The 71126-nt window shown below is 41.6% G+C and overlaps 7 protein-coding genes across 7 annotated transcripts; 6 read left to right on the forward strand and 1 right to left on the reverse strand.

Annotated features, from left to right (window-relative positions):
- Positions 1–553: 553 nt before the first annotated feature.
- Positions 554–4589, forward strand: LOC127782391 (glucose-6-phosphate/phosphate translocator 2, chloroplastic-like). Its single transcript, XM_052309568.1, has 6 exons — positions 554–841; positions 1631–2124; positions 2216–2441; positions 2974–3196; positions 3594–3807; positions 4255–4589. The coding sequence occupies exons 2-6, from the start codon at positions 1636–1638 to the stop codon at positions 4264–4266; spliced, it is 1164 nt and encodes a 387-aa protein (XP_052165528.1). The 5' UTR covers positions 554–841; positions 1631–1635; the 3' UTR covers positions 4267–4589.
- Positions 4590–6262: 1673 nt separating this feature from the next.
- LOC127781185 (fatty acid desaturase 4, chloroplastic-like) lies at positions 6263–8074 on the forward strand. Its single transcript, XM_052308103.1, has one exon. It carries the CDS (start codon positions 6589–6591, stop codon positions 7462–7464), a length of 876 nt encoding a protein of 291 aa, XP_052164063.1. The 5' UTR covers positions 6263–6588; the 3' UTR covers positions 7465–8074.
- A 288-nt stretch (positions 8075–8362) lies between these two features.
- Positions 8363–11277, reverse strand: LOC127781184 (CRS2-associated factor 2, mitochondrial). Its single transcript, XM_052308102.1, has 5 exons — positions 10770–11277; positions 10143–10270; positions 9825–10050; positions 9568–9695; positions 8363–8989 (listed from the first exon to the last, which is right to left on the reverse strand). Exons 1-5 carry the CDS (start codon positions 11275–11277, stop codon positions 8876–8878), a joined length of 1104 nt encoding a protein of 367 aa, XP_052164062.1. The 3' UTR covers positions 8363–8875.
- Positions 11278–28135: 16858 nt separating this feature from the next.
- LOC127781630 (uncharacterized) lies at positions 28136–30461 on the forward strand. The gene is made up of 8 exons (XM_052308617.1): positions 28136–28292; positions 28499–28567; positions 28681–28740; positions 29063–29134; positions 29373–29438; positions 29556–29597; positions 29689–29757; positions 30388–30461. Exons 1-8 carry the CDS (start codon positions 28136–28138, stop codon positions 30459–30461), a joined length of 609 nt encoding a protein of 202 aa, XP_052164577.1.
- A 17433-nt stretch (positions 30462–47894) lies between these two features.
- On the forward strand, positions 47895–48743 carry LOC127782543 (putative germin-like protein 8-1). Its single transcript, XM_052309802.1, has 2 exons — positions 47895–48040; positions 48205–48743. The coding sequence occupies exons 1-2, from the start codon at positions 47920–47922 to the stop codon at positions 48741–48743; spliced, it is 660 nt and encodes a 219-aa protein (XP_052165762.1). The 5' UTR covers positions 47895–47919.
- Positions 48744–56869: 8126 nt separating this feature from the next.
- On the forward strand, positions 56870–57960 carry LOC127781517 (germin-like protein 8-2). Its single transcript, XM_052308479.1, has 2 exons — positions 56870–57050; positions 57214–57960. Exons 1-2 carry the CDS (start codon positions 56927–56929, stop codon positions 57753–57755), a joined length of 666 nt encoding a protein of 221 aa, XP_052164439.1. The 5' UTR covers positions 56870–56926; the 3' UTR covers positions 57756–57960.
- Positions 57961–67308: 9348 nt separating this feature from the next.
- On the forward strand, positions 67309–68401 carry LOC127781356 (germin-like protein 8-3). Its single transcript, XM_052308305.1, has 2 exons — positions 67309–67491; positions 67650–68401. The coding sequence occupies exons 1-2, from the start codon at positions 67371–67373 to the stop codon at positions 68204–68206; spliced, it is 678 nt and encodes a 225-aa protein (XP_052164265.1). The 5' UTR covers positions 67309–67370; the 3' UTR covers positions 68207–68401.
- Positions 68402–71126: the final 2725 nt, after the last annotated feature.

The following is a 71126-nucleotide window of genomic DNA, read 5'->3' on the forward strand; positions in this document are numbered from 1 at the left end:
ATAAAAAATATCGCTCTTTTTGAAAAATATGATGTTATAACTATAACTAATCACCTTTTTTAAAAGCAACACTTATATAGAATTTTTTTAAAAAAGCACGACAAGATGCACATGAAAGAAAAAAAAAGAGCAAATAGAAAGTAGGAAAATGCAGTATAGAACGCAACGTAAGTTATGCTCGCCTCCAAATCGCTTTTATAACCTTTTTCTTGTTTACCTTGCCGGTGCTAATTTCTTTTGCTTTACATTTTCAACAAACTTTGCCTTCTACATTATCTCATCATCTAGACAACAGGGAAACAAAAATCAAACTTTATTTTTTTTTTGGTTTTTGCTACACACAACAATTTCCTCCCAAACCAAAAACCCGGAAAAATCAGAAATCCATGTGCTCGATGACACAAATACTAGGGATGGTCTCCTTAAAAAGAACAACATTTGCAATAAAACCCTCACACTTGTCCAACCTTACCAACAAGCCACCAAGAAAAGATACGCAAAAAACAAAAAAAACGCATTTTTTTTCACCTACCAGCCCAGCCGCCACCTTCTCCTCTCCCCCTTTATACTCGCCGGAGCGGAGACACCCCTCTCCTCCTTCCCTTGTGATCTCCGAATTCCCATATCAGATTCCGAGGGCTTGGGGCTCTCCTACGATCCCCCGCCTCCTCCTCCTCCTCCATACGGTATATCTCTCGGCGGCATCTCGAAATCCTCATCCGTTTCTGTTGTTGTTTCCGCGGCGAGTTTGAGGGGTGTGTGTTCTTGGAGAGGAAGAACCGTTCGCCGGTTTGATTCAGGGTACAGGAACTTGCTACAGAGTGATTGGTGGGTGGATAAGGTGAGATCTTTTCTTCCCTTGATCCTACAAAGTTGAGGTTGTTTTTTTTTTTTAAGTTTATTTTTAAATTTCTCTTTTCAATCTGCGGCGATGCCGCCGCCGCCGCCACGTTTGTTCCTCCCCTCGCCGCGAGGGCGCGAGGCTTGAGACTGGCGTGTTCATTCATGCATCCATTTTGTTTTTGTGTTGTTGTTGTTGGGTATTTTGATCCAAGAAAGAAGTCTTCATTCAATCTGGGTGGGGGTGGTGGTAAAGAAGGGTGATTTGCATGCGAAATCTGCCGGGCTAGATCACGGGAGTTGGAGAAGCTTGGTATCTTTACGTGTAGATCACTCGGCGAAAACGATGTGATAATTTGTCCCCATCTATGATTTTGTAGGCTTGTAGTTTCTGTGATTTGGGGATTTATTTGGTGACGGTTCTGCCGTGCAGGTATTGTGTACTACTAGTACTTTCCGCTGAGTAATTTGGGAGGAAAACTAAAAAAGATGGTTGTTGGGTCATACATACATGGTCGATTCATTCATTCGTTTGATCAGTTCAAGAGAAATATTTTTGGGAGCCATCTCAAAAGAATGATGTGTGTAAAATTTACTTAACCAGCTCATTGAGGAAAGTTGTTCCATGTCACTTTCTTTTCTGGTGCTGATAGATCAATTGCTCTACTGAGGTCCTCAAAGAAAGTTTTTGTTGAAAGGAAATGGCCTGTTTTGTTTTATTTGATGACAGATGATGCTTTAAATTGTTTCCTACCTGTTGTCATGTACAATTTTGTTCTTTGATTTGCAGAAGCCATGCTACCTGCTGTGAAGCTCTCTCCTGGCCCTGTGGCCTTCGCTGGCACCAATCTACGGTCCAGATCAGCTTCGGTTTCATCTGTCTCAAGTCTCAAACCATCCAAATTTGTGGTCTCTTCACTCAGACCACTCTACCTTGCACCACTAGATGGCCCAAGAGCTGCTGGGCAAAAGGCTCAGAGGCAGCCACTTGAGTTCAGGTGTGCTGCTTCCGCAGCCGATGACAAGGAGTCTAAGACCGAGGTGGTGCCCGTCCGCTCGGAAGCTGCCCAGAAGCTGAAGATCTCCATCTATTTCGCGACATGGTGGGCGCTTAATGTGATCTTTAACATCTACAACAAGAAGGTTCTCAATGCTTTCCCATACCCCTGGCTCACTTCTACGCTCTCCCTTGCCTGCGGCTCTGCGATGATGCTTGTCTCATGGGCCACTCGCCTTGTTGAGGCCCCCAAGACTGACCTAGATTTCTGGAAAGTTCTTTTCCCGGTGAGTGGAATCTTTTTCTTGGCAATTATTTGTATATTTGCTGTGCCTGCTTGGGCAAGCATGATTGATTTTGGCTATTTTCCTTTTGAAGGTTGCTGTGGCTCATACAATTGGGCATGTTGCTGCGACAGTGAGTATGTCAAAAGTAGCAGTGTCATTCACACACATTATCAAAAGTGCAGAGCCTGCATTCAGTGTTTTGGTATCAAGGTTCCTTCTTGGGGAGACGTTTCCGGTTCCTGTATATCTTTCTCTTCTTCCAATCATTGGTGGATGTGCTCTTGCTGCTGTCACAGAGCTGAACTTTAACATGGTTGGTAAGTATATATTTCGAAATCGATGCATATTCTGCTATGAGCTTATGAACCATTATAGCCGCAATGCTACTTTGTATAAACGATGAGTAGCTGTGAGCCAACTGAAGTGGTTGCTTTAGTAATCAATACTTTAATACTATGTTTTAACACAAAATGGCTTATTAGATGATTATTTTGCCCCATCTGGATGTCTGTTTTTCAGGAATTGCAATGTTCTTGAGATTAGAATTTACAGGAAATAATAAACAGTAACAGATCATAGATACAACCTATTAACCTTATCTAATTTAATTGTTATGAAAACAGGTGCAATTATATTCTCCTTTATACCAGAAGATACATGCTTAAGTCTTTTTTTCTCATTTCTTCCTGAAGTTCCATGCGTAGATTTATGTTTAAGAACAAAACGAAATAGGAGTCATAGGCTCTGTAATTGTTTCCAGTGGTCTGGTCTTGCTCAGGTTAGCTCAGGCAGGTCTTCTCCTGTTCTCTTTCTCTTGATGTTAACAGTTGTTGTTTCTCCTCATACCAGGATTCATGGGTGCCATGATATCAAACCTTGCATTTGTTTTCCGCAACATCTTCTCAAAGAGGGGCATGAAGGGGAAGTCTGTCAGTGGCATGAATTACTATGCCTGCCTGTCGATAATGTCCCTTGTCATACTCACACCATTTGCTATCGCTATGGAGGGCCCTCAAATGTGGGCTGCTGGTTGGCAAAAGGCTCTTGTGGAAGTTGGTCCCAATGTTGTCTGGTAAGCAATAAAATAAACCAAGCATCCTTTAATTTTTCTTCAGCAATTGCTATTTTGTAGCCTGTAGTTTTGTACTTGTGTTACATAGGACAACTCAGAATGAACATTATTTTCACCTTAGGAGATATCATTCATATGCTTACATATTTAACACACTTTTAAGAGACCATTGGTTTCACTCTTGTGCTGGACTTAGTTTGGGATTTTGGCCAGTCTTTGCTGGCATGTATTGATATATTGTGTTTTATGTACTGGACATATTTTGGAATTTACCCAGTCTTTGCTGGCATGGATTGATATATTGTATTTGATGATTTACAACATACTACAGCGTATGCAGCAACACTTGAGTATTTTATTGATATTACTTAAATTTTGGGGATGTTGAATATTGTAGGTGGGTTGCTGCACAGAGCGTTTTCTACCACTTATACAACCAGGTGTCTTACATGTCTCTGGATGAGATTTCTCCATTGACATTTAGCATTGGCAATACGATGAAGCGTATATCTGTGATTGTTTCGTCAATCATTATCTTCCACACACCTGTCCGCCCTGTCAATGCACTAGGAGCTGCCATTGCCATCCTTGGCACATTCCTGTATTCTCAGGTAAATTCTTGCTTTGATATTTTACTTTAGCCGTGCTTGCCCTGTGTATACTTCAAACAAACTTTCTTTTCCCTGCACGAGAAGGATGACATTTTGTATACAGTATTGTCCACGTGTGGTTTGACATTGATGTGGAAAAACAGGCAGCTACTTTGTGAATATGCTTGATTTTAAATCCTTTCCGCTCAATTATAAGCAGGATGGATTGGTAAATGATATGTTACTATCAACTGTAATTAGACTGCAGAGTATTTTAGTTCATTCTTTTGCTATAGGAGGTAATATCACTTGAAAGAGGAAATCTGAAAACATGAGGGAGTAAATACGACTGCATAAGCTTCTGCTGCACCTGACTTATTCCTCCAATGCCATATTTATCCTAAACATTTTTTTTGGTTGTAGCTGACGTTTTCTTTTCTTTACTTACTTTTTTAATTTCTGTTTCAGGCAAAGCAGTGAGTTCAAAAAGATGGTAATGTTCAGGGCCATGGATGAAGAAGGGATCCAGATGAAGAATGTCTCTGCCAAACCAGTAGCAAGCACTGAGGCCAATTTTGCTTGTGCAACTTATCTTGTAGATATAGGGGGGTTAGGTTTTGATATGAGGTCATAATAATAATGGTCTATGTTGCTCGTTTCTTGTTCCTTGTTAGTGCAAACTGAACTCCAGAGGCTATGAACTGTGGTCGAGTGTAATCTTGAAATAAAAACTTGAATGGGAATTTGTCGATGTTTCATTCTGGGTGTGGGAAGGTAACTACCATCCAAGTCCCAGGTTTCAATGGTTGTTACTACCTTTCTTACTGGCAAATGAACGGAGGTCACAAATATGTTGCAATTTTTCTTGAGCAACAAAGATATTGCAAGTTTTCTTGATCCCTTGATATTATACAGATCAAAATTTCTGAATGCTTTCAACCACATAATTCTATTGGGATATAACACTTAGCGGCCCCATCGTTAATAATTTGTGAAAAAAAACTTTTACATTTGTATTCTTAACAATTTAAAAGTAAAGGCTGGAAAATAAACTTCGATGATAAAACCCTAAAACCAACTCCACATCGCCAAAATCAGTTAAAAATTCAAATTTATGGTTTATAAGTATAAACATAAACGGAAAGAGACGAGGTTGTCGATTTCTTCATGGCTTAATTTGCTAAGTATTGAATGATTCTGCTAAAGAAGTTCAGTTGAAGGACATGATGACATGTCTTACATTATAGCCAAAAAAAAAAAAGCCTTGAAGGATATGTTTGAGGACAATATAAGAACATATATGCTTGTTTTTATCTGGAATATATTATTAGTATTTAGGTAGCACTGTTAAATAATTTTCTTTAGAATTCATAAGCTCTAAAATGAGGTGCACGCATGAGTCCAAAGCCCGTGGGCCTCTGTGGCTGGGAATGAACATGCAGCTGGAGGATCTAGTTGATGCCTCCGTTCCATTACGTGGCTACAGTAAAACCAACAAATCGTGTGCGTTCCGGAGACCACATGGTTGCTGTGTGGACTTGTTTTTTTGGCACCACGTGGCACAGTCCAATGCCAACATTTTGCTTCTTCTTCTGCACTTCATCGGTGTTTGGCTAATAGGAAAGAGAAATGATTTTTCATCCACGAAAAAATATCTTTAAATTCTAACCATTAATTCTCCCTCTTCTATTTAATCTTAACCTTTCATTTATTTATCAAGCCCAATCCCACCTCCATTTTCCATTATTCAAACACACCCTAAAGGCTCATTTGAAACAAAGAAAAATTAGAGAAATTTTGGATGGTTGAAATCCATTGGGAAGCTCTCTTACATGGTGGGTGGAAAAAAAGATTGGTCGGCTTTTTATCAAGCTTTCTTCAAAATTGCTTTTCTATAATTTCTTATATTTTTCCCTACTGATTCTCTGACTTGGCCGGCTCATTTGAAACAACTTTTATACATGTATTCTTAGCGATTTAAAAGCAAAGGCTGAAAAATAAACTTCGATGAAAAACCCCAAAATCAGTTTCAAATTTAAGGTTAAAAATTTAAATTTTAGCTGATAAAGTATAAACATAAGTATAAGCAAAAATACGAGGTTGTCAGCTAGCTAAACGAGTTTTTTTTCCTGGACATTCACTTAGGACAAGGTTCTAAAAACCATTTAAGACTGAAATATTTTTTTTTGACGCAAAAGACTGAAATATTTCAATGGGTACCTAACATGGTTGCCTTAGGTACACAGCTGGTATTTGAAAACGTGGTTTAAGGGTGTGTTCGGATCAACGGGTGGGGAGCTTCTATTTCCCCTGCGAAAAACGAGGTAGCTCATTAACGCATGATTAATAAAACAGTAGCTAAAAGATCAATATATAAGTTTCTAAAGCAACCTTTCTTGTTATTACAAGTTCAGTAATTATGTGCATATAAAATGAGAGTAGCAGGTGAGAAAAGTGCAGTTTTGAACACAGACCTGCTCCCAAATTGATGGAGAAGGAGAAGGTTTAACACACGCATCTTGATTCAACACAAATCACACATCCTGGTCTATCAGTATGCCCCACAACCATATGCTCCATCCATGTCCATCATGCTTATAAGATCATCTTCTCATGCCTTCCCTCTCCCCCCCCACGTACTCCCTCATCACACCACAAACAACACATTTGCACTCTTTCTAGAGAGAGAGAGAGAGAGAGAAACCCATTCTATTCTATTCTACAGAGAGAGAGTGTGTGTGTGTGTTGGTGTAGACATTGCCAAGAACTCGGGAAGCAAAGCGTAGAGCGATCGAGCTCGCCATGTACGCCATGACGCCGCGCTGCCATCTCCCGCCGCCGTGCCGCGCGGCCTCCACGACGCCGGCGACGTCGACGGCGCTGAGCACGCCGCCGCCGTCACGCGCCGGCCCGGACGAGCTGCGCTCCACGTGGGCGCACCGCGCGTGGACGCTTGCCGGCTCGGCCGCCGTGCTCTCCTCCCTCTCCACCTCCGCCACCCTCGCCACCGCCGACGCCGACGCCAACGGCGCGGCGGCCGCCTTCGCCGCGCCGCTCGCCGCCGCGCTGGCCGCCTACTCCCTCGCCGACCTCGCCACGGGCGTCTACCACTGGCTCGTCGACAACTACGGCGACGCCGACACCCCGGTGCTCGGCCCCCAGATCGCCGCGTTCCAGGGCCACCACCGCCACCCCTCCACCATCACGCGGCGGGAGCCGTGCAACAACCTGCACGCCCTGGCGCGCGCCGTCGCGCTCGCCCTCCCGCCCGCCGGCGCCGCCCTCGCCGCCGCGGGCGCGCCCGCGTCCGCGCACGCCTTCGCCGCCGTGTTCGCGGCGTGCGTGGTGCTCAGCCAGCAGTTCCACGCGTGGGCGCACGGCAACCCGCGACGGCTGCCCCCCGGCGTCGGGGCGATGCAGCGCGCCGGCGTGCTCGTGTCGCGCGCCCAGCACGGCGCGCACCACCGCGCGCCGTACGACAACAACTACTGCATCGTTAGCGGCATGTGGAACGCGACGCTGGACAGGCACCGCGTGTTCGAGGCGATGGAGATGGTCGTCTTCCTCCGCACCGGCGTCCGCCCGCGCTCGTGGGACGAGCCGGACGCCGCCTGGACGGAGGACTACGACGAAACCGCCGCCGTCGCCGGCGGTGACACTTCGTTGGATACACAGTGAGCATTGATTCTGACTGATGGTATGTACATACAGAAACTATACTAAGATGATACAGATTACAGAAGAATAGTAATGTTCTACTCCTACTAAGCGACACTATCAAGAACTGATCTTAGTAGAGGGACAGAGGCATTGTTCAAACTTGAAAATTTCAGTCAGAGGAGGAAAAAGGTCTAAATTTTTATTTTTTTTAGGTTATTTCAAATGAGCATTATTCTTGAGGAATCTGTTACCATCTACAAACCTTATGGTGTAAAGACAAAAACAAAGAGAAATATTTTGTGATAATGGAAATTCGATTTTTGATTTTTTTCCTTTTGTCTTAATTTCACTGCTTATAATTTTCTTGTGGTGTATATGTTATTCTGGTGGCATGTTTGAGGAAGGATATTCCTTTTCTCTTGTCATCTTGGCAGAAAGTTCAGAGCCAGCCACACTCAGATCAGATAAGTGGTCTGAAACAAACCACACCTTTTGTCATTCTCTCCTGAAACACTACCAATAGATTACAGTCGTTTTGAGGTTGCGATTGATAAGCCAACAAGCAAACAATGAGAACAGAACCGAATCTCCCTGCAAAGTACTCCCTCCGGTCAAAAATATTTAACGCTTACAACAAGATTTGATCAAGCTTTTGAAATTCAATCATCAATTTTTTTTCTCAAATGATTAGCTTTAAAACAAAATAGATGATACAAGTAGATTTGCCTTGAGAGTTGAGAAATACTATCGTAACATAAAAAACTTATTAGGTTTTATAAACTTATAGTAATATAAAATTGATGGCAAGAATTTTAGAATTTGATCACATCTTATTCTCAACGTTAAATTTTTTTGACCGGAGGGAGCACCTTTTGACTTTGGTGCACATCAAGGAATCAACAGGATAGCAGCCACAAAGCCCACAACCTCATTTGAGGCTCTGAATGATCGCCTTCTAATTCAAAAGGCCTGTCTGTACCACTAGTGTTACAACATGATGTACCTCTCAACTTTTGATACTATCCTAATCTAGATGGTTGATATCTGCCCGGATAGCAGAAGCAGCAGGAACATGTGCCATTTGAACAAAGAAACAGATGATGGAAGATATCAATCCCTTGGCTGGAAGCACAGTACTCATTCCAAGGTGAAAAAATGATTCAATGTGCGTCTGTACTGTTCAATGCTCAGCACTCAAATAGAGCAGGGTCTTCATCTCATGCAACACTGGCAACTCTTTCAGACAACTCCAGATTCCAGATAGCTGCAGGAAATGTAATAATCAACCGGCGCGGTTTCTAATGTTTCTGGTAACCCCGTAATAGGTTTTCAACAATTTGTTCTGATCACATGACATCCCATGGAACTGATGGAAGTAATCCAAGCAGCAGGGTTCTTCTAGCAACTCATGTATTTAAGCCACTTGATATCATGATGGTTCAGGACTGAATTGAAGTGAAACAGAGTTCTCCTGTTTCACCTTTCCTCTCCAGAGAATAATCTGTTCGTCTTTAAATAATAGGGGAACACATGGAACCAAATCCTGTGAAATGGATAGAGAAGGCCAAAACCGTCATTCATGCTGGGGCGATTTGCAAGAGAGAAGATAATACGTGCTTTCTATCATCCAAATACTAAATTCTCCAGTGTATTTATCAATGCATTAGAAAAGGAGTAAGATCTTTCCACTCTGTGTTATATGGTTCTCAACTACATGGGTGAGAATGAACAAACAAATTGTAGAAACGGTAATGCAATTGGCATCTATGTTGAAATGAACACTACAGTTACTTAGCTATAAAATTTATCTAAGGTTATAAAAAGATATGGTGCCGCTCTTTTTCTTCACCAACCTCACCTGAATAGCATACATATGCAAACAGCTAATACAGTCAATTCATCTAAGCAACATTTCAAGAAAAAAAAAATCATCTGAGCATCTCTTTCTTAACTCTTTGCACAATTGTACTTGTAAATTCGAGAATATAACAGAAATTTTATTAGGTGCAATAAGAGTTTAAAAAATGGGGGAAAATATGCATATAGTATAATAAGGAGCAGAAAGTAAAAAATTACTATACACATATGCAGCAGCAAAAGCCTGGGATCATATCAACATACCCTTAGCTTCACACCGATTTTCTTGCAATCACTGCTACCAACATGAGAGCAATCTAACCTCACAACTTCCACAGTCTTGAAGGCCTCTCTCACTCTATCAACAACATTGACATAAACACCATTCCTGGCTGTACAACATAGAAGCTCACATCATCAGTTACAAAAAAGGAACTCGATAACACAACAGTGGGATGGATGGGTAAATCGTGGTTATACAATTGTATGGCGAATGTTTTGCTGGAAAGGTTCCAACTTACTTAATTTCATAAGAGGTGAAGAATTTAATCCCGTATTCCTCAATTCTTTAGTTTTCTCGAAAGTCAAACCATCAGCAACATTTTGCACAAGCCTAGGGTAAATAGGAGCAAGTGGCTTCCACAACATTAGTGGTATTTGAGGCCGCTGTTTCGGATCATAATTCCGACCACGGTATAGGATAAGGATGTTTATGTTACGGTAGATTACTTTCCCACCTGTTTTATCCTGCACAATAGTGCACTGACATGAGACCAAACAAAATAGGAAGTAAAAATGTAGTTTCCAGTATTTCCCCAAGTAAGTAGTACTGCTGTGACCTCAAGATGGAAGCATATATTGTCCATGTCAAGAGTTGGCACTCCGAGGCATTTGATCCTAACAGCTTCTGCACGTTTCCAGTGATTGTGGATGTCATCAATCATATTGTGTGTCACTCCGCCTTTGCCTGAGAACATGAAACACCATTGCATAACTGGGAAATGTTTCCAAAGCACAACTTAATGCTCTTGAGCAACAGGATAAATGAAATATTGAAATGTCACAATGGAACCTGTACGCTCTGCATGATGCCATAGACCCATAGTGTCACTCCATCGATGCTAAGTGTTGATTTAGATTCTACAATTTGGAGTTCACTCTAATACTTTCATGCTGACATGATATCCCAATTAATGGTGGAATTCAGTAGCGGCACTCAGGAGGTTCATAAAGCATCAAACTTTAGTGAATTAAAAAACAAAATTTGGGCACTTTATACTGCATAACCAACTCGCTAGAACCAACACACTCTTCTCGTGTGAACTTCTCAATTCGTCATGAACATACTACTTGCTTGTGCTCAATCAATCAATCAATCAAGCAATCAAGAAAATCCGAATAAATTTTGTAAACAATACTTTTACGAGCTAAAAGCATCAGAAAGGAATGCAATTTCTGGAACTCACCCAAATTGATCTGCCGGGAGCAGTCGCTGTGCCGGTACCTCTCCACGAGCTGCGCCACCTCCTCCTCCGCCAGCGGCTCGCCAAGAACCTCCTCCCTGCTCGTCGCCGCCGCACCCGCACCATCCCCGCGCGCCGCCGCCGCGGCGACGCCGTCCCATGGCCGGTCGAGCCGGCCGGGCCCGAACGGCGAGAACCGGGTGGGCTCCCGGAACCCGATGGGCCTCCACGCCGGGTCCGTCTCCGAGTAGGAGTACTGGAAGTCGAACGGCAGGTCGGAGCTCGCCGGCTCCGGCGGCCTGATCCTGCCGCCCTGGTCCTCCTCCTCCTTCTTCTTCTTCTTCGAGGGAGCTCGAGGCGGGCGCTCCGCGAGCCGCGTGAACGGCGGGTCGTCGTCGGGATCGGAGAAGGGCGGGGCTCGGTGGTGGTTGAGGCGGCGGGCGATGGCCTCACCGGCGGCGGTGGCGCGCCGCCATGGGAGGAGGAGGAGGAGGTCGCGAGGGAGAAGCATGGAGAGCGAGAGGGAAGAGGAGTGGTTTGGTGGGCTTTTGACGAGGAAAGCCATGCACCGATGTACGTGGGCCTAATGGGCCTATGGTTGAAACAGAAAGGAATAAGTTCATCCTAGGTCCCTTAACTTGTCAACGAATCCGATTTTCGTCCTTCAACCGAAAAACCAGATACAACGGGTCCCTCAACTATCAAAACCGGTGCAGATTAGGTCCCTCGGCGGTTTTGAGGGTGTTTTTAGCTGACGTGGCGCCTAAGTGGCTGATTTAACTCGGTCTTCATCTGACGTAGCATTGACGTGTCGCCTACATGGACCCACGTGTTAGTTTCACACACAAATTAATTAAAAATGGTGGGGTCCACGTGGGCCCCACATGTCATCCTCACCCCTCCTCTTCTTCCTCCTCTCTCCCCCATATCCCCTCTCTTCATCCCACTCTCCTCTCCTCCCTCTCCAGGTGACGGAGAGGCAGCGGCACGCGCGGCGGCTCCCATTCGTCGCTGTTCGAATTGCGCAGCGGCGCTGGAGCAGGAGGAGGTGGCGGCCGTGATGCCAACTGCGACGCGCTCGTGCCGCCATCCTTCGTGCGCACCGACGGCTGCGGCCGTGGCGACCGCTCCCTGCCGGTCCACACGTTTGGCTTCGGCAAGGACCACGACGCGGTGGCGATGCACACCATCGCCGAGGTCACTGGCGGGACGTTCTCCTTCATCGAGAACGAGGCGGCCATCCAGGACGGGTTCGTGCAGTGCATCGGTGGCCTCCTCTCCGTCGCCGTGCAAGAGCTCCACTTCGACGCCGAGACATGGAGAGGACTGGACGGACCACGAGCGTGGCCGGCGACGAGGAGGCGGAGTCCGGTGTCGCCGAGCGCTCCGTGGAGGTGGACCGGGTGGAAGCCATCGATGACATCGCGCTGGAGCAGGGATTAGTTATCGTTTTTTCTGTTTCGGTAGTAGAAGAGATCGAGCAGGGATCAGATCGTGGGATGGCACGGTTAGTCGTTTATCCGGCAAGATCACGCATGTAACTGTTGAATTTATAAGCACATAATGATTTAATTTATTCCATAAATAAATCATGACATTGCAGACGTAAACTAGATTGAACGCATCATTAGATCTACACATGTAATCTAAACAGTAAAACATGAACAGATCAAATATGCGCAACATATCAAACACGTACCGAGGTGGCGGAAAGACCGGTTGCTCGGCAGGAACTACTCGCGGTTGCGGGCGTCGATGAAGGCGCGCAGCACGCGAGCGGAGAGGAAGGTGAGCCGTGCGGACGAACAGGGAGCAGTCGCGCGAAGCGCTTCTCAAAAACCTTATTGCCGCCTCCTCCTGGTGTATGACGTCGAAGGCAGAGGTTCCGGAGACCTGCTCTCCTGATCACAGGTGCACGCCGGTGAGCGGGATGGAGTAGTCTACGAGCGACGACGGAGCACAGAGGAGGAGGCAAACCCTAGATTGATTTTGTGTGTGTTGTGTGAAGGCGGCGGCTCGGTTTATATAGAGATAGGTCGCTTGATCAGGGCGCCCGCACGATCTCCACTCCGCGTAAACGAACCGGATAAGTCGCGCGTAACTTATCCGGACTCCACGCCGTTTTCACGCACCGGATTTTTCGGAATGTTTCCAAAAACAAAACAAATCCGAATTTTCCTGCAGCAAAACAAAACTGCAAAAGGAGGCTGCATCTGTGCAAGGGTAAGGAGCCAATTTTGCGGACCATTCGACGCGTACGTCGTGCACGCGCGCCTGCCCTGCCCTGCCAGGCCAGACGAGCGAGCGCGCGCATGTGTTCCCCCTCTTCTCTCCACCACACATGCTTTAAGTGGCTAGGAGGGCATCCTCCCTTTTAAGGAGGTCCCCCTCTCCTAGAATAAGCAAGGTGGTACTAAACTCCACATGCATGCCTTCCCATGAGGTGGGCTTTTGTGATTTTCCAAAGAATTAATCTTCGAATGGGCCTTAGCCCATCTATTAATTCCAACAATCCCCCACCAAATCTCAAAATCCCACTGAGATTTGCCTTTTCCAATGTACTGTTTATATACCAGCGGTTCGATGGAGACCGATTAAGGTTGAACATCCACCTAGAACTCCAAGCTACACTTACTCACAACTTGAACAATGGACAACGCCTTGAATTGCAAGTCTTGTGCAAGCAAGTTTCACTCAGAGTCTTATCTGGTACTAGACCGTCTGTAGACTACTCCTCGGGTGGAGCGTATAAGTCATACTCCTAGGTCTTTAGTAAGCTTCCTAGAAGATTCACTCAAAATCTCCATAGACTGCGACCAATAGTCAAGCTCATAAAGGTGAGTTCTTTCGAGAATGCTCTGCAGGACAGTATCTTCGCTAATTAAAGCCAACAGAACTCATTAAGGCATAGCCAACCTACCTTGCGGCTCACGAGAGTACATGCATCTTCACTTAGAGAGGGTATATATTGGTACTCTCCTCTAGTTTACTAATAGTTTATTCTTCCCAGGTTCTAATTCACGGGATCTCCAATCACATAGACTAGGTTACCACCATAGTATAACTCACATGGGTCTCAAACCCATCTCCTTCGATGCATTGTCTATCACATTTCGTGATAGTCCCTTCGTGAAGGGATCTGCCAGGTTTCTAGCTGTTTGGATGTAATCCAATGTTATAACTCCGGAGTTTCTCAATTTCCTAATAGACTTCAATCGTCTTTTCACATGTCTAGACGATTTCATATTGTCCTTAGAACTATTCACTTTGACAATTTCCGTTTGATTGTCATAGTTCATAAAGATAGCCGGCACCGGTTTTTCAACAATAGGGAGATCCATTAATAGATCACGCAGCCATTCTGCCTCAACAGTAGCAGTATCCAGTGCCGTCAACTCTGTTTTCATGGTTGACCTCGTCAAAATGGTATGTTTGCAAGACCTCCACGAAACAGCACCACCACCTAGTGTGAAGATATATCCACTAGTGGCTTTGATCTCATCCACATCAGAGATCCAGTTAGAATCACTATATCCTTCCAGTACCGCAGGATACCCAGAATAGTGAAGCCCCAATTCCATAGTACCTTTCAGATAGTGCATTACTCGCTCAAGCGCACGCCAGTGATCATCTCTCGGATTAGAGGTAAACCGGCTCAACTTGCTCACAGCAAAGGAGATATCATGCCTAGTTGCACTAGCCAGGTACATCAGCGAGCCAATGATTTTGGAGTATTCCAGTTGATTCCTAGCAATTCTCTTGTTCTTGCGAAGCAACAAGCTAGTATCATAAGGTGTTGGAGAAGGCTTACTATCAAAGTAGCCAAAGCGATTCAAGATCTTCTCCACATAATGGGATTGCAAGAGTGTAATCCCATTCTCACCTCTAATTAGCTTAATGTTTAGGATAACATCAGCTACTCCCAAATCCTTCATATCAAATTTTTGAGACAAGAATGATTTAACCTCATTTATCACCTCAAGGTTTGTCCCAAATATCAGTATGTCATCAACATACAAGCACAGAATAACTCCCTCACCCCCACCATGGCGATAGTATACACATTTATCTGCCTCATTGACTACGAAGCCTGCAGATGTCAATGTTCTATCAAATTTCTCGTGCCATTGCTTAGGAGCTTGTTTCAGACCATACAAAGACTTCAACAATTTGCACATCTTGCCTTCTTGACCTTCAACTATAAACCCATCAGGCTGATCCATATAGATCTCCTCATCCAGCTCTCCATTAAGAAAAGCTGTCTTAACGTCCATTTGATGAACGAGAAGACCATGTGAGGCTGCTAGGGAAAGTAACACACGAATTGTGGTCAATCTGGCAACAGGTGAGTAAGTGTCAAAGAAATCTTCGCCTTCTTTCTGAGTATAGCCCTTAGCAACAAGCCGAGCCTTGTATTTTTCAATGGTACCATCAGGCCTCAGCTTCTTTTTGAACACCCACTTGCACCCCACAGGTTTACACCCATAGGGTCGCTCTGTCATCTCCCAAGTTTCGTTAGTGATAATAGAATCCATTTCACTATGGACAGCCTTCTTCCAGTAGTCTACATCAGGAGATGCATATGCTTCTGAAATTGATTTAGGAGTGTCGTCCACGAGGTACACAGTGAAATCATCACCAAAAGACTTAGTCGTCCTTTGTCTTTTACTCCTTCGAGGAGCTTCACTGTCATCCTCCTCAGTGACATGTTCATGTGTATGTTCAGTTTGTTCTGGTGGTGTGATTGAATTGGGAATTATTTTAGAGGTTTGGCTAGAACTACTATGTGTATCCTTCATTGGGAAAAAGCTCTCAAAGAAGGTAGCATCATGAGACTCCATGATTGTACCAACATGCATGTCAGGTACCTCAGATTTAAATATTAAAAATCTATAGGCAATGCTGTGATGAGCATATCCCAGAAAGACACAGTCCACAGTCTTAGGTCCAAGTTTGCGCTTCTTCGTTATTGATACATTGACTTTCGTCAAGCACCCCCATGTGCGCAAGTAAGAAAGTGATGGTTTTTTTCCAATCCAAATCTCATATGGTGTTTTGTCCTTATTTCTGTTAGGAACTCTGTTTAACACATGATTCGAGGTCAACAATGCCTCCCCCCACCATGCCTTAGGTAGTCCCGCGGTGTCTAACATGACATTCACCAAGTCAGTCAGTGTGCGGTTCTTCCTTTCAGCAATCCCATTAGACTCGGGAGAATAGGGAGACGTCCTCTCATGTATGATGCCATGTTCCTCACAGAATAAGTCAAACTCGTTTGAGAAAAACTCTCCACCACGATCAGACCTAAGCCTTTTTATCTTTCTGTCAAGTTGATTTTCAACTTCTGCCTTATATATTTTAAAATAGTCTAGAGCCTCGTCTTTCGTTTTTAACAGGTACACATAGCAAAATCTAGTAGCATCATCAATCAACGTCATGAAATATCGTTTTCTACCCTTCGTCAACACCCCATTCATTTCACAAAGATCTGAATGTAGGAGTTCTAGTGGTGCCAAGTTTCTCTCCTCGGCAGCCTTGTGAGGCTTGCGAGGTTGCTTCGATTGCACACAGCTATGGCACTTAGAACCTGTGACAATGGAAAACTTAGGAATTAAACACATGCTGGAAAGCCGAGACATCAAGCCAAAATTAATATGACATAAACGTGAGTGCCAAACATTAGCCTCATCATCCACACTGCCACAAATATGGTTCACAGACTTATTGCAGAAATCAGAAAGGGAAAAGCGGAACAGGCCTCCGCACTCATAATCTTTACCAATAAAATATCCATGTTTAGACACGACTACTTTATTAGACTCAAAAACCAACTTAAATCCGTCTCTAGTTAGACGGGAGCCACTAACAAGATTCCTGTCGATGGAAGGGGCATGCTGCATGTTCTTCAGCTGCACGATCTTTCCTGAAGTAAATTTCAGATCTACCGTGCCAACACCATGAACAGAAGCATGTGACCCATTCCCCACTAGGACGGTGGAACCCCGTGCGACCTGATAAGAAGAAAACAATGAGATATCAGCACAAACATGTACATTGGCCCCAGTATAAACCCACCAATTAGTAGATTGATTAACTGAAAAAACAATAGGTAAATTACCATACCCTCTTCCATCTCCAGTGTTGCCAATGGTCACATTAGCAGACTTAGAGGTCTGCCCTGCAGGTGCCTTCATCCCCTTGCGTTGTGGGCACTTCTTCGCTAGATGGCCAGGTTGACTACACACAAAGCAAGTCCTCTCATCCTGATTAGGATTGTTGTTGTTGTTGTTCTTCTTGAAGTTGGTGGTCTGTGAGCTTTGTATTTCCCCTTGCTCTTGTTCTGGGCCTTGTGCACAACATTGGTAGTGGACTGGCCACCATCGCCCTTAGACGCGACATCTTTTTCCTGAGCTTTCTCCTCAACATCAAGAGACGCTATTAACCCCTCAATGGAGTATTCCTGTCTCTTGTGTTTGAGTGCAGTACCGAAACCTCTCCAAGATGGAGGTAGTTTCGCAATAATGCACCCGACCACAAATTTGTTGGGTAAGACACACTTAAGGAGTTCGAGTTCCTTAGCCATGGTTTGTATCTCATGAGCCTGTTTGACTACAGAACGGTTGTCAGCCATCTTGTAGTCATGAAATTGCTCCATGATATACAGTTCATTGCTAGCATCAGTAGCACCGAATTTAGTATTCAGTGCATCCCACAACTCTTTAGCGTCGGTCATATGCATATACACCTCGACCAGACGATCGCCAAGCACGCTAAGAATGCATCCCACAAAGAGAGTAGTGGCCTCATCGAATTCTTTCTGCTGATCAGCATTAAGAACACCCATAGGCTTGCCAGTACTCACCTAGAAGCATTTCATAGCTGTCAGCCACAGAGTGACCCTGATCTGCCATCTCTTGAAGTGCACACTGGTGAATTTATCCGGCCTCAGTGCATCGGCAAAACCAGCCATAGTAAAATCACAGTGCCTATAATAAGGTTTTTGGATTGTTGAAATTATAAGCACATAATGATTTAATTTATTCCATAAATAAATCATGACATTGCAGTTGTAAACTAGATTGAACACATCATTAGATCTACACATGTAAACTAAGCAGTAAAACATGAACATATCAAATATGCGCAACATGTCGAACACGTACCGAGGTGGCGGAAAGACCGGTTGCTCGGCAGGAACTACTCACGGTTGCGGGCGTCGACGAAGGCGCGCAGCATGCGAGCGGAGAGGAAGGCGAGCCGTCGCGGACGAATAGGGAGCAGTCGCGCGAAGCGCTTCCCAAAAACCTTATTGCCACCTCCTCCCGGTACATGACGTCGAAGGCAGAGGTTCCGGAGACCTGCTCTCCCGATCACAGGTGCACGCCGGCGAGCGGGATGGAGTAGTCTACGAGCGACGGCGCAGCACAGAGGAGGAGGCAAACCCTAGATTGATTTCATGTGTGTTGCGTGAAGGCGGCGGCTCGGTTTATATAGAGATAGGTCGCTTGATCAGTCGCGCGTAACTTATCCGGACTCCACGCCGTTTTCACGCACCGGATTTTTCGGAATGTTTCCAAAAACAAAACAAATCCGAATTTTCCTGCAGCAAAACAAAACTGCAAAAGGAGGCTGCATTTGCGCTAGGGTGACATTCGACGCGTACGTCTGTAAGTTCAAGTGCCTTAATTTGGTTTCGGTGATTAATAACAAATCTAATTATATGAGACTAACGTTTTTATGAGCCTTTCTTTGACTAGTCTCATTTGGATATGAAAGTAAAAATAATGAGAGGTATGTATTAAACTTCACATATTCTAACTTGGTCTCTCTTGTGGATCCAAAATATAGTGTGAGCTTCCTATTTGATCTTTATTGATTATGTGCATATGCGTTCCTTCATATCCATATGTATGCACATCTTGAGGGGGAGCTTATTCTATATTTTGTTTATTATAAGATTTCTATCTTGATTTGAAATCATTTTTCATCTCATCTCTCTATATTGTTTATATCGGGTTATTATCCATCACCAAAGAGAGAAAAGATTGAAAGATCTTGGATTAAACAATTTATGTAATTGTTACTTTGGTGATAGATGATAAACCGATGTTTATGGGATTAACCTCTCTTTTGCATAAGTTGTCTACTAGGTTATTTCCCGATAATGAGATGTGGAAGACATGCATTCTTTTGTGATGGACCTTAATCATGACAAGGATGAAATGCATGGAGATAAAATGATATGTACCACTTCTTATCTCCTACTTTTTGATAGGTTCATATATATGATTTCCATGTTATTGATATATAAGTGTGAGACTAATGTTTACTCGAATGTTATCTTATTTAGTCTCATTTACATTGAGAACATGGAGATCATGAAGGTATATGTTTTATGTTGGTCTACATCATTACTACATATGCCTTCTCTATATGTATAGGATAAACCCCCATTGGTCATTCTCTAATTATGCATACACTTGCATCTCTTGTATATTTATTTGTATGCATATATTTAGGGGGAGCAAATCCTATACATTTATTGTGCATGTTCTAGATCCATGTTGTTCACCTATTATTTATATCGGATCTTTGCACTTGAGCTTGCACACGAGTATATGACACTTGTGATGTTAATGAATACTCAACAAACATATCCATATCTTTCATATGCAACCGGTTGGTCATCAAGTGAAGGATGACAACCGATTTGTTGAGACTAATGTTCTCCTTTGAGGTGTGAAAAGGAATAGGTCCCACTACGATGAGGCTAATGAATGACACCATGGGTTAGTGGTCACCAAGCCAAGGACATCGTCATGTTGGCAAGAATGAAGTCAAGCTTGTGATGAGAATAAAGTCTTGACAAAGGATGGACAAGACCTCGGCATAAACATGGTTCAACCGGATGGTCACAAGTGTTGATCTCGGCTCAAGCTTGACCCCAAGATGGATGGCGCAAGGCAAAGGTATAATGTAGCTAAGAATGTTTTCTTAGTCTTTTCCTGGTCTTGGTGTTTGGTGTGGACCGGATTTGCTAGATAGGCGCCATACTATCAACAGGGGTCTATGAAGCGAGCTTGTGGATGATCTTGTGCCATATTAGTTCATATGCATGTAGGTGCATTTTGTGGGCTTATCTAACCAAGTGTGATGAGTTTTCTCAAGTCCTAAACCAAGAGAGAAGTGGGCATGTCCAATAGGAGTGAGTGACATCTTGTGGGTATGTCCGGTGGATATCCTTTGGAGTGTGAGCCCTTTATCCTTGACTTAAGTTGTGTTTCTTGGATGGATTTTTCATGGGTTGGATGGCCCTTTGAATAAGCTTTCCATAGAGTCCAAGAACGCCAAATTCCGAGACCCGAGTCAAGAGATATCACCGTTTTACTAACGGTCGGTTGAGCTGAAAAGTGACCTGCGGTCTGACCGTGGGCCTTAGGCCGGTCTGACCGGGTCTGTTAGCCGGTCTGACCGGCGTGGTAAGGCCGGTCTGACCGGCCCCACTAGTCTGTTGCACTGGTCTGGTTTTTGGTGGCGATACAGAGCCGCCAGAGCCGCAACCGGTCAGACCGAGCCGACGGCGGTCTGACCGAGCCGACGGCGGTCTGACCGAGCCGTGGATGGTCTGACCGGCCACTACACTGCGGTCAGACCGGCCAGGTCGAGTGGGCTCAATGATTGCCCTGTAACGGCTAGTTTTCTAGCCGTTACAAAGTAGTCCGGTCTGACCGGCCTCACAACGGCGGTCTGACCGGTAGAGCACAAAGTTAGGGATTTCGGTTCCAACGGCTAGTTTTGGTGGTTGGGGGTATATATACCCACTCCCCAGCAGCAAGGGTAAGGTTTTGGCACTCCATTGCATTATCTTGAACCCTTGCAAGAGCTCTCACATCCTTGTGCACTTAGTTTATCTAGTGAGGTGTTAGAGAGTGAGTTAAGCCAATCCAAGTGCATTGCTTCATTGTTATAGCTAGTGTGGCACTTGATCATCCTCAGCAAGCATCCTAGACTTGTTACTCTTGGAGGTTGCCGCCTCCTAGACGGCTTGTGGAGGTGTTGCCCGGTGACCTCTCCGAGGAGATTGTGGAGGAGGCCCGGCACCGTTTGTGAGTGGTTTGGAATTCACCACCTTCGGAGTGAAGGAAGAACTACCCCTAGTGATCGAGGCTTGGGTAGTCCTCTCCGTGGGCCGGCTCCCACCTTGCCCACCCCTTGACGAAGGGGGCGTGCGGTGGCTTCGTGGTTGAGCGGTGGAGTTGGGCTCGCCTCAACGGGGATTAGGAAACCGGCGAGTTTCTGAACCTCGATGAAAAATTCCTTGTCTCTTGTCTCATTTATTTGTTGCATTTACATTTGTGCTATTTACATTCATAGAGACATATTTGAGCCCATATCACTTAGGTTTGCAAAACTTAACTTAGTTGCTTAGTTAACCTTTGAAAAATTCCTTGTCTCTTGTCTCATTTATTTGTTGCATTTACATTTGTGCTATTTACATTCATAGAGACATATGTGCTATTTACATTCATAGAGACATATTTGAGCCCATATTTGTTGCATTTACATTTGTGCTATTTACATTCATAGAGACATATGTGCTATTTACATTCATAGAGACATATTTGAGCCCATATCACTTAGGTTTGCAAAACTTAACTTAGTTGCTTAGTTAAGCTTGCACCTCACCTTGCCTAGCAACTTAGGTTAGTTTTGTTTAAGTGCCATTAAGTTTTAAAACCGCCTATTCAAGTCGGCCTCCTTGATCCTACAACGTCGTGCACGCGTGAGCGAGTGCGCGCGTGTGTTCCCCCTCTTCTCTCCACCACACATGCTTCAAGTGGCTAGGAGGGCATCCTCCCTTTTAAGGAGGTCCCCCTCTCCTAGAATAAGCAAGGTGGTACTAAAGTCCACATGCATGTCTTCCCATGAGGTGGGCTTTTGTGATTTTCCAAAGAATTAATCTTCGAATGGGCCTTACCCCATCTATTAATTCCAACAGTAACAACCTCCTGTGTGGAGAAGAATAAAAGGAAGAAGAGAACTCATAAAAGCTGCGCAGTTTTGCAGCAACAAAACGTTATTCTTCTCTGGTTTTCTGCATTGTCGTTTTTCGTTAGACACTGTTCATCATTCTAAAACCGTCAGACAAGCTAGGATAGCCACTGAAATCGCGTGTGTTTGCTGATAGCTCCGTCGTGGTCTCCTTCATGCAGCGGCCGGCGGGGAGCTACCACCATGTCGCCTGCCACGACGGCTTCAAGGTGCTCCACCTGCCGTAGAAGGCGGCAACGAGCGGCGACACCCACAACGAACTCTAGCTCCGCCACCGTGGGCAGGAGTTCGACGATGATCTCGGGTTCACGCTGTGCAACGATTACTACTCGCCACCGCCGAAGTTGGTGGACTTCGTCACCGACCATCCGTTCGCCTCCTTTTAGCTACTCCACGCCACGACCCCGTCCCGTGCGACCGCTCCTCGGCGTTGCTACGACCGGTAGCCTCGCCGCGCGACGCCCTGCGAAGACGATGGATTGTGACCTCTCCTCGACGATGAAGCCCTGCGAGGGCGAGGAGCTCGCCCGCCGCCGCTCCTCCTCTGCTCCGCCAGCCCGCTTCGCCCGCTCGTCCACGCCTCGCCGCCGAGGTGCTGTCCTGCTCGTTGGCCTCCACGCGCGCTCGTCGGCCTCCCTCCGTTGCCTGGAGAGAAAGGAGAGGAGAGAGAGATGAAGAGAGGGGAGATGGGGAGAGATGAGGAAGAAGAGGAGGGGTGAGGATGAAATGTGGAGCCCATGTGGGCCCCACCATTTTTTATTAATTTGTGTGTGAAACTGACATGTGGGTCCCATGGGTTTTATTAGTTTTTTTGGATCGAATTGCCATGTAGGCGCCACGTCAATGCCACGTCAGATGAAGACCGAGTCAAATTGGCCACGTAGGCGCCACGTCAGCTAAAACCACCCTCAAAACAGCCGAGGGACCTAATCTGCACCGGTTTTGATAGTTAAGGGACCCATTGTATCTGGTTTTTGGGTTGAGGGACGAAAATCGGATTCGTTGACAAGTTAACGGACCTCAGATGAACTTATTCCAAACAGAAAATTAGCTGAAAGTCTATTTTTGCCTCGCTCAACTATAGCCATGCAAAGTCTGATTTTCGTACCATCAATTCTTTTTTTTTTAAAAAAAACTCACAGATATCATGCGTAACGACGGATTATTCGTTATAAAATTTCAATGGATGGACATGAGATATATTATGGACATGTAAAAACACCTCAGATATAAAAATGAAATACATTTTAATGGTTTTTTTTATAGCGTACTACATTAAGTGGTCAATGAATGTTGAGTTACCTCATAATCAATGAAAAATGATAATTGTCGATGTATAATGTCTATTCGATGGTTGTGATGAAGCATGGAAATGATCCAATGCCTCTTATTTTGTGGGTGATGTGGCTCAATGCCTGTCTGACATCACATGAAAAAAAATAAATATCTTCAAGGGACCCACATGACACTTTAGTCACCACCGACATCTTCTTCCCCCCAACTCTCCATCTCTTCCAGTCTTCCCTCTCTCTCATGTATCATGCCAGTAGTGGCAATTGAGGGGCAGCGGCGTCTCCATAAATCTGCATGTTCTCCACAGATCTGCGGAACATACGGTATTGTTAGGTCGTGGTGTGAAGCGGGGGATCTCGAGAGGGAGGCAAGAGTAATGGATTGGAGCTCAATGTAGTGAAGCATGGTGATACACATGTATGGCGATGCACAAAGATCGAGCTCGGTGAGGTAGAGGTGCTAAAACCAGTCTAGGCAGTGCAAGCAGGACACATTGTCACCATCTCGCTTGCGGGCATTGTCATTGGCGGCTCGCTCATGCCCGTGCGGCCAAATCCAACCTGCTTAGGTGGAAATGAAGTGCGGGGAGATGGGGAGGGGTTGATGGTGCATAGCAACGAAGAGGGAGGCATGTGAAGAGGTTAGAGGGTTAGAGAGTGGAAGGGGTGGATAGGAGAAGCACATAAGGGTGGACGCTGCTAATCTAGATTTTAGTGGTTGTGGAGTCTCCTCTTGCCTGCACTCGTGCGGTCAAATCCAACCTGCTCAGGTGGCAGCAAAGTGAGGGGAGATGGGGAGGGGCCGACATTGCGTAGGGACGAAGAGGGAGGCACGTGAAAGAGACCGGGCAAGGGAGAGGAAGATGGCAGATGGGAGAAGCACATGATGGTGGGTGCTGCTGATCTAGATTTTGCCTCTTCTCGCCTTTGCTAACTACCACTGCCTTCTCAACATCGTCGTTGCTGACAATATTCTCATGGGGCTCACGTCTGCTGACCAGATCTACAATGCCAACGCACCCTCACCTCGTTGGACCCTAACGTGGCGCTGATTTTGGCCATATGCTCATCTCCATCAACTTTAAGGGAGAAATAGGGGTAGACTAGTAGGATATGAAGAAACGACTAATCATATTGTCGTGACCTTGGGTCACTGACAAATTGGGGATAGGCGGGAAAGTACAATTTTCCCTGCCTATCCTAAAAAATGAGATGAGCTCGAAGAGTAAAATCCCATGTATCGTATGGTATTATGATATCTCTCATCTCGTATTTGATTACAAGATTGGGACCGGCTTATAGCCTTTGGAGGTACATGTGAGATTATAATCATACCCCTAAGAGTACATAAGAAGTTACTACAATACCCCTATAAAGTTAGAAATTCTAAGGGTATGGTTGTACATTTGTATGGTCCTGAAACATCTGGCGCCAGCTTGCAAGAGTGTTGGAGTGGTCCCCGCAGTATCTTCTTGGGGAATATTCCTTGCTCAACGACATAACCTTCAGGTTTTATCTGCCCTGGTCGAATGGTATTTCCCTCTTGTGGTAGGCTAGAATACTCTTTTCCAGACTGGATTTCTTGCCGCATTCACTGGTATTTTAGTATTTACCTGCTACATTAGGTCGATCGAGAAGTATTTGCCGCAAGTAAAAACCACTTTGGCTCTTTGCTAGGTGAGTGAGCATGTTTCGGTCCAATAAGGGGATGGTGTTTGCCTCCTGCTACAACACATATCATGAGTTTATGTGGGTCCCATTAGATATTTTTATTTTTTCCGTGATTGCTATGTTGGCGCCACATAGGCTGAAACAAATGTCCTTTCAATTCTAATTGTAATGCCTCGTAGACATCACACAGGATGAAACCATTGTCCAAACCGCTTAGAGAGATAAAACAAACCGGTTTTAATAATTGAGGGAGTCTCGGCTGAGGATGCAAAATCAGACTGGGCTATAGTGGAGGAAGGCAAAATAATTTTTTTTCCTACAAAAAAGTGGGCCAAACACATACTTTAGACCCAATCAACTAGAGGCCTAAGCCCAATCTGGTTCTCATGGGCTGGATCAAATGCACTGCATCAGGACGCGTTCCCACTGCAGGGTGCAAACACATGCTCCATGCTTGCATGCAGAGAGGACGAGCGTTACTACCAGCTGGAGCTAGGAAACGTACGAATTGAAGCTGGCAAATTCCACGTGAAATTTAATTAGCTCGAATGCTACCGTTGCTGATCAGTGATCTTTTCGCGAATTATTGATTCTAATTATGTGTTTTTGGCATTTCTTTTTTTTCAAGTTGAAGATTTACGGCGTGGTTTACAGGAAACTAATTAATTATGCTTAGCTAAGTTGCGAGGTGTCCAAAGGAGGCAGGTAATTAGTAACGCGCCTGTGCCCTTAAACAGGTAAGCTAGCAGAATAAATACCCCCCATTTCTGGGTTAATTAGCTTGCATCCTCAAATTTGAAAACCAAAGATGCTTCAAGCTGATCTTGCTCTCAACAAGTCTCGATTCATCCGAGGAGAGATCACGAACTCGATCGACGGTGGTATGTAACTTTCTGAAATTCTTTTGTCTAGGTTAGATTAGCCAGAGCTAGCTTTCAGATCATATAGTTTTTACTAGATCTCTATAACTGCAAAGATTAAGTCTGTTCCAAGATCTGTTTGTTCCATGGAGTCTTGAGTTGATTTCAGGATTTGTCTCAACCTTTTGGTAGGTTAATTATATTAGCGGTAGAGCTAACCTTCATATCATATGGTTTTTACTAGATCTATAGCTGCAAAGATTATCTGTTCCATGGAGTCTTGAGTTGATTTCATGGATTAATTTGTCTCAACTTTTGGTAGGTTATATTAGCGCTAGAGCTAACCTTCATTTATTTGTTCCAAGGTCTATTTTCATAGAGTCTTGAGTCACTGCTGGAGAAAGGGGCTTTACTTCCAGTTAAAGTTATGCAACCGGGGACTACGAATCCGGGACTAAAAGTAGGCATCTTTAGTCCCGGTTAAAATAACCGGGACAAAAGATAGATCTTAGTCCCGGTTGGTGTCATCAACCAGAACTAATGTTTCTTTTTTCTTTTTTCTACTGCTTAGCACCAGGAATCGTTCATAAAATCATTAACAAATCATTCGAGCACCACAAATCATTCACAAAATCCCTATAAATACAACAAGCTGCATTTTCTCTGTTTACCAAATACATCACAAATCTCACAAAATCACAAAAACATTTCCAAAATCTACAACAAAATTACACAAATCATCCACACATCGCACATCGCACAAATCAGAAAATCATCCACATCGCACAGATCGGGGCGCACAGAAAATCATCCACATCCACACAGTGCGCCGGTCGTCCGCCGCCTCGCCGCCCGCCCGCCCGCGTTGCCGCCTCGGGCTCCGCCGCCGCCCGGGGAGCGCCACCGCCCGCCGCCTCGCCGGCTGCCCGGATCTGGGAGGGGGCTCGACCGCCCGCCCGGTCGCCCGCTGCTCCTGTCTGGGAGCGGGCTCGGCTGCCCGTGGCCGCCGCCGCCGGTGGGAGGGGCGAGGGGAGGGGAGGAAGGGGATGGGGAGGAGAGGGGAGCGCCCAGGGGAGGAGGGCAGGAGGAGGAGGAGGAGGAGGAGGAGGAGGAGGAGAGGGCTGGGAGTGAGAGGAGGAAAGGAAGAGAAGATAAGAAGAGAAAGAAGATAAGGTAGAGGGAGAAGAGATAAGAGATAGATGTTTTTCTTAGTACCGGGCGTCTTTCCTCACGCGATTGATTTTTCTAAGTCCCTCTCGCGCGCGTTTTTTTTTCGATCTTTTCTCCCTGTTGATATAAACAACCGGGATTAAATATCTAATCTTTAGTTCCGGTTGTTGACATCAACCGGGACTAAAGATAATAGGGTCCCTGCCACGTCTTGATATTGAATGAACCGGGACTAAAGATGATTACCAATCGGGACTAAAAATCATCGAAGTTTTAAACCGGGACGAAAAATGATCTTTAGTCCTGGTTTGTTCCTATTCAAACCGGGACTATTGTGGTTTGTGCTAACCCAGTAAAGATGGTTTCTCCAGTAGTGAGTTGATTTCAGGATTTGTCTCAAACCTTTTGTTCGGTGTAAATCAGTCGATCTTTCATTGCTTGAAAACGTGTACAGATCTCATATATATAGTCCTGACCTGTTTTTTTTTGTTTCTATCCATTTCTTTGTTGATTTGAATGGTAGATTCGTCTTCTTGTTTAGCTCGTTGTCTAGATCTGTTAGAAGCAGTACGGGCTATTTTGTAGGAGTACTACTCTCAGTCGCCAGTAGATCTGTATATATATAGGGAGCATGTAGGATCTGTGAATGAACTGTTTAATATATTAGGTCTGGGAAAGAACAGAAAGGATATGCCAATCCATCCAGGGTTTCTATCTATCTTTCATACGTAATACAACCCCGTTTTAAAATATAACTATCTATTCCCTACCATCTCACAACTAATCACAATCGTTATCCATTTAATTTCTTCACCTACTTTCTCTTCTCAACCAATTATAATTTTTTTTAAAATTATTTTCACATACTTTCTTAATACTCGTGTCTATAAAAAATACTTACATTTTGGGATGTAGGTACCATAGTAGCTAGCTAGGACAGAGCGAATTAATGAAATACTGTGTCTTTAATTAGCATACAGTTTGCGTTTTTACTAATTTGTGTCACACACACACACATTTTTATTACAGTTTATGTTTCCACTTTGTGTACGTAACACACACACACACACACGGACACACTCTGTGTGCATATATATAGATACACCTAGCTAGCACTCTCTGTTTCAGTCCACATACAGATATATGTAAGCTTTTATTTCATAACAGCGAATTTTAATATATATGTCTGGCATGGTTTATCTAAAATTTTACCCTTAGCAATTATGATATATATATGTGGCACATCTATTGCCTGAATTTGGTGCCTATACACATCATATTTTCATCATTGTTTACACTGAATGGGAACAAAATGATTTTTCAGATGGCATCAATGAAGCAAGAGAAGGATGCTAGAATTATAGTTCTAGCATTATCGGCACCTGTAACTAAATTCAAGCCTCCCCAAACGAGAAAAAGGAATAAAGCTTCTTCATCCAATCATGCCAAATCAAAAAGGGCATCGACTGATGGACCTTCAGGTATGTGATCATGAATCTTTGTGATTGAATGTTTCATCCTTGCAAAAAACAAAAAGGGTAAAAAAGAAAAAAAAAAGAGAGTCCATATATATTGCCAGTAGTTTTCATAAAACAAAAACTATTTTTTTCTTTTTTTACCCTTTTTTTAACAGTATAGATAGTGAAAACTGAAAACTACTAATTAAGTGGTACAATACTTTTTCTAGGTATCATCAAGCTGAAGGAATCAACAACATTTGCTCATGGCAAAGACCAAATTATGGAGGAAGCAACTGGTAATTTGTAAATTATAAACTAATTGTGATTGAGATATTAGGAAGTAAATGAAGTTGAATAATAACCAAAGTCTTCCATAAAAAAACTGTTATCTTTCTTTGGCTTTTTGCAGACTTTGTGCACCAAATTGGCACTGTGAACAACATACAACAAAACCAGGAGGAGCCAGCAGGTGAACAATTGTAACTCATCCATGCAGATTAATTTATACTCCCTCCGTTTCACAATGTAAGTCATTCTAGCATTTCCAATATTCATATTGATGTTAATGAATCTAGATATATATATCTAGATTCATTAACATCAATATGAATATTGGAAATGCTAGAATGACTTACATTGTAAAACGGAGGAAGTAGCATTTTAGCAAATGCGGGCAGTTTTAAATAACAAAGGGGCATATATATATATATATATACATATATATATATATACATACATATATATATATATACATATATATATATATATATATATATAAAATGTTTCTATAGGGTTAAATCAACAGCAGCCTGCTTACCTAGGCCTTGCACATGGTGGACCACAAATTCCACTGGAAGCAGCAGGTACATCTATTCTTAGAAATATGCTCCAAACAACAGTATGTTGGATTAAATAATTTAATATATAGAAACTGAATTTTTCTGCTAAGATAATTTTCTGTAGATATAGGTCTCACTCTGCAACAAAAAATATGAATCAGTCACAGAAAAATGCAGAGAAATCAATAAGTGCAGTTTTTTTTAACAGTATATATAGTGAAAATTGAAAACTAGTAATTAAGTGGTATAATATTTTTCCTAGGTATCACCATGCTGCAGGAATCAACCACTGCAAATGGCATAGCTCAAATTATGGAGGAAGAAACTGGTAATTTGTAAAATTATAAACTAGTAGTAATTCTGATTAAAAAACTAATAAATAGTCCATGTGAAGTTTCTTTTCATATAACATATGCATCTTTCTTTGGCTTTGTGCACCAAACAGACACTGATGACAACGTACAACAAAACAAGGAGGAGCCAGCAGGTAAGCAATTGTGTAACTCATCCATGCATATTTGGAGCATTTAGCAAATGCAGTTTGAAATAAGAAAGATGTTTATATAATGTTTCTCCAGGGTTAAATCAGCAGCAGCCTGACCTAGGCCTTGCAGATGTACCACAAATTCCAGAGGAAGCAGCTCCAGGTACTTTAATATGTGTTAGTTTCCTCTTGTCTCCGGACACGGAAAACCAAGCACGCAATTATAGTGAGATTAATTAAGTATTAGTATAAAAAACTTGAAAAATAGATTAATATAATTTTTTAAAGCAACTTTCATATAGAAAACTTTTACAAAAAAAATACACTGTTTAGCAGTTTGAAAAGCGTGCGCGCGAAAATCGAGGGAAGTGAGTTGGGAAAGGGGAGAAAAGAACACAGCCTATTTGTTTAAAGATGAAGCCATTTAACTTGTTAGGCATAGATGATACTTCCTCCGTTTCACAATGTAATACTTTCAAGCATTGCCCACATTCATTTAGATGTTAATGAATCTATATATATATATATATGTGTGTGTGTGTATATGTAGATTCATTAACATCTATACGTATGTGAGCAATGTGAGGGAGTATCATACATGATTATTTGCTTCCACACTTTCAATGTACTTTTGAATTTTGATGGTTATGATAGTTAATTAAAACTAACATCTTAGGAAAATGTTCTCTACATTTTTCAGTAACATTATTTTTTTTCATCACGAATATCCCCAATCAATTGTATGCACGTTTATATATGTCATGTTTATTAATAAGTTTTGTCAAATATATAGGTCCAGCTGATCCTAATGAAGATGTAAACGATGTGTTTGAGTTCGCCCTCAACAACAATGTATTGGATCTGTAATAGCTCAACAATAATGCTCCAGACCTATCCAGCCGCGCGAACAAATATGAACTATTTTTTAAGCAACAATTTTAGTGCATGGAGGACACAATATGTCTAGAGAAACAATGTTGAACTTTGCCTGTCTGGATGCATAAATCTCTGTTATCCGAAGAAATTGTGCATGTTAATTACCTCTTGAAACTTGTTATAGTTGAACTCTGTTTGCAGACGAGAGTTTGGATTAATTTATTATGTTCCTGCTGGCTATCATTTTGTAAGGGTACTGCCATGGATATTCCAATAAGTATGTTAATTGGCTAGCTACTACTACTAGGAAGATTAATTTCATAGATTCATAGGTGCCTTTCATGTCATTTCCATCATTGTAAGTAAATTCATTGGCACATAACTGCATGTACTCAGCTAATAAGGCAGAATAATATAATTTGTCATCCCGAACTCCTCAGCATACTCATCATATGTTACTGTCCATTAGAACATGTTTCACGATTTTGATGTTCTCTGTTGCAAAATAATAAGTTAGAATATAATTAATACATGGCACAACTACTTGTCAATCGTGATGATGAATAAGTCCTGGAGAGATTAGCTAGAAGAGATCGGACAAAGAAAGTAGGAGAATGCAGTAGTTAGTAGGCGGCCGATCGATCCGGTGAGCTTTTGAAATGAGGCCATGTTTAGGTCCCACACTAAAATTTTTTACCCTGTCACATCAAACGTTCGAACACCTGCATAAAGTATTAAATATAGGCTAAACAAATAACTAATTGCATAGATTGCGACTAATTTGCGAAACGAATTTTTTAAGCGTAATTGCTTCATGATTTGACAATGTGGTGCTACAGTAAACATTTACTAATGACGGATTAATTAGGCTTAATAAATTCGTCTCGCGGTTTATTAACGGATTCTGTAATTAGTTTTTTTATTAGTGGTCGAACACCCCATGCAACACCCTATATAATACCCGATGTGACACACTCAAATTTTACATCCCTAATGTATAACACCGTTAATATTTTTTTGACCATTCGTCCTATTTAAATATTTTAAACATACTAGATATAAGTACTCATGTTTAAAGAATTTTTAGTGATAAATCAAATCACAACCAAATAAGTGATAGTTATATAAACTTTTTTAATAAGATAAATGATCCAACTTATCAAATCAATAACATTATATATTTAAACGATAAAGGTAGTAATTAATTAGTCGGCCACGCCCTGTTTCTGGGTGACAACATGGGAAGACAACACTGCTGGAGAATGCATCTACACTCCCGGTTCGCAACCCCTTTAATCCCGGGTATGCAACCGGGACCGCGAATCCGGAACTAAAGATGCTCATCTTTAGTCCCGGTTGAAATAACCGGGACTAAAGATGGTAGTGTCACGTGGCCGGTGCTACCATCTTTAGTCCCGGTTAGTGTTACCAACCGAGACTAAAGTTTTTTTTATTGTTCTTTGCTGTTTGCATATTGATTTCTAACCAAACTCAACAATAAAATCATCCACATTCACATAAACATTACAAAATTATCCATAAATTCACAGATCGAATTAACATCACAAATTTACAAATCCAAACACATCACATTGCCAGGTCACCGCTGCCACTGCCCCCGCGCGGGCCGCCGATGCCGCCTCCACGCCCACGCCAGGCCATCATCGCTGCACTAGGCCGCCGCCCCCGCGCCAGGCCGCCGCCGCCCCCGTGCCGCGCCAGGCCGCCGCTTCGCTACTGCTTCTGCAAGGAATGAGAGAGTGGATAAGAGCAAGAAAATAGGAGAGGATAAGAGAGAGAGGAGAGGGGGAGAGGAGGAAGATGAGGAGAAAGACTTTGAGATAGAGGATTTGAGGATAAGTCCGAGGGATTATATACGACGGGTTGAATTTTAGTCCTGGTTGGTAATATTAACCGGGACTAAAAGTAGTAAGGGGCCACACGCTTTTTTAACCGGGACTAAAAATGTTCTTTAGTCCCGGTTTCAATTGGAAGCGGGACTAATGTGGTTTTTGGCGAAGCAAGGTGTGAATCAATCCACTAGCCCATCCAATTAAATGTAGTATAGTATTCATCAAGACCAGTTTGGAGGAGATGATCCAGTCGCTAGCTCAGCATCTTATTATTGACCACTTCAGAATCATCAAGTGTCACACGATAATAATGCAAGCATTCCTTCCATGGCCAAAGCATTAGCTCCATCTAGATCTGCACAACAAGCATCTGACAACTACTCAGTACAACTTCTGCAGATTCTTTAGATCAGTAGCAAAATTAGTTCAATCAACCCTTAAGATGTCCTCCTCCAACTCCTTTTAGAACATATCGCTTTTATCGCTTTGGTCGCTTCTCAGGGTTTTTTTTTGAACTTTTAAAATTTTTAATTTAGAAACAAACCCTTTCAAAACTTATTTTCAAATCCGAACCTTTTGGTTACGCCAGCCGGACTGACGTGGCAAAACAACACTGTTATGCCGATCTGGCTGGCATGACAATATTATTTGACCACACCACCCTCGCTGGCATAACAGGATAAAACTGTCACGCCGATTGTGTGTAGTGTGTCAGTGTTGTTTTGCCACGCTAGGTAAGCGGGTGTGGCCAAAAGGTTCCGATCTGAAAAATAAGTTTTGGAAGGGTTTATTTTTAAAATTAAAAAAGGTTGAAAAAAAAATCCTTCTCAGGCCATGACTTTCGATCCTCGCCCTCTCTAGGATTTTTGTGTTACCAACAAGGTCTCGTTGGAACCCGATGGGTCTCCACGCCGGGTCCATCTTTGAGTAGGAGTATCGGAAGTTGAACGGGAGGTCGGAGCGCACCAACTCCGGTTGCTTGATACTGCCGCCCTGGTTCTTCTTCGTCGCATGTGCAGGCTTAGAGGTCGCATGTGCAGGCTTAGAGGCAGGTCGAGGCGGGCACTCCGTGAGCCGCGTGAACGGAGGGTCATCGTCGGGATCGCAGAAGGACGGTGCTCGGTGGTAGAGGCGGCGGGCGAGGGCTTTGAATGGTGGTTTTATCCTATGCGGTTCATACGTGGCATTATTATACAAATAAAAGTGATAGTGATTTCATCATACGTAATATGTCTATGTAGCATTACAATAACAGAGAAAATAAAAACCTTAATGGGATCCACTTGACAGTAAGTCGCCACTCCGCCATCCTCATCTTCTTTCTCCAACTCCCCTTATCCTCTCTCTGCCATATGTTCTGGTCTTCCCTCTCTCTCCTTCATTTAAACAACATCATAGTTGAGGGGCAACGATGTGTCTTTATAAATGTGCATGCGAGTGGTGGTAGATGAAGAGGCGCCATTGTCGGATCATGGCGCCGCGAAGTGGGGGAGAGCGGGAGGGAGGCGAGCATCGTAGAGTGGAGCTTGAGGAGCTGTGGGGAGGCACTTGCGGGGTTCAAGCTCTAGATTGAGTGGCCTGCCAATGGAGACGGTCTAGAGGTAGCGACGGTAAAACCATGACCTGGGCAGTGCAAGCGGGTCGCCTTGACACCGTCTCGTCTACGGCTGTTATCATTGGGGGCTCATCCATTCCATGCCCATGCAGTTAGGTTTGGCCTGCTCGGGTGGTGGTGAGGCGAGGGAAAATGGGTAGGGGCCGACAGTGCATAGGAATGGACAGGCAGGCAGATAGAGAGAGAGAGAGAGAGGGGGTAGGGCAAGTGAGAGGAAGGGGTTAGAGGAGCACATGATGGAGGGCACTATTGTAGATTCTAGTCTCTTCTCTTCATTGACTTTGCCTCGCCTTCGCCGACCACTGGTTGTTCAACACCTGCCGTTTGCTCAATATCTGCCTCTCTTTGCACACATGCCAGCACCTGCTTAGCTCGCCTTTGCCGACTGCCGCCGCTGCTCGCTCAACAACTTTGTCGCCTATGGCATCTTCATGGGGGCTCGTATCCACTGACCAGATATGTGACACCAACACCCTCGTCTCCACGAACCCTGATGCGCTGCTTGACTCTAGTCAAACGCTGGTCTACTTCAACTTTGAGGAAGAGATTGGGGAGAGAGGGGTTAGACTAGTATAAGAGGAAGAAGAGGCTATGCCACTTACCTGTAGGAAGAACATTGTTTTTTCTCATGTACTTGTAATGCCACATTGGCACCCCACATGATGAAACCAATGTCCTTTCTGATTGTAATGTCATATAAACATCATATAGGATGAAACCACCGTCTAAACCGCCCAGAGAACGAACCACTTTTAATAGTTGACTGGTTTTCACTAGTACAACAACGATTTTTCCGTGAGGTCGAAATTTAATTTTGCGTGCGAATCTTCCGCCCGTCTGGAACGAAGCGTCACCCGCACACGAAAATTGGTTTTTCGCGTGCGTCGCACGAGAAAAATAAAAGAATCAAAACAAAAAGAAGAAAATCAAAATCCTAACCCTAATCCAGCCACCGCTGTCCTAGCCGAGGCCCACCATCGTTGATGGATCCAGACACCGAGACCGTTGTCGCCACCGCCGTCGACGTCATCGCCGCCGCCCTGCTCGAGGCCCGCCACCGTCGTCGTCGCCACCCTGCTCGAGGCCCGTCGCCGTCGTCCCCACGGTGGCTGGCAACGGATCCGCCCCGCCGCCACTACCCTAGCCAATGCCGCCGCCGCACTCGCCGATGCCGCCGCCACCATCGATGCCTCCGCTGCTCTCGCTGATGTCGCCCTCGCCGACACTGCTGCCACCGCCGCCCTAGCCGAGGTGGTCGCCGTTGCTGGGAGTGGGTAGAGGGGGAGTGGGAGAGGGAGACGGTAGAGGGGAGATAGAGAGATAAAGTGAGAGGGAGAGAAGGAGATAAAGTGGGTGGAGGAGTGAGCAGTGGGAGACAGAGAGGGAGTGGAGGCGCGAAGGCCGACGCGGAAATAAAGTGAGGAGTGGGAGGAGTTAGGAGGGGAGATAAAGTGGTGTGGGCTATTTTTGCGTACGGGTCACTTAACAAACCCATAAGCGAAAATAATCCTATTGTCGCGTGCGGGTCTGTTAAGAGACCCGTCTGAGAAAATTGATTTTTCCGTGCGATCCTTTCACGGAGCCGCACGTGAAAATGGATGATGATTTTTGCAGACGCGACCAGTTATGGTCCGCACGAGAAAATAAGAGCTCCTGTACAGGAAAATCATTTTTTTAAGTAGTGTTTACGATTTAGGGAGCAAAATCAGACCAGAATATAGCTGAGGTAGACAAGGAATAAGTCCACTTTCCCTCCCTCAACTCTTGTCCTTGTATGAATAGCATCCCTCAACCGCAAAACCGGGTATAACTCATCCCCCAACTCTGAAAACCGTTGCAAATCAACTCCCCGGACGGTTTTGGATGCAGTTTTGTCCTACGTGGCAATTGACTTGCTTATGTGGCAGTTGACTTGCTAAGTCATCTAGCGGGACCCACATGTCAGTAGTCTCCACCTCATCTCATCTTCTCCCTCACCATGATTCCCTTCAAGAAACGGGAAAGGAAAAAATCAAGAAGCGGAGGCGAGGCGATAGAATCGACCAGCAAGATCAACGGCAAGACAAGTAGCACATGGTGGTTGCCGAATTTAGAGAAGACGCCGGCGATCACGTGAAACAAGAAAGGGGAATGAACAGAACAAATCAGAGACCACGAAATCGTCGAAGAACATGAGCAAACATCAAACAAGCTAGCGGAGTTCTTCTAGCGTGCGCACGACGCGGAGCGGGTGTCCGCCATGCGCAGCTGCGGGCAATGCCGCTGTCGTCCCCGTGCCGGAGCCTCTCCGTCCTCATGCTGCAGCACAACCCGGTGCTCGGCGACATCCCCAGTGGCTTCCTTCTCGGACGGCCGGTGAGCTATTTTCCTGTGCACGGACGGCCGGCGAGCTTCTCCCACGTGCGGACGGCCGGCAAGCTCCTCCCCCGCGCGCCGCCGGCTGGTGAGATCCTCCCCGCGCGCGGACGCCCGGCGATCTCCTCCCCCGCGTGCTGCCGGCCGACGAGATCCTCCCCGCGCGAGGACGGCCGGCGAGATCCTCCACACGCGCGGGCGGCCGACGACTTAGAAGGGCTGCCTCGTCCTCCACGACCCCCTCTCAGACGATGCCCCGGCGCCCTCCCGCCTCCTCTGCGTGCTCGAGCCGGGCCGCTCCCTCGCGCGCGCGGCGCGGCCAGCCGACGAGCTCGTCCCCCGTGCGCCGTTGTTGCCGCCCTGCTAATAGAAGGTGAGAGGAGGAAGATATGAAAGAGAAAGAGGGGAAGAGATGAGGGAGAAGATGAGATGAGGTGGAGACTGCTGACATGTGGGTTCCGCTTGATGACTCAGCAGGTCAACTGTCACATAAGTAAGTCAATTGCCACGTAGGATAAAAATGCCTCCAAAACTGTCCGGGGAGTTGATTTGCAACGGTTTTCGGAGTTGGGGGATGGGTTATACCCGGTTTTGCGGTTGAGGGATGCTATTCATACACGGCCATGAGTTGAGGGAGGAAAAGTAGACTTATTCCGGTAGACAAAATATATATTTTTCAACAGAAAATGGGCCAAACACACACTTTAGGTCCAATTAGCTAAAGGCCGAAGCCCAAGTTGGTTCTCTTCATTGGCCGGATCAAATGCATTGCACCAGGACGCGTTCACATGCTCCATGCGTTTGCATGCATGCATCCGGAGAGGACGAACGTTACTACCAGCTGGAGCTAGGAAACAAAAGCTGTTAAATTCCACGTGAAATTTAGCTCGAATACTACCGCTGCTGAGTGATCTTTTCTCGAATTATTCTAATATGTTTTGGACACTTTTTCAAAAGATTTTTTTTTCTTCACGAACGAATAAACGATTTGTGCTTCGATGTATTAGAAGGAAGCCTAAGAAATTCTACCAAACAACAAACTCCTAAAATGAACAGGAATGAGGGTGCTATTTCAAATGATTTACCGCGTGGTTTTTACAGGAAATTAATTAATTGCGCTTAGCTAGCTATGGGCATCCAAAGAACGCAGGTAATTAACAAGGCGTTTGTGCCCTCAAACAAGTAAGCATAAATACCCCCATTTCTTGGTTTGCATATCGTCAAATTCAAAAGCCAGAGAAGCTTTGAACCTCTTGCCCTCAAGAGAAGTCTCGATTCATCCGAGGATCAGAAGAGACGATGAAACGCGGCGGCCGCCAAGCAAGGGAGATCCCTCGATCTACAGAGGTATGCAACTTTTCTGAAATTCTTTCGTTGTCTAGGTTAGATTAGCTAGAGCTAAATCTTCATATGGTTTCTAGTTTGTTTTACTAGATCTATAGCTGCAAAAGATTATTTGTTCCAAGATCTATTTCCATGGGAGTCTTGAGAGATTTCATGGTTTGTCTCAACCTTTTGGTAGGGTACGTACGGTATAAATCGATTGATTTTTCATTGTTTGGAGACGTACAGATTCATATATATATGCTACCCCTGTTCATTTGCTGTTTTGCTTATTAATATCTCCATTTCTCTGTTGATTTGATCGAATGGTAGATTCATCTTAGTATCTAGTTCGTTGTGTAGATCTATTGGACGTTTTACGGGCTATTTTCTACTCAGCAGATCTGCATATATAGGAGCTTGTAGGATTTGTGAATGAACAGAAGAAGGATATTCCTATCCATCTAGGGTTTTCTATCTAGTATCCTACATATATACACCTATAGCTAGGACAGATAGAGAAGAATGAAATGCTAAAGACACAAACACACACACGCACAAAATAGTTTGTGTTTTCACTAATTTGTGTGTCACACAAACACACTCGCACACGGTTCAGTGCACATAAATACAAATAGTCTTTTATTTCATAACAATGAATTTAAATATGGTTAACATGATTTATTACTTTTCACCCTTAGTTTAGTTCAGTATCTTGGCTCGAATTTTTTCTCTATATATGCACATTATTATATTTTCATCACACTAATTGGTAAAAGAAAAATGATTTTCAGATGGCATCATCATCATCAATGAAGCAAGAGAAGGACAATACGATTATTGTTCTAGCATTAGCAGCACCTGGAAGTAATTTCAGACCACCCCAAACGAGGAAACGGAATAGAACTTCTTCATCCAATGGTGCGAAATCAAAAGTGGCATCGACCACTGGATCTTCAGGTATATATGTGATGCATGAATCTGTGTGATTGAGTTCTTGTGTGTGTGTGTGTCTATATATATATATATATATATATATATATATAGTAAATTTGTCCTATATATGTATATATATATGCATATATATGTATGTATATATATGTATGTATTGTATGTATATATATATATATATATATATGTATATATATATGTGTGTGTGTGTGTGTGTGTATACACACACACACACACATATATATATATATATATATTACTATATATATTAAAGCAAAGTTATAAAAATAATAATAATCAAGGTCACATATCAAGTAAAAAAAAGTAAAGTGAAAACGATCAGACCTTGTAACACACACATGTCCCATTTTGATTTACTTTCTTTGTTTAAACGTGAAGCTATTTAACTTGTTAGGGATAGATGATATCATATACATGCATGATTAGTTGCTTTTCCACACTTTCCATGTACTTTTGATGGTTATAATAGTTGATTGAAACTAACATCGCAGGAAAATGTTCTCTACATTTTTCAGTAGCATTATTATTTTTCCATCATGAATATCCCTCGTCAATTGTATGCACATTTGTATATATGTCATATTTATTAATAAGTTTTTTTTTCACACATATAGGTCCAGCTAATCCTGAAGATATGAACGATGTATTTGAGTTCACCCTGAACAACAGTATATTGGATCTGTAGTAGACTAGTAGCTCAACAACAATGCTCTAGACCTGTCCATCCATTTGAAGCTACAAACAAACATGAGCTATTTTATTAGCAACAATTTTACTGTTTTAGTGCCTAGAGGACACAAGGTCTAGAGAAACAATGTTGAACTTTGTCTATCTCTGGATCCATAAGTCTCTGTTGTCTGAAGAAATTATGCATGTTAATTACTTTTTGAAACTTGCTCTAGTTTTTGTTAAATGTGAAGAACTCTCTTTGCAGATGAGGTTGGGTTAATTTATTGTGTTCCTGGTGGCTATTATTTTTTGAGGGTATTATATATCATGGATATTCCAATAAGTATGTTGAGATGATCTGCAAGTTTCATCACATTTTACATGGTGATATTTAAGCCGACCTAGCTAGTTTTTTCTCTCAGTAGCTTTTTGAAGGTTAATTGGCTACTAGGAAGATTTCATAGATTCATAGATGCCTTTCATGTCATTTTCGTCCTTGTCAGTAAATCCACACAACTGCATGTACTCAGCTAATTGGGCTAGAAATTTCTCAGCACACTCATATATATGCTACTCTCCCTTGAGAACATCATGTCTCACAATTTTGATGTTCTCTGTTGTAATAAAAAAAAGTTAGAACAACGCATTCTCTATTGAATTAAGGGTTAGAATTAATATAATACACATGGTACAATTACTTGTCAGAAGCTATATGTATTCATGGCCTGCTTGGACCAGATAAAGAAAAGAGCAGTAAGAAAGGAGAACGTACGAGTAGTTAGGAGGCTGCCGAGATCGATCCGGTTAGGTTTTCAACTGAATTAATCGAAGTACGCGTGGCTTGAAACTGTCTTAGGCAGCTGCAGGTTGAATTGTTAATTAAGTGCAATATTATTGTTGTTATCAACTTAGTTCCTTTTCAATTTGCCATATTTGGGATGTGGCCGGATACCTGGATACCTGAAGACCACTGAAAAATTAAAAGTGCCATATGGATCAAAGATACGAAAGGGACTAGTATACATTACATCTATATACCTACTTAAAAAATAGGTAAGGCTTCCGATCGTCCGTTTCGTCCGTTGTCGTCGTGTGAGTCCGAGTCTGTCTTTTTTTTAAAAAAAAAAATCCCCGAGCAGATCAGCCTCTCAACCCCTTTGCCCAAATTCCCAAAATACATACAAAATCACTCAATTGCAATCCCAAATCAAAACTAAGAATCCCCACAAAATCAACATCCCAAATCGAAACTAAAATCCAAATCCTAACCCTAGCTGTTTCCCGGAGCCGCCCTCCTCGTGGCCGCCGTCGTCGTCATCACCATTGTCGCCGCCGTCGTCCGCCGTCGTCGCCGTCGTTGGCATCGCCGCCTTCCGCCGCGACCGGCTCCCGGCCGCGTCGCCACACCAGGAGAGGGGGAGCAGCAGCCGCTGAGCCCACATGCGGTCGCCGTCGACATGTCAGAACTCGAAACTAACAACTTGGATCCGACGTAAATTAATGTATCAATCCCTGGATCAGTAGATATTGATACATACAATATAACTGGTTCTTTATTGCATACGTTAAAGTTTTACAATAGTAAGGGTTTTACAATAATAGGTACTCACCTAACTATTTAATACACAACGGAAGTTCTAGTACATTCTGACTAGAATGGTATAACCTTTAGGGCCGGGTTTTCTAAATTATCGGGGTCATCGTAGTAATAGTCATAAGGGTCCTCCTCTTGACCCAAATCTAAAAAAGGGGTTATAAGAGCAAGGATGAGTATTCGCAATACTCAGCAAGTTATCATGGAAATATGTTATGCATTAATATATAGTAGGGTTCTTTGCAAAAAGCAGTAATAAATAATCTGGAAGAGTTATAGCAATAATTTATAAAACATATAGACTTTAGATTTCTAACCAGGGTACCATATGAGTCCCGGTACTCAATTCCATGAGTACGGCTATTCGAATAGTTTCAAAAATATTCTATTGCAGCAGATGTACGCTTTATCCGCAGTCCACGACTTGCTGATAATCATCGGTTTTAGTCATGGCACGGTATTAGGTTATTAACAATTGTGGCATCTGTTCCATGAACTTATATCCTCATATGCTCTGAACGTAATGTTAACAGCAGCAAGAGGAGTTCTGGCGTTCCCGAGGTATTTAAGGGGAACTGATCGTATGACACCACGTCATCTCGATCAGGGTTTAGAAATATACCATAAATATAATTGAGCTCAACAAACCAATTACCTGTACATGGTAATGGTATAAATTGCCCTTCGCGGCTATAGTTGCCTCCTACGCGAGGACTTAAAAATAAGAACCACTATACAGAGGTGCCATATTGCTAATTAACATAATAACTAGGTCTGTCCCCATTCTAGAAACTGCGGTCGTACCAGTTCGTTCGACATAAGTACCTAGTAAAAACTATATCGATCGAGACAGTACTAGCTACCCGGAAATCATCCAAATCTTACGTACTGTCCCAATCTAAGTATAAGGTATTTTAACCAGATTGTAAGCAAAATAAGCAATACTAAATTGTCTGGGTTTCTATGATTGATTTATGCATAGAAAATAGAATATTGAATAGAAGGCTATAAATAAATAATTTATAAAATATAGGCTTAAATAATCAAAAGGTATATGGTAACTTGCCTTGCTCGATGTCCTGAGATTGATTGATATTATCTATTGAGTCAGAAGAATCCTCAAGACCTAGTGTTAGACATATAAGATTCAAATTCAAAAGGAGTTCAAATAAAATCCAAAAATAAGAAAAATGGAGAAAATAAAATAAAATGCAAAAATAGCAAAAATGGGCTCAAAAGATAGAGAATGATTTTAGAAGAATATTGGTCCAAGTTTCACTGGAATTGGATCTATATTTTAAAAGATATGGGCTTCTAAAGTTTGAAAATTAAATAAAAGTGAAATGTTACTGTGTGCGGGTCCCACCTGTCAGTCTCTCTCTCTCTCTCTTCTCTTCTTCTACCTCCGGCCGTTCCCCAAATCGGACCGGCGGCGCTAGGGTTGGTGATTGCGGCGGCGATGGAGGGGGAAAGTGGTTGCGGCCGAAGAGGGGAGGGAGCTAGGGTTCTTCGGCGACGGCGAGCGGTGGCGGAGGGATTAATTTGATGCATGGATGGGCTAGCGGCTAGGGCGGCGGTGGCACGGTTAGGCCGTGATGGTGATCAAGATGATATGAGTTAGACATGGCTAGGGGAGGGGTTCTAGAGCATCTACGAGGTACCTAGATGGATTCCGACAGCTTGCCATCCTTTGGCAAGGCGTGGAGAATAGTTGTCGACGGGCATCTCCATTGGCGGCGGCCGTGCTCACGTCGGCAGCTCAGGGGGTGGAATGATAGTGAAAAAGGATTGCTAAAATGGAATCTAGGTAATATGTAGATGGTTGAAACAGAAGAACTCACCGAGATAGGTCGAAATGAAGGATTGCGGCCGGAAAAACTCCTCGGCGGTGAAGAACAAAGCAGCGCGGGGGTGGCGGTGCTCGGCTTGGTGTGGCAAGGTAAAACTCGACGAAGGGCTTTGGTTAGGGTCTAATATACTAGAACATGGTTGATATAAGGTGTTCTAAGGGATATTTAGGGCGGAGGATGGATGGAGAGGTGTGGAGTCGATCGCGCACAAGGTGTTCGACCAACGGGCGATGGTGGTTGATGAGATGGATTGGTGAGGCAGAGCTTCGGGGTTGTGGGGTTATGGTTGCTGATGATCGATGATGGACAAGGAAGGGATTGGGGTCCTATTTATAGGGCTAGAAGAAGTGGATGAGCTCGGGCACCATCATCGCCATGGATGAGCTCGATCTTTGGATAGGGCCAGGGTGGCAGAGGCTGTGAGAGGGCGGCCAAGATCAATTTGAGTGGCGGGAGGCCACGTTTGAATACTTACCGGCGAAGGATTGGCTTGACCACGTGCGAATTCGGCTAGCGATGTGTTGGCGCCAATCCGAGCGTGACGTGCGGCGGCGGCGAGGGTGAAAACGGCCGACTCGGGGGTGAATGGTTTGAATTGTGAGTGGGGATACCACCGTCTATCTTCAATCCAACCGTGCGGCAAAAATTGGCGCGATTCACCCCGGGTAGAATCAAAATCGGACTCGGCGGCGGCTTTGGACGGGCGCGCACGGCGTCGAGCGGCGATTTCTTGCGGCAGTCGTCGTTCCGGCTTTGTTGTCGTCAAGATTGGTGCGGTGATGATGGTTTGAGGGCATCGAACGGCTAGCAGCGCGCCAAGGCGATCGGGCACGCGCGATCGATCCCGAGACCGACGCGCGGCGGCTCGGCGCGCGGCGAAGTCGGACGCTAGAGAGTGCGCATAAAGGGGAGGAAGTAGCAAAGAGATCCACGGTATTTGAGTGGGATGTGGTCCCCTAGGATCAATTCTAGACTTTGTGCAAGATTGGATAGGGATTGGGCTATGTTAGTTGGGCTAGGCATTCTGCCGAACACCTTGAAGGCAAAGAACAGTGTTTTTTCAGAAATTTTGAATATTTCCCTAGGAAAAGAATCAATTTAATCTATGAATTTGGAAGGGTTTCACTAGGGTTTGGAGTAAAGCAAATCCTCACTAATATTAAGGTAAGTTAAGGAAATACTCTATAGTTTGAAATTTGAGAGAATTTGCTCAAATTCACTAAGGTTTGGAATAAAGGGAATAATTAGAGTAAATTAGTAGGGTTCTAAAGAAGTAATACTTGAACCAATTTAAGAATCAAATAGATTTTTAAAACACACTAATTTAATCAAAAGCCAGCATGATGCAGTCTAAAATTTGAGGATGTTACACAATGCCACCACCGCCGTCAGATCCGCCGCAGGAGGGAGGCGAGAGGGGTCGGAGGGAGCCGCCGCCACCCGGTCCGTCCTCAGCTGCCACCATCGCGGCCGGATCCACCCACGGTCGCCGCCGACGCTGCTGTCGCCGGATCCATCGCGCGAGGGAGGCGAGAGAGGGGGGGATCGGCGCTGCTGGGGAGGGGGAGAGGTGCCGCCGGGGAGGGGGAGGGGGATGGGATGGGGGAGGGGGAGAAGCGCTGCCGGAGAGGGGGAGAAGGAGTGGCGGAGGGGGAGAGGTGGTGCCACTGAGAGAGAGAGGGAGGGAAGGGAAATGTTTTTAGGGTTAGGGTTTGGATCTTTGAACTTTTATATAGGTCGCGATCAATCAGGACTGTCCATCAGATCGGACGGCTCAGCTTCTCCCGCGTTCCCAGGCTGCCCACACTATTGGGCCACTTGTAATCTCCTCACAGAATAAGTTTACTTTATGTCCCTAAAGTTGTTCCCGAAAATGTTCTCAGGCTGCCCACACTATTGGCCGCCTCATGGGCCGCGTGTACGCACGGAATAAGTTCACTTGAGGTCTCTTAAGTTGAACTTTTTTTATTTCATTAGGAATAGATTTTCTTAAAGAGCTCATATCATGTAAAACTAAACCCTAATCATCTAATATTTTTATATTTGGTATAATTTTAGTTTACCCGTTGCAACGTACGGGTATTTTTTCTAGTAGAGAGATGAGATACGGTCGAAATTAAGGATATATATGACATTAACTTATACATGTGTGTGGTCAATCTACTCTGTTCTAACGCTATATCTTTATCATATGTTTCTCTGCACCCTGATAACTTGTGCATGCATGACCGACACCTCCTTGTTTCTAGGAGGATAACGTACATGAATCAATTTAATAGTCCATCCAATTAAATATTCATCAAGACCAGTTCAGAGGAGATAAACCAGTCGCTAGCTCAGCATCTTATTATTGACCACTTCAGGGTCATCTAATGCTGACGAAGTGACGATCGATGTTACGTTGATTGATGCTTATATATCTAACTTAATTTGGATGTGTCCTATATATATGTCTTCTATTCACTCAATTTCCATGTAAAATTTATGCCATGTACTTGTTTGTGTGTGGAAGTAAAATATATAAAATATTCTATTTAGTCCATCACTGTTACAAGTCCATCATTGCGAATATGCGTGAAACAGTTGTCACTTGTTTAATTAAAAGAAGAGAGTGTTTCACCCCTACCAGGTTTTGCTATTTCCTTTTGCATATTTACGCTGGCGCACCGAAAATTTCAGAACAATTTTTTTTTGAAATATGAACAAATTTTGACCAAAGTCACAAAAAATATGAAAGAACATAAAAAAATTCGGGCGAAATAATGTCGTGCAAACACTGCTTACAACTATATATATGTGCAGTTTTGGAATTAATTTGTTCCTCAACATGTCGTTAGGTAGTTGAAGCGACAGGCGACACTCTATGTGGAACGGCCTTTAAATTCACATTGACTAGGAGCTCTAGAAATAGCAGAGGTGAAATGTGCAGAGAAGCAAAACACAGCTTATATTATTGTTTGCTGCAGTATTTAGAACAATTATGAATAGTCTGCAGCGCCATATTGTGATATCCAACTATCTATAAGTGCTCAAGACCCAATATAAATAAAAGAGATGAGAAAATTGGTTTGGTGCTGCATTTAAATATCGCGGTTTTAGTTCTATATCAATTGCACCAAAGGAAACCTATTAGTTTTATTAGCACCAAAAGTTAACTACGTTAGCATTTCATCGAAACCACCCATACCTTGTACCATATTAGCTACTCCTTTGCTCCCTTCCCTTCTTCCCTATGAAGTAACATGCACCGAAGCAATGGTAGTTGAGCTCGAGGGAGGTGGTCAGAAGCTCGTCGAGCCTAAGAACACACATGCTTGAGATATTGCCGATAACTTCTCTTGAGGATGTCAAAGGTAGCGGTTAAGCTCGAGGAAGGCGCCGACAAGTTTGAGCAAGAGAAAGGGGAGGGGATCGCAAGAGAAGAGGAATAAACAGAGTGGAGTGTTAATTGGTATTTCACATCTTGTGTTTCAAGAAACACAAAACAAAACAAACAAAATCTAATCGATCAATGTATTGGATGCATTGATGGGATGTTAAATATAAGACCAGAATTAAACCTGGATGCTAATAAAACAATGTGTCGGTGCAATATAATAGACCTAAATTATGATGTTGGAATGCTGCATAGCCAATTTTTGCTAAAATTTAAAGCACAAAATATCATCCATATGGCAATGGAATTAGCTTAAAAGGGATCCATCAGCGTGGCATCTAATTAAAGGAGAATTGGCTGTGTTCATGGAAGGCTAAGAACTGGGTCGATCTAATTTCAATTAACTGATGTCAAGATAGTCAAGATTAATACTATAACACACGCCTGACCATGTGTCAGAATATGTATATTAATTGTAGAATATCGTGAGCTATATATATACGCACGTGCGTGTACATGTAATTGCTGCTTATCATGGTATATGTCAATATCTGATTCCTCTATATATGTACAGGTACAAGAACTTGACAACATTCGTAGAATTAGTTAAGTATTAACCGGTCTCTGTCTCACTGAGCAGGCAAATTTTTTGTTGAAATTAACGCTAAATTAAAGAGGCAAACGAAACGAGAAATATGGGATCAAGTGCTATAGTTAGTTATTATGAGGTGCAAAAATTAATGATTCTGTGTTCTTTTGTTCATGAAACCAGATTACATTAGTATCTTTATCTCGCAAATCCTGTGACTTTAATTAATCATTCTACCCTGTTCACAGAGGACGAAGAAATATATATCCCTACTAATTAATTAGACTGGGAGGCCTGTTCTTGTTCTTTAATTTAGATAACAGATCATTTGATCTCTAAAGCCGGCCTGTATATGATTCTCGTTTATTGATTTAGTCAGAGCATAGGACTTGGATTAGAACCAGAGAGCTTGGTCAGAAAAGATGATTAGATGAATACAAATAGTATACGATAGCAGCATTTCGACAAGAAACATTAATTAGATTAATACAAATATATGGTGGCAGTAATTGGATATGAGTGTTTGGACATGTGTTGACCCAGAATTTGATGTCTCACCAAACAGAACGAGAACAAGATATTCGATCGAATTGTCATTTGTTGGAAGCGAATTAATGGTAGGTTATGCATATGAAAACTATTTGAAATCTTCCACACCTTGATAGACTTGGCATAAAAAATATTTTCGATTCAAAAATTACATACTGGATGTGGATGATTTGCTTCATTAGAAATAAGCTCGTGATTTGTATGGGTTGTAAATTGATTTCATGTAATTTCGTAAATTTTTGTATGTTAGAATAATTTCTTGTTCAATCAATTGGAAGTGTTAATCATTGTACCATTATCAAAGGGATGAATAATGTGACTAAATTTTTAGGGGCCTGATTAAGTACAAATGTTAATTAATTTGCTATTACTAAGTCATCCAATATATACGTATGTGTAAATATGTACAGTCAAACATGAAGTTAGTGAATAGATAATCAGATATCCAGATATACGTTTTCTAAGAAAACATGAAAACCTGATACAACATACTTAATTAACACGTTATAGACAGCGTCTGCAAAACCATTTCAATCAGTTATGTTGGACGGTTTCACATGACTTGTTCTTGATCTGTTGCACACACAAGGTCAGACCTTGCAGGATCTCCCTCTATCGACGGCTATATAAACACATCCATCCCTTATGTCCAAAGCATCACTACACAAAACAGGAAACACAAAGCATCTGATCAGGAAAACATAATGGCTTCTTTCATTTCCTTTCTGCTTCTTGCTGCTCTTATTGGGATGGCCTCATGGCAGGCCATTGCAGCAGAACCTAGCCCTCTCCAAGACTTCTGCGTTGCCGATCTGAATTCCGCAGGTACATATATATGTACATGTGCTTAGTTTCAGAGGGAATGTTTGTTTTACTAGTACAAGCAGCACAGATGAAACTAAATGTTGATTTATATATACTGGACAGAAACAAAATGGTGTACTATTTGGTACATATTATGCTAATTAAATTACTTTTTGTGTCAGCAGTGCGTGTCAATGGATTTGCTTGCAAGAACCCAACGAACGTGAGTGCAGATGATTTCTTCAAGGCAGCCATGCTTGACAAGCCAAGAGATACGGTGGTCAATAAGGTTGGATCAAACATCACTATGATCAACGTCATGGAGATACCGGGTCTCAACACACTTGGCATCTCAATAGTGCGCGTCGACTATGCACCCTTGGGTTTGAACCCACCGCACACTCACCCTCGTGCAACTGAGATCTTTACGGTGCTCGAAGGGACACTTTACGTTGGATTTGTCACGTCCAACCCAGACAACAAGCTCTTCTCCAAGGTGCTCAATAAGGGTGATGTGTTTGTATTCCCTAAGGGGCTCATTCACTTTCAGTTCAACCTTGACCCCCATAAGCCCGCAGTCGCTACCTCAGCAATTAGTAGCCAAAATCCTGGGATTATTACTATTGCAAATGCAGTGTTCAGATCAAACCCACCGATCTCGGATGATATTTTGGCCAAGGCATTTCAGGTGGATAAGAAGATTATAGATTTGCTCCAAGCTTAGTTCTAGAGAGCAATTGACAATTGTCCTATTCTTTGCAACACTATGGGACAATTACATGCATGGACCTGATGATCTATGCCATATATAGTACATAGAATGAATAGGCTTTCGTGCTGATTTATGTCATTATATTTGTTAATTTGTTTATCCTAATTAATTAATAATACATGGAATACATTGGACTATGGTGTCCTTTTTCCTCGTTACTTTAAAGGAAATTCCATCGAAGTTCATGAAAAAGAAGAATATGCGATTGTCCATATGCAAGGTATTCAATTATGTACTCATGTCTGAAGGAACATATAGACCCCTAGTGAGTTTTGGTTGATAGATGACAAGATAAATTAGGGGACTAATGTGCAAATTGAAGAACGATGCAGGAATTAGCCTCCATGGTGTTCAAAACGATGAAAGACACCCGTCTAAATCAAGCAAGCATAAAAAAACTAGAAGAAAATTTATACTTGCTTGCTGGGTTATAGGAATGTCGTTGTACTATTAAGAAGGGTACGTGTCAAAGGCTCTAGTTGGTGGACCAATGCTCAATACTTTGCTTTGTTTTCTTAGTGAGAGACACTTTGCAGTTCAATCACTTGGATTTGGGGGCTTAGTTGCTTACCGGACATTTCGGTCATCCTCCACTGTCTGCCAGACAAACTAGACCAAAGACTCCGGTAGTTGAGATCAAAGGTTCTGATAGTTTTTGTCTGGTTGTTATAACAGGTGGAGAGGATACTCTAGTCTTTGAGACAAGATTCTATAGTTTTTGAATATGTGAGTGACGACTAGTTATTTTTGGGTGTGTGCGAGTATTTAACTCACCCATCCCCCTCTTCTGGTTGGTGGCTGTCACATATTACCTTCTTCTCTTGGGGTTTTAAGCCATTCTTCTTGAGAGAGAGAGAGAGAGAGAAAGAGAGAGAGAGAAGGGTTTGGATCTTGTGAGGCAAGGTTATGTTGAGCACTTGTGGATCAACGACTAGCCTTCTACATCATGCTTGTTACTCTGGTTGGTTTTCCTTCTAGCTAGCTAGGCATTGCATGTGAGTATTCAATCTTTGTGGGTAGCATGGGAAGGTTTGTGAATGTTCATCCTCTCCTCCGCAAGGAAAGATGCATTGAAGTGGAAAACCAAGTTGGTTGCTAAAGTTGCTTGGTAGAGCAAATGTCACGGAACCTGTTGTCCAAAGTTGGGATCGTTGTGGTCACTTGGAAACAAGGAGAACCAAGGTGGTTCCTTAGAGGCTAAAACTTTTTCCTAGTTACTTGCTTGGTAAGGGTTGGGGTCGAAAAAGATATGGATCCTTGAAGTTCCTCAATGGAGATTAATTAGGATCGCAAGATCTAAACTTTGGGAAAAGAATCGTGTCCCTGTTTCTGCTGTGCCTTCTCTGTGTATTTCGCTTCCTATGTTTCGTGCTAGTTCCCTTAGTTTCGCTGCTCAAACTACTCTTCCATGCTTCCTACTCGCAGGTAGAAAATAGGGACCAGAGTACCTAGTGTTAAGTGTTGGTAGGCCAACTCTACACGTGCAGAACTCACGGACCGTAGTCTCCGGTAATTAGGAAAGACACTTTGGTGATAATATTTGATATAGTTCACTAAGCGAATTTTAGGAATGCACATTCACCCCCCATGTGCGACATCAAGGTCCTTTTAGGGTGTACATATATGTACATGACGCTTAGGGGGTGAAAAATGACATGTATTTCCCGCTCCACTACCCGACCCAAAGGTTTGTGGGAAAAATGAGGGAGAGAAAAATGGATACCTAGTACTATACACGTCTGATTCCGAATCTGCTAAAAAAATATAGGATAGGATATGGGAATAGTTGTATATATCCAACAATATGTCCCGTGTTATCAAACATGTAACAAAATCTATTAGGAGTCTAATTATAAGCATGATAAAAGTTTGGTCAATTACTATTTTATAAGCTCACAAATTATATTGCACATTTGTTTCTTGATATATATATATATATATCATTGCATAGTCAGGGATGTACATGTATATATTAACAAGGTTGCACAATGCGCTAGGGCTAGACCTACCGTTTCACTTAATGCCAGGTATTTTATAATCCGTTGGAGACGGTTATCACCATATGGCCCTCTACTCAACATTCCACAACAGTGAGCATTGCTCTGCCTAACAACAAAAAATGGTGTCCTGATGCACTGATTTGATTTCTTGTTAGGGAAAGATGATACTATACATGATTAGTTGCTTCAACTCTTTCCACCTACTTTTGATTGTTAAGAGAAGCAATTAAAACTAACATTGTATTAAAATTAATGTTTTTAACATTCATTTGTTTTGTTATAAATATCACAGTTAATGTATGCACATCTACTATTTTTTATCAAATATATGTTCCAGCTGATCATGATGAAGACGCGAACAACGTTGCGTGTGGACTAGCTCCCACACTGTTGCATGTACTTCCTATATCCATCCATTTGAACTGATGTCGTGCTTGGCTAAGAACAAAACATAAGCTATATATTTTACTAGCCATAGTTTTAATTGATTAGTGCTTTGGGGGCACAAGGTAAAGAAGCGCAACTTAACCGGTAGCATCGGTTGGCTTAATTTGGAAGATTAATATCGGCGCATTTTATGTCATTTCCATCCTTACAAATAAATCCATTAATGGCACTGACTGCATCACAGTCTCACTGATACATGCACAGATCATTAAGTCAAATTTATATCATCCCAAAATAATGTAGCACATACTCCCTCCGTAAAAAATTAAAACACACTTTTCGGGGTAAACCAGACAAGAACTTATTCAGATTCATCCTAAGAGTTGATTTTTTTTCACGGAGGATGTATATATATAAGCTACACGTACTCTACCGTGAGAATAATATATAAATGTTTTAGATCACTAATTAGATAATCTCTGAATTTTTATGTTGATGGAAAATAACAAGGGTTAGAATACGTGTCACTTAAAACTATACTACTTGTCAAGATGATGAATAAGTCCTGGAGAGGTCGGCTAGAGTCATATATATATATAGCTCATATAAGCGAGATAGATATGCTTGATTGCCTGCCTGCAGAGAGAATAGATCAAATTAACACAGGTAGTAGGATGAAGAGCTAGGAGGCAGCCGATCAGTTGTCAAGGCTTTAGTCTTTACTTCTTAAGAAAGATGAAGGCATTGAAGTAATCGTGAAGTGCAAACTGTTAGAGAAGCGTATGATGGAGCTCTTCTCTACTTTTGGGTGGAACTTTAAAAGGATTGAAGCTTAGCTTTTAGTTCCTCTTGCTTGTTATCTCTCTTTAAAACTTATTTATGCTTTACCCATGTAACGGGAGAGTCTTATGTACTTGTGTTTGTGACTTTTAGGCTGTGTACATCCTCATAAGATGTAGAGGCCAGATTTTTTATAATCCATTATCTTAAAAAAAAAATGGAGGCAGCCGATCGATTCAGTGAGCTTTTGAACTGAATTAATCAAACTACCATTAGGTTGAAACTGTCGCAGGCAGCTGCAGGCAACAGAGCGTGTTGATTCAGCAATTAACGGATACATATGTTGCTATCAACTTTCCTTTAATTTTAATGGAGGTAAAAATATATTCCCTTTTAATTAATTAGCATGTGTCATGCCCTTGACTAGTCAGGCATCATGCCGTCACACACACAAGGATGCCTGAACTAAAAGAGACGTGTATGGATCAAAGATACGAAAGGGACTTAAAAAGTGTATGTTACAGGAACAGACACTGACAAAATTAAAGATATGATATTACCTTTTAACGTGTTTGTGGCCTGTCAATCTACTCGGTTCTAATACTATCTTTATCACTTTTATCTAAACCTGATGACTCAGCCAGCCAAACATCAATATCATGCATGCAACGACAGGCACTACCATAATCTAATTAATTACTTATTAATCGGCCAACCCTGCTCCAGGAAGATAACTTGAATCCATCCACTGAATCCACCTGCACCTGTTCAGAGGAACGAACTGGTCCCTAGCTCAGCTTGTTATATTTGACCACTTCAGAATCACCTCATGCTCACAAGTCACAACAAAGCATCAGATATAGCTTCATACAGTACAGAACAAGCATCGACCACTACTACTTCTGCAGAACTGTAGATCAGTGGGAAAATTGCATCAACTTAAGATGGACTTCTCCAAATTCTTTCTTCTCACAACTCTTACCGCTTTTGTTAGAAATATAGTAATAATTCAATATGTTTTAATCCAGAAATATAGTATAATAAACATGACATATGGAACAGAGAATGATTCTTGCATGGTGGTAAATATGAATATGCTAACAGCAACGATAGCATCTAAAAACATGCATAACATCGAGATGCAGGGGTGGAGCTAGAGCGAAATGGAGGGTGGTGCCACTTGCTTAATTTACTCTATTTTAGATCGAGTTTAAGCTGATGCGGGTGCCTAAGTTTGTATTGAGGGGGTGCACACATGGTGAAAATAGGTGAAAATATGTGAGGTATAGCTAAAAAATTTTCTTGACCGGGTTCCGGGGCACCCTCCTATTACATAGTAGCTCCGCCCCTGTCGAGATGAGAAGAACATACATGGAGAACGCTCCGGATCTAGATGAGACGTTGTTGTTGTTGCTGCTGCTGCCGCCGCCTTTGTTTTTGTCGCTTTTCTCTCCTCCGTTACCGTCAGGGAAGGCCAGTGGCCCGGCTTTTGATTGAAAGCCAAAAAGCGGCAGAGTTCAGCTGGGGTTGCCAGCGTACAAAAGAGGATACAAGCTCCCGAGGGGAGAAAAAGGCCAAGATACAGGCGCTCAATGAGCCAGCCAACTTTTAGCGCAAAGGAGACCTAACATCTAATCACAAAATGAGTCCAATGACGAAATAGCAGCCTTTACCAACACAACTCTAAAACCACAACTCCTAGATTTCCTAGAAAAACTAACAAAAACTACTAGCCCACTCCCACTCTCGAGGGTCTCAAATTCACCACCATTTGCTTCATCCTTTCCACCATCACTTCCAACTTGATTCCTTCCTCAGGTCGATGTTTCCTCCACTGCAAAAGATAAGAGGTAATTTGGAAAGGTATAGTTAGTGGAGAGTAAACCAATTTTCTTCTAAAAACCATATTATTCCGGGAAAGCCAAAGATTCCAACAAACAGCAGCCAATAAACTCAAAGTAACTCTAACAAAATTTTGGTTAGTATCACCCTTGCAAAGAAGAAAAAACTCCTCAAAATTCCTAGGGATGGTGTTCCAATGCAGAGTATCTCTACAATGCACCAAATCAGCCTAGCCATGTCACAACAGAAGAGAATGTGGTTAGTTGTTTCCAACATCCCACAAAGCCCACAGGATTCTGAGCCCACCCAACCCCTTTTTTTTTAGTTGCTTAGCAAACTAGATTCTGTTCCTAAAAGCTAACCAAAGAAAATGTTTGATCTTCATGGGGCAGGGGCATCCGCACATCTCAATATTCACCTCTCTAACACCTCTGAAAGTCAGGGCCCTATAAAGAGACCTGGTAGTGTATTGTTTGTTTGTTGTCGGCCCCCAAACTAGCTTATCATGTGAATCAGATATCTCAATGTCTTCAATGATATCTTTCAAGGCTCCCTATTCAGAGACTTCATCAGGACCAAAAGATCTCCTATAAAAGAGAAACATTCTGCCCCCCCCCCCGATTCACCTGTTTAACTGACAAATCTTCTTGGTTACACACTATATACTGTAGGGAAGAGGGTTTTTAGAGGGCAGTTGCCACACCAGACATCGTTCCAGAAACTAATGCTAGTTCCATTGCCTAGTATCCATTCAGAGCCGAGATCCATCCATCTTCTAATATTAAGTAAACCTCTCTAGAATTGGGATACATTTCTAGCTTTCTATTGGAAGATCCCTCCACCTTGCAGGTATTTTTTCCTCAATAGCTCTATACACAAGCTCTTATCCTCTGACTCAGTTTTTACAATCCATTTGGCCAGAAGTGCAATGTTCATCCTCCTTGTTTCTATGAACCCTAGTCTTCCAAAGTCTTTAGGGAAAGCCATATCTTTCCACTTGATCATATGGTATTTCCGCCGTTCCCTCCCCTTCCGTTGTCGGTACTGGTCGATATTGCCCTAGAGAAAGAAGAGCTTGACCTAGAAAAAGCAGTGCCGAGAGCAGTTACTTAAAAACTTTGATCATCTTGCCTACCTGTGCAGGCACTCAGGTGGACAGAGTTCTAGAGGCCCACTTGTCACAAACACTACACGTAGGTATTCTGTACCGAGAAGTATCGGGGCTATGACAGAAACAGAAGGAAGAGAAAGGTGTGCCGAGAGGAAGAACCAGGGAAACGAAAAAACACACAAACACCACGCCGCATACCAATGAAATCCTGCACACACTCTAAAAAAAATTAAAATCTAGCATGCACCAACCCAGCTTAGCCGCTATACATACGTGACCAGACGTCACCAACCCTATGGAAGGGTGCTGTTAGGTACATGGATTAGTTGCAGTCTATATTACGTGCAGGTAATTAACACATCCAGGAGAAAACACTGGACAGTGCGTACTTAGTGATCCTATCAACCAAAAATATGCATGATATTGCAATCCAGCTAATTAATTACGTTAGGTGCACATAAGCCAGATGTAGTATAAAGCTAAGCCAGCCGTTTTCCATACGACATATGCATTATGGATGCAATTATCCTGATCCACGCGCTTGATTTAATTTGATGGGATGCGTACATATTTTGATTCCTTGTCCTAAAGTATGCAAAAATCCCTGTCCATCAGGTGTGTTGTCTACACACGGCTATGTCCAATTGTGTTATATATGTTGACTTGAACTTTTTCGCAAAATGGATTTCATTAATTGGTTCCTTTTCAAAGTGACTTCAGTAGATAATAGGAAACGATGGAGGTGACTCTATACCACCTAATTTAATCGACTTTGTGTTATTAGGTGGCACATCAAATATCATTATCTATATCTCTACCTATACCTTAATTGCAAGCTAGGGAACAAAAAATTGAACCCATGAATTGTGAGACCACAATTCAGAGATTAAAACAAGGTATGCCAAATATGAGTATATATATACGATATAAAATAACTCAAATTCGAATTAAGAATAAAAATGAAAAATAGCAATTGGCTTTGAAGATTAATTACGTACTGTGCTGAAAAAAATTAACAAAAAAAATCTGGAAAGAACATAAGTGTGAAATTTCAGTATCTTCTCAACAGTACAGAAGAAATATTTACATTAAAATTGTCATCATTTTTTTTGGAAAAGGGTAATATATATAGTATTAATCAGAGTGAGTACATTCAGACAGAACCAACTCTGATACTGGGGAAGTTTCATAACCATAAGCCATACACCCGATGCTATACCTAAATTAACGGCCGGCATTCGCCAAATTAGTATATAGAAAATTCTCTTCTGCCAACATCTCTTTAAGTTCTTCCCTAACCAGAAATTTGTCATCTAATAAGTCAATTTTTGTAACCTTATTTTTTTCTAAATTCAAACGAACTTAATTTTTTTGGGCGAAAGCTATAGCACATCTGACAAGACCCACAGGTAGACGTGATTTTTTTAAAAAAAAGTTATAAAATTGCATGCACCTTGTATCAAAATACTTTGACATACATTGCAAGGGAGAATATGTTGCTAGACACTTGCAATTGATTAGCTCAGGAATTAATCCCTAAGTATAGTCATTAGCGATTGCAGTTGGATGATGTATGCCAGTAAATTTCGTATCCTTCTTGCATCTGGTGGTTACTAATTACTTTAGGCGTAAATTTAAACACTATATGTATTTTAATCAAACTATCACAAACTACTTATTTGAGACGTTGTAATATAAACTCAGATTTAACACTAAAAATAGCACAAAACTATATATTTAAAACCCAATATCACAAAACTACGGTTTTATGATATAAACGGTTTTATGATATGCAAATATGTCAACTAATTAACGTCACAAGGAAACCAGATAAAACAGAGTGACAATATTTAATCAGCACGTACGTTTACAGAGAGCAGAGAACCATTTCAATCTGACAAGATCACACACTGCAAACTGCATGTTCTCTCCCTCTCTACGCCTATATAAGCATATCCATCTGCCCGATGATCACACACAAACCATAAACATAGGCTTCTGATTAGAGAAATCTAATGGCTTCTTCTTCCTTTTCCTTCCTGCTTGTTGCTGCTCTTCTTGGGTTGGCCTCATGGAAGGCCATTGCCTCAGACCCAAGCCCTCTCCAGGACTTTTGTGTTGCTGATCTGAATTCGCCAGGTACATTTGAATATGTTCTTAATTTCAGTGGTACTCTAATTTCTTGCATATATGATAAGCAACATATAGGAAATTACTATATGTATTCATCTCATAAATATTAGAACTGAAAGAAATATATAGTTGATTTGCATGCTAATTATTTTTCCTAAACATGATGCAGTGCGAGTAAATGGATTTGTTTGCAAGAACCCAATGAACGCGAGTGCCGACGACTTCTTCAAGGCAGCCATGCTCGATAAGCCTAGAGACACAAACAATAAGGTTGGGTCCAATGTCACTTTGGTCAATGTCTTGCAGCTTCCTGGTCTCAACACCCTTGGCATCTCGATAGCGCGTCTTGACTTTGCACCCTTGGGTTTGAACCCACCACACACACACCCTCGTGCAACCGAGATCTTCACGGTGCTTGAAGGAACACTCTACGTCGGCTTTGTTACGTCCAACCCAGACAACAGGCTATTGTCCAAGGTGCTCAACAAGGGTGATGTGTTTGTGTTCCCTGAGGGGCTCATCCATTTTCAGTTCAATCCTAACCCACACAGGCCGGCAGTTGCCATTGCTGCACTGAGTAGCCAAAATCCCGGGGTTATTACTATTGCCAATGCGGTGTTTGGATCGAACCCACCTATCTCAGATGATATTTTGATGAAGGCGTTTCAAGTGGATAAGAAGATCATAGATTTGCTCCAAGCTCAGTTCTAGAAGAACTACTGATTGTCCTGTTGGTTGCACCATTAAGGACAGTATACTACATGCACCTGATGCTCTGTACTATCATCATAGTAGTACGTAGAATAAATGGGGTATTGTGTGCTGATATTGTTATCATGATATGCTAAAGCAGTATGTTCACTTATAGTACATGGAATATATTGGACGGTGGCGTTATTTTCCCTCGTAATTAAAATGGAAAGCAAACCTCTTGAAGTTCATGAAAAAAAATTATCAGATTTGCTAAATTTCTAGCACCAAAAAATTTCATTGATTACAGTCGGTTTGCATTCCTATGCGCTATGCCACACAACCGCACAGGCCTAAGGCCTCCCAACTGTGCTTCCGTGAGGTTGAAGATTGTTTCCACACATACATCATGATGAGTGATAATTATATATTAATTACATATATGTAATTTCGGGACTTACATATGTAATTTTGGAACTTACGTATGTAATTTTGAAACTTATATTGTAAATATACTAAAATTATATATGTATTTTTAGGACTTACATATGTAATTTTGGGGACTTACATTGTAAATATACTAAAATTACATTTGTAATTTGTAAACTTACAATGTAAATACATACCGACTATTTTTTGGTGAAAAATATGGCGCCATAAATATAGCTACTCCCTATATATGCATGTGTTACTATGGACTCGGAAAGACGTTATATGTTTCTATGCCTACGATTTTTTTAGTTGCAACCGAGAGATAATATATCAATTGAGACAAAAAAAAAAAAAACGTTTGCTTCGCTAGGATACATATTATGAGAAATATCATGCAATTAACTTAATCAAAACGCAGCTACTGGTTTTAGCTTTTCCGGCAGCATACTTGAACCCTCAACCCTTCCATGATCACTCGTTTCTTGAAAAGAAACCTTTCACCTTTTCCCTGAGCTATTCTCTGCTCTATAGATAAATATGGGCAGTAGGTTTCTTTGAGAGGACTTGTCCTTCAACCAAAAGATCAACTTCGCCGGTTAGCCGTGTCAGCCTATGACCACGGATGGTTTAATTTGCATTGCAAAGAGGTTGATCTGTTATAAAAGCAACTGTAATTAATCGAAGTATGGTATATATCAAGCATGTGTTCTTTCACTTTGTGCAATATAGAAACATGTTGATTTTTCTTATTTGGTTTTTTTGCCTAATATAGGAGGCCCAGCTGTGTTTTCTTTTTTCATGCGCGCAGTTATTTTGGGTCAGGTTGTCCAAACGTAAATACACAATTCTTCTTAACTAATAACACGTACGTCCATATGTTGTAATTGGCCGTTAGGCCCATATAATTAGAAATTGACTAGACAATTGATTGAGCATAAACATTGAATCTGATGGTTACGAATGTGAAATGTACATATACATTGCACGTGGTGGGAGAAGGAGATAAGGGGACTATGCTTTTATGGTAGTAGAGAAATACCCACTTGAACAAAACAACCGAAATGTAAGCCCATATACAGAAAGTACCATCCTTTAGAAGGTATCTAAAGGTACTATATTTTTTACTGTAAAATTTAGTACATTTAGATACCAAGTACCTTAAGGTGCTAAATTTCTGTACCTTAAGATACTTTCTCAAAAACTATAAAATTCCTCGTACAGAAAAATGTAGTTTACAAAGTTTTTAAAGCCAAAAAATAAGGAAGGCCCATAAAGCCTGGAAACAAAACAAAACCCCAAAGTAGGCTTGGTATCCGTAACGGGCCTACTCAAATTCGATATATGAATCCAAACTCCTGTTAGACATTTGAGCAGATCTATCACAGATCTAGTATCTCCAATTAATGGATGGCAAAATGGGACTGAAGTTTTGGAGAAGTTCAGGCAACTCAATTTTAGAGAGTTCCAACGGAGAAAACACTCCGGAAACGACGCACGTACCCGACCTCTAGGTGGTGCAGAGCTCGCCTGTGGACGAAAGGGACGAGAGGCCTGCCAGAAGCCTCCTCTGCTACCGATGAGATCATGATGCCATCCCTTTTGCTGGATTAACTAAGGGTGTGTTTAATTCACGTTAAAATTAAAAGTTGGGTTAAAATTATAACGATGTGACGGAAAAGTCGGAAGTTTATGTGAGTAGAAAAGTTTTGATGTGATGGAAAAGTTGAAAATTTGAAAAAAAAGTTAGGAACTAAACCAGGCCTAACATGCATGGGAGATGATAAACAAGAGAGAGGAGTGAATAGAGGAAGAAGGCAACAAGTCGTTCAGTTAAATTCTTTTCTCAACTCTAATGAAAATAATATTTTGATGACCTTAGTATCTTATGGTAAATTAACATACTTTAAGAGTATCCTCGGCTAAATTTATGCTTTTTGCGGTTGTCTACCAGCAATGATCACTGGAGTGCCAATTTGCAAATTTTAATCCGTCCGTCCTAGAATAATATATATTTCTTGGCTTTTCTGTTTATTTTAAAATAAGTTTATTTTTAAATAGGGTTAATTAGATCCATGTCATTAAAAATCTGCCGGTTTTGAAATATACCATTACTATTTGCATATTTGTAACGATGCCATTGCTACTTGTTTGTTCTCAGTGGTGCTACTGAAATACGTATTTTGCATGTATTAGACGAAAATGCCCTCATCTTCTACCCCCCTCTCTCTTCCACATCTTCTACCCCTACGTCGCTTGCTCCACCGCCATTGCTGCCGCCGCGCCGCTCACTCCACCGCTCCTGCTGCTTGCGCCGCTCGCCGCGCCGCACTGCTGCCACCGTGGCTGCTACCGACGCCGGGCCGCGCGCGCCGCTACTGCTGCTGTCGCTGCTGCTGCCGCTCGCCGCCGCGGCACTGCCACCACTCGCCGCCGGCGCGCGCCGCTCTAGCTGCTACTCGCGCTGTTGCCGCCGCCGCTCGCCGCCAGGGCGCGTCGCTCCGGCTACTGCTCGCGCTGCCGCCGTCGGGTCGAGCAGCGCCGCTACCGCTCGCCGCCGCTGCATCGGAGTTTATGAAAATAGGAGATGAATGTATTAGGAGTAGATAAAGAGATAAATAACTGCATTTGGATTTGATAATGTAGGGATATTTTTCATTTTTTTATTTTGTATTAATATGTGTGGGATAAGTAAAATTAAATTTATTTCTAGAAGGGAGTAACTAGAAGAAAAAAAAAAGAATATCTGAGAATTCCAAACCAATATGATAGGATGTATGATGACAGGTTAGGTCGCAACGTCCAAGGGGTGAGACACACGGACTGAGCGCCCGTCTCTACTTTTTAGAAGTCCAACCTCAAAATTACTACCTACTCCCTCCGTTTAACAATATAAGTTATATTAGCATTTTCTGTATTCATATTAATGTTAATGGATCTAAATAGATACTAAACGTATATATCTATTTAGATTCATTAACATCAATATGAATGTGAGAAATGCTAGAATGATTAACATTGTGAAATGGAGAAAGTCCTGTTTATAATTTAATTCTCGTACTTGGATAATAATATCATTTTTTATGTAAGCTGTTGAGAAACAATATAATACAGAATTCCTCCGGACATGCATGGCTAATGTTGACGGGATGAAGCCATTATTTGTGGGCCTGTACGCACGGTCGTCATTTTTCCCTGCCGTGCCGTGATGGGGTTGCTCAATGGCTCAATGCCAACATGATCAGCATTAATTTATTATGTGATATATCCTCTATCCTAAAATAAATATATATAATATGCTAGAATTTAAATTTTATATCAAAATAGATGCACTTTAATTTAACTTATATTACTTTTCGCTCCAACCACCTTTAATTTAGTTTTCTTTTCATATTATCTTCAACCATCCCCCTCTCAACCACCTTTCATTTAACAAGGGTGGCAAGGTCAATCTTTTCCCTCCTTATTTATCTTTTTAATGATAAAATTGTGTTTATTATTTATACACGTACATTTAATAATATATGTTGATTTTAATGATATATACACTCTCCCCGTAAAAAAATATATATATACACGCTAATCATTATAAATGATATATATGCATGTTTCTTCCCCTGAAAAATTTTCGCCCCTGCATATGCAGGAAGCAAATATATGCTGATTTTAATGATAGTACGCTCATGGTAGAGAGGACACTGAATATTTATTTGGTGGTAACATTCAGAATTTAGAATGCATAATTTCTTTAGAGTATAATTTCATCCATATTTTGTACCCATCTATTTCTTTAGAGTACCATACACAGTTTATTACCTCTATGCTGTAAAATAATATTATCTTATTCTATTATTGTACGTTAGTTCAGATTGTTCTCGCAGGAGTTAGTGTTGAGATTGTTCTTTTGCATAAGAGCTGACTCACTCATCCTTTCTCTCTCCTTCCATCCTCCATCCTCATCATCCGGGCAGTATTACTTCTTTTCTTTAGTCAAATACATATGTTGTTACGTTCTAATGCATTGTTTTATTTCCTTCATTCCCTTTATCAACACAACCATAATAGTACTAGTACTTCATATATATAAGGGTGTTTAATGTTTGTCTTGAGAAAATTGATTAGGATGTGGTCGGTTTAGAGAAATTTCAATTCATAGGAATATGAAAAGTGAAGAAATAACAAGGTATGCACACATGAGTGGATGAAAATTTTTCAATGTTTTCTCTCTACAATTTGAAGGAAAATAAAAATTTCCTTTGGTCTTCCTATATACCTCATTCCTACAAACCAAATAATACATGTAGGAATTAACTCTTAAAAATCCCAATCTTTTTCCTTCAAACCAAAAAACCCTAATTTTTTTTGAGAGGGTACAACAAAAAAGCACACACGAACTCACTCCACACTCACACAATGCAACACCACACGCGCACACACATGTGCGCGTCCAACACACGCAAATGTAATCTTTGAGGACCTAAATCCCCACATGTGCGGGAAACGCGCAGTCCACTCGGGACCAACCGAAGTCAGTCCCAAAAATGAGGGACGAGCATTGAGTCCGGGACTCGAACGTAGGCTGACACGGAGCAAGCCACATGCTCCTGCCACCTGCGCGTTACGCGCAGTCCTCGAATAAACCTTAATTGATAAGGGTAGCAACATAATGTGTCACACCTCAATTAATGATTGTGTGGCTACTGTTTACCGATTGACTAGTACTAGAGGAGCGGCCTAGCAATTGAGGCGTATGTTGAGATCTTTTTTTAAGATAATAAAATAAAAATTCCGGCCTTGGCTTCAAAGAAGCTACTACCATTTATTACAAAATTCTCTCAAAGAAAGCAAACACTTAGGCAACAATAAGAGCATAAATAATAAAGCCAACACACAACAAGAAAACAATTATTGAAATCTATTTGTGAATCTCCATCCCTAGTTGGCGAAAATCTGTATGACTGTAACTTCTAAGATTCCACATGCAGAATATAAGAACTTCTTGTTCTCTTCTCACTTTTGAAGATGTGTCTAGAATCGGAGACAGTGCTTTGACATGAAAAGGATCTGCATATAAAATTTATTTGGAGATTTATCAAAAACTATTTATGTTCAGATTTGAACAAATCAAGAATGGATATGGCTAGTCTATAGATATCTAGAATTTGATAGATCATATGGTTGAACAGTTAAACTGGTGGGCCTTAATAGTCAATTAATTGATTAACACGTATGCAAGTTATGGTTTAAACTGCACGCGAGTGACGCGACAAACTTCTTCATGTTACATCTCTTCAGTTGTCTTAGTTTCGTGCAAGTTACCAATCAAACATATAACTAGATGATATAAATTACTCATATTTTTACATAATGGAAGTATATTAATTAGATCTTTGACATGTGTACAAACAAGAATGCATACAACATGTTTGCGGACATCAGAATTCAAATTTAAGTGAATAGAGTTATACATCCTCTCATCATACCGAAGATACTTCTCCTATACTTTTGCACAATATTGTAAGCCCCAGCTATATATACGCTATATCTACAGTTGATTAATGCAGTTCAATGCAACTACCTATACTTTTGCACCGGCCTTTCATTGTCTACACTGTTTGATCTTCTCCGCTAGGAACGCTATAAAAACGACCTTTGATAGCTCCTATTTTTTTCGCTGACGGTTACAATTCGTGTATGTGTGGTTTTGAAAAATAATTATTCATTGAACGGTGCGGCTTGGTTGATTATGAATATTGAAATTTATTTTTTGCAAAAATTGGAGAATTGAACTTTTATATTTAAAATATATGATATTATCTTTTAAGAAACCATTGCAACACAAATATTTAGCAATTATACACAGTTATATGCCTTCTATATATCCCCACACTCGAATTAATAAACACTAGCAATTATATATGTATAGCATATACTCGCTCGGTACTCGTAAAGGAAGTCGTTTAGGACAATGTTTAAGTCAAACCTTGGAAATATAAATCATAAATAACTCTCAAGTTGTTGAGTTTGAAAATGAAAATTATATGAATAGATTTGTCTTGAAAATACTTTCATAAAAGTATACATATATCACTTTTTAATAAATATTTTTATAGAAACAAGAAGTCAAAGTTGTGTTTTGGAGACTATGTCGCTGTCCAAAACGACTTCCTTTACGAGTACGGAGAGAGTATATGCCTTTGATCACCACCCTCGAATTAACAATTTATAATTAAGTTTGTCGGTGATTAATTAATGTCCATCGATCTTAGCGCCCTTTCTTTTCCACAAAAGTGCTGGTCTACACATAAAAAACAATAGTATATGCATAAAATAAATTAGCTGCAAATCAACTGTAGCAATATAGTAATACGATATCTGTATTAGTCGGGAGAGGATAAAGACGCATGCTATATATCTATCCTCAAACAGTTTAATTGTGATATCCTCTATGACATTTAATTTATACAATAAGATTCTTTGTTAGGTAAGCGTTAATTAATTAGTCACATTCCAGGATTTCTTCGAAGTGCAAGCTAGCAACCACGTGCGGCATCCAGCAGAAATATGGTAGCCAAATGAACAATGGAAATTGTTATAGAGCTATAGTGATCAATAAAAAATATATGCGTCGCTGTCAGCTAGCTAATTGGGTTAGGTGCACAAGCAAGATACAGTACTAATTGTAGTATAATTGATCTGGACTGTAGTATAATTGAGCATATATAGGAGTATATATATTTATATATAAGTGCATATGGATACAATACGTGAATGTATGCAATGATGTGAAAGTAGCTACTAGGAGTAGTACACTTTTATAGTCTTCACTTTCATGAAAATTGAAAATGAATTCAACGATGATGATCTGCTTGTTTTCAGCGACTTGACTAACTTCAATTCACCAAACAATGTGGATAATATAGGTATTGATTTTTCTATGTCATTGAATGCCGTAGTCCACTATTATTATTACTTGTTTCGTGGCAGTGGTACATCAAGATCAATTTATACATATATTACTAGTAGTTAGATCTCCTTTAATCCCTATGTTAATATATCCCAGAAGAATTAAAAACGAGTTATAATAAAATAAATAAAAGGAAAATTATATTAGCAGTACTTCGTCACAAATTATAAGGCACCCTTATTTTTAGAAAAATCAAACTCGTCAACTTTTAGCTAACAATTGCAGTAACAATATCCACGTCAAGTATTGTGTATGTATATCATTATATTCATATTTTAAAATAATTTCATGTGATCCCATTTTAATAGTTGTTGATGATATAATATAAGAAAATAATATTCAAAATATATCATTGAAGTCCGTGTAAAAATAATAATCCATCTAATTTATGGAGTATATTTATAAACAAACTCAATTCCATAATACAGAAAGATTAAAATACGTACCTAAACAAATTAATTTATCAAAAAATTTTGTAAAAAAAGTCAATTCAATCGATCTGTGTCATAGAAATAATTAATGAAATCTGGAATCGATCTTCGCTGGCGGTCCACGTCATCACTCCGCCAGCGAAGATAATTATTCTTCGCTGACGGCGCTCCGGAGATACCGCCAGCGAAAATGGATATATCTTTGTTGGTGGCCTGTATAACTCGGCCACCAACGAAGATCCTTTTTCACTGGCGGTCGTTGTTCCCCACTCCTTGTTACAACCTTACTGGCGGTTTTCACATTTTCCCGCCAGGAAAAGGGTGACGCTCCGGTGCTTTCTACTTGCAGTATTCTACTGCAAGTAGAATTAATCTCAACCGTATATTTTAAAGGGTAGATTAGTAATCTCTTAATACATATTAGGGGTAATTTTGGTATGCGATGTTTCTCTTTCTCAGTCGCTTGTTCGCATCAGGTTGCGTTGCCCCGAGCCCCCGACGCCGCATCAGCTATCGGCACTCCCCGTAAAAAAAAGGTTATCGCTATGAGCTGAGCTCGCGTATCAGCTTGTCGTTGCGAGTTGAGCTGTTTAGACGCATAATCCGCATGAGCTATCCTGTCTCGATTTCGTACTGGTGATATTTGATCTGCCCTGCACGTCTGCTCGTTACGTTGGGTGTTCTTAAGCTTGGTAAGTAAAGTGGTGTCGTGTCGGGTGTGAGGTTACAAGGAACCACCGGTGCATTTTCACATGTGGGTCTTTTTTTTTAGATCACCTAAAAATAAAAAGTTTCACTGAAATGGTTTTCTATACTGAATTGATATATATAGAATGATTCCATTTTTTTCTAGATGAGATGGGCGTGACCTATATATCGGTGAAAAAGATGAAGTGAGATGGATTGGTCTGAGAAGAGAATGTGAGATGGCTTGGTCTGAGGTTTTAGAGGATCATCTTAGGGGAGTATTTTTTGTTTGAGGATGTCGTATCTCTATTAAACTTGCGACCAAAGACCTCCCAAAAATGGGATAGCCTCTTTCCATCTCACTTCGTCCCTAGCTAGGGAACCAAACAATAATTAGCGACCAATAATAAGAAGTGAATGACGAAAATGCAAATGAAAATCACAAAACTACCTAATGAAACAAGCCGAGCCGTAACTACATGTAATAAGCATAAGGTAGATTAGTAGTCTTTGAAACAAACAGAGCTGACTGCAGGGCACTAGGAAGGATAATATACATTGGTTACTTAGGGTGTGTTTGAGGAGAAGGGGATTGAGGAGATTAGGGAGATACGAGATGAGCCATTAACTCATGATTAATTGAGTATTAACTATTTTAAATTTTAAAAATGGGTTAATATGATTTTTTAAAGCAACTTTCCTATAGAAATTTTTTACAAAAAACGCACCGTTTAATAGTTTAAAAAACATACATGCAGAAAACGAGAATCAATCTCCCCTATCTCCCCAGAATGAACAGAGCCTTAGTTATAACAGACATATTTTTTCAGAGGAAACTTGTTCAAGCTGATAAACATGGATGAAATATTTAATGTGCAAGCAGGTCTAGCTAGCAGCCAGAATACTTTTCAATCACTTTTGGTCAGCTCCACGTATATGTACTTGACTTAATCTGTTTGCACGCAACCAATTATTTTTCTATCGCAACAACGCACCACTGCCTCTCTCCCTCTCGATAGACCTCTGCATGCGGCTATAAAATCACATGCATCCCCTCAATTGCAAAATCATCTCTCACCCAAATTTACGATAAACACAGGGATAGAGAGAGAGAGAGATTCAATGGCCTCCTCTTCCTTATTTCTACTAGCTTCTCTTCTTGTTCTGGCCTCATGGCAGCAGGCCATCGCCTTTGATCCTAGCCCACTCCAAGATTTCTGCGTCGCCGACATGGCCTCACCTGGTGTGCACACTTAATTTAACTATTATCCTAATGTTCGGTAGTATTTTATCACTGCTTATTGAAAATTGTATGTTTTGCATAGTGGCACTACACAAAAATATGGCTCTTGTGGCTACTCAAAACTTTAACATGTTTCCTTCTTTTTTCTATGCAAACAGTGCGAGTAAATGGGTTTCCTTGCAAGAACCCAATGAATGTGACATCGGACGACTTCTTCAACGCGGCCAAGTTTGACATGCCAAGGAATACTATGAATAAAGTCGGGTCTAATGTAACCAACCTCAACGTCATCAATTTCCCGGGCCTCAACACCCTTGGCATCTCACTGGCTCGCATCGACTACGCGCCAATGGGTGTCAACCCACCACATGTGCATCCTCGTGCTACTGAGCTTCTCACTGTGCTTGAGGGAACACTTTATGTTGGTTTTGTTACATCCAACCCTAACAGGCTCTTCTCCAAGGTGGTGCATAAGGGTGATGTGTTCGTGTTCCCTAAGGCAATGATTCACTTTCAAATGAACCTAGACCACAATAAGCCTGCGGTTGCCCAATCAGCACTCAGTAGTCAAAACCCAGGAGTTATTACTATTGCTAGTGCCATATTTGGATCAACGCCACCAATCTCTGATGATGTTTTAGTCAAGGCATTTCAAGTGGAGAAGAAGGTGATTGATTGGCTGAAGTCTCAATTCTCGGAGAATAACCACTACTGATTATATCATGTTTCTTGATTGTTCCTTTGTACGTTATAATATGTATAATAAATGGGCTTTTGCCTAGTTGATGTCATGGTATGCTAAAACAGTATGTTTGATTGTCCATGTTTAATAAATGTAATGCAATATGGACACAGTACGGCGTCCTTTTCCTAATTATATATTAATATAAAAGAATGATTGTTCATGAAAGGAGAATTGTCAGTGATTGTGAATGCATGGTATTTATGTTCTCGGCTTTACATGTACATGAAGCTCTCTGCTTCTGTCTGACAGGTGAATTAACTGGTTATATAAGTGATTTGTTCGTTAGAAACCAAAAGAGAATTAAAAACCTGCTATTCGGAACACACCCTTAACCTGTTAATTCTCTTGTGTTCGGAATAGCATGTTCCCAGCCTGCACAGTAAACATGAAAAACGGAGCGGTCCATTAGCGCGTGATTAATTAAGTATTAGCTATTTTTTTCAAAGATGAATCAATATGATTTTTTTAAGTAACTTTCGTATAGAAACATTTTATAAAAAACGCACCGTTTAGTAGTTTGAAAAACATGCGCGTGAAATACGATTGGGAAGGGGTTGGAAACCTAGGGTTCCAAACACACCAGTCTAGCTAGTTCCGTATTGATGGAACTTCTTTGTTGAAATAAACAGAATTAATTGAAGATAAATCAGAAAATTTGGCGCTGTACTTTAGTGTATTTTTGCCGCAGAGCCCAGGTGAATTCTATGGCTTAATTAACATGCATGGTAATCAATACGCGTGGCTCTTGACGATGATCCATGCACATCCTACGGTGAACTAGTAATCAATACATTATGCGCTTCTCCATCCAATAAATAGTAATCATCTGATCCCTTCTTCTTAGGAAAATGTATTATTTTGATCAATATATTTTAGGTTAAATTTGGGGAAAAAAATTACATTGGTCTCATCAGAAAAAAAATAATCATCTGCATCGTTTTAAAATTTTAGATTGGATGTATTGATATCATATTTACATATATCGTCTCAAAAATCACCATCATAATATTATAATTTTAGAGAACTACTATATATATAGAGCGCAACTCGCTGTTTATGGTAAATAACTCACCTTAATTATATTGCCACTCACCCGTTCGTTCCCGCTCCCCTTCACTCTCTCCCAAACTGATATAAAAAAAATTACTTAAGCACTGGTTAGGCCACAAGTCTCTCACATCCCTCTCCTCTTGATATGAAAAAAATTATTGACTAGATATTTTCTTTACGTCTTGATAGGGGTGTGCATTTAAATTTGGAGGATAAGGAGAGCCTAACTAGAGAAGAAATGTTAATTTATTTACACAAACATTGATAATTATCCTGATACGTGAGTAGAGAAGGGGAGTTACCTAGATAATATTCTTTTTTCACTAGAAGGGGTGGGTGTAATTCTTTTTAGATCAAGGGGCAATATACTGCGGGAAGGGAGAGGAATGAGGGGATGGGTGAAGAGCTTAGCGAGTAATTTCGGTGGCTATATATGAGGGGCGTGCTAGTTAATATAAGTAGCGCACAATAACCTTATTAAGCACCACCGATAATTTTATCTCGTTTTTCAAATAGTTTTCAACGGGAATAATTAATATTGTAGGCAATGTTTTATTAAAAAAAAGCCTTCTTTGATTTATGAAGGAAAAAAGTATAATTCAACACCAAAACGTTCGCTATTTATTAAGAATATAAACATGATCTGCATGCATGCATAAGCCCATGTATACTTATACTGGCAATCAAGGAGGGTATGGATTAATTTTGATGACCTCATAAAGAAAAAAAATCTGGTGTGCCATGCATGCATGCTTTAATTACTAGCAACTCCTCCGTCCTTTGAGTTTTTGCTTGCAACGTTTGACCACTCATCTTATTCAAAAAATTTTAAAATTATTACTTATTTTATTTGTGACTTACTTTATTATCTACATTACTTTAAACACAAATTTTTATTCTTTATATTTGCAAAAAAAATTGAATAAGACAAGTGGTCAAATGTTGTAAGAAAAACTTAAAATCCCTTATATTGTTGGACCGAGGGAGTAGCCAGCTAGCTACGTAACCAATATAATTAAACTGGTATAGTAAGGATAAACGTCGACGACTAGAACATAATGTTCAACAGTTGAACTGGCCAGTTTAATCGCGCGGTCGGTTGATTAACTCGCAAGCAATGGTACATTACAACATTAGATTGAACGTGTGATAATTAAACTTGTATAGCACCACCAGTTACCGTGTGTTTTCTAATAATGTTTCGTGCAAAGTTACCAGATTTACTAAACTAAGACGCGCGAATTAATCTAGCAATATACAACTACTCCCAATACAAAAAATGGTGACAAAGTCATGACAGATCATCAGATCGATGAACGACAAGTATATATGATATTGCTGATTAGTCGTATTAGGTGCAGATTAAAGGGGAGTTACCCTATTTATATATATATATATATGTAGGTTGCGATGACCTTAATTAGCATAATAATTGCAATGACCGACCAATCAATGTGCCCTGACGCATTATTTTCTTGTTCATCATCCTCTAGCAGCCACATCGTTTTCTTTACTTTATATCCGTAACTAATTAACGTATATAATTTAATTTAATATTCGACTAGAAAATAATTAACCACGTATACAATATATTATCCTTTTTCAATTAAACAATTAATTTAGTCGGTGATAGCTGCCAACTGTAGCAACAGAACAAACAGGTCAGGAAATTAGGATGAGGACGTTGCCTATATATCTCCTCCAACAGTTTGTGATTGCCTCGATTATTATTTAATTTGTCCATAAAATTATTGGTTAGGTATACATTAATTAATTATATTTCACTCCTGGATTACGTGCAAGCAACAGATAGAGGACCCTCTTCAAAGAGAAAAACAGT

The sequence above is a fragment of the Oryza glaberrima genome, chromosome 8, assembly GCF_000147395.1.
Source record: "Oryza glaberrima chromosome 8, OglaRS2, whole genome shotgun sequence".
NCBI lineage: Eukaryota > Viridiplantae > Streptophyta > Magnoliopsida > Poales > Poaceae > Oryza > Oryza glaberrima.

Excerpts from the sequence above, each read along its gene's own strand:
- LOC127781184 (XM_052308102.1), bottom strand. The coding sequence starts at position 11,277 with ATGCTTCTCCCTCGCGACCTCCTCCTCCTCCTCCCATGGCGGCGCGCC. Across the intron at positions 10,051-10,142 it reads ATATATGCTTCCATCTTGAG|GATAAAACAGGTGGGAAAGT; the intron begins GTCACAGCAGTA and ends ACTATTGTGCAG. Across the intron at positions 9,696-9,824 it reads TTCACCTCTTATGAAATTAA|CCAGGAATGGTGTTTATGTC; the intron begins GTAAGTTGGAAC and ends TATGTTGTACAG.
- LOC127781356 (XM_052308305.1), top strand. The coding sequence starts at position 67,371 with ATGGCCTCCTCTTCCTTATTTCTACTAGCTTCTCTTCTTGTTCTGGCC. Across the intron at positions 67,492-67,649 it reads CGCCGACATGGCCTCACCTG|TGCGAGTAAATGGGTTTCCT; the intron begins GTGTGCACACTT and ends CTATGCAAACAG.
- LOC127781517 (XM_052308479.1), top strand. The coding sequence starts at position 56,927 with ATGGCTTCTTCTTCCTTTTCCTTCCTGCTTGTTGCTGCTCTTCTTGGG. Across the intron at positions 57,051-57,213 it reads TGCTGATCTGAATTCGCCAG|TGCGAGTAAATGGATTTGTT; the intron begins GTACATTTGAAT and ends AACATGATGCAG.
- LOC127781630 (XM_052308617.1), top strand. The coding sequence starts at position 28,136 with ATGGCATCAATGAAGCAAGAGAAGGATGCTAGAATTATAGTTCTAGCA. Across the intron at positions 28,293-28,498 it reads ATCGACTGATGGACCTTCAG|GTATCATCAAGCTGAAGGAA; the intron begins GTATGTGATCAT and ends TACTTTTTCTAG. Across the intron at positions 28,568-28,680 it reads AATTATGGAGGAAGCAACTG|ACTTTGTGCACCAAATTGGC; the intron begins GTAATTTGTAAA and ends GGCTTTTTGCAG.
- LOC127782391 (XM_052309568.1), top strand. The coding sequence starts at position 1,636 with ATGCTACCTGCTGTGAAGCTCTCTCCTGGCCCTGTGGCCTTCGCTGGC. Across the intron at positions 2,442-2,973 it reads GCTGAACTTTAACATGGTTG|GATTCATGGGTGCCATGATA; the intron begins GTAAGTATATAT and ends TCCTCATACCAG. Across the intron at positions 3,197-3,593 it reads GTTGGTCCCAATGTTGTCTG|GTGGGTTGCTGCACAGAGCG; the intron begins GTAAGCAATAAA and ends TGAATATTGTAG.
- LOC127781185 (XM_052308103.1), top strand. The coding sequence starts at position 6,589 with ATGTACGCCATGACGCCGCGCTGCCATCTCCCGCCGCCGTGCCGCGCG.
- LOC127782543 (XM_052309802.1), top strand. The coding sequence starts at position 47,920 with ATGGCTTCTTTCATTTCCTTTCTGCTTCTTGCTGCTCTTATTGGGATG. Across the intron at positions 48,041-48,204 it reads TGCCGATCTGAATTCCGCAG|TGCGTGTCAATGGATTTGCT; the intron begins GTACATATATAT and ends TTGTGTCAGCAG.